General features: G+C 35.9%; 1 protein-coding gene and 3 pseudogenes across 1 annotated transcript; 1 reads left to right on the top strand and 3 right to left on the bottom strand.

Annotated features, from left to right (window-relative positions):
- Positions 1-4,483: 4,483 nt before the first annotated feature.
- On the bottom strand, positions 4,484-4,833 carry LOC118546609 (mitochondrial import inner membrane translocase subunit TIM14 pseudogene; annotated as a pseudogene).
- Positions 4,834-6,229: 1,396 nt separating this feature from the next.
- On the top strand, positions 6,230-35,273 carry XKR9 (XK related 9). The gene is made up of 3 exons (XM_036109404.2): positions 6,230-6,776; positions 25,358-25,578; positions 34,645-35,273. Exons 1-3 carry the CDS (start codon positions 6,505-6,507, stop codon positions 35,271-35,273), a joined length of 1,122 nt encoding a protein of 373 aa, XP_035965297.1. The 5' UTR covers positions 6,230-6,504.
- Positions 27,202-27,600, bottom strand: LOC118546610 (large ribosomal subunit protein eL30 pseudogene; annotated as a pseudogene).
- A 9,374-nt stretch (positions 35,274-44,647) lies between the features above and the next one.
- On the bottom strand, positions 44,648-45,073 carry LOC144381733 (cytochrome c oxidase subunit 5B, mitochondrial pseudogene; annotated as a pseudogene).
- Between the last annotated feature and the right edge of the window lie 15,875 nt (positions 45,074-60,948).

Genomic DNA, 60,948 nt, shown 5'->3' with positions numbered 1-60,948 from the left:
TGATAGGATTGCAAGGAGGAAGGGGAGAATCAAATTAATTGGGAATATCTGGAAAAGCTTAAAGGTTGTGGGGTTTTGAGCTCACTCTTAAAGGACTGATAGAACTTGATCAGGTAGGTGGAGGTAGGAAGAACATTCTAGACAATAAAGAATCTTGAGAAAAGGCTTGGAAATAGAACAACTGTAGTATTTATTTTGGGAACAGAAACCAACAATCATGTCCTTGGGGCATAGGGTTTAAGAAGGTATACAGTTTGAAAAAGGTAGGTAGGATTAAGTTAAAAATACTTTGTAAATTATCAGAGTACTTCAAATGTAAGAATCTCTCTCTCCTTTTCAAACACTTGTTGTCTACTTGGATTTGTATTTTCTTAAAACTTAAATTTTGTATTTTCTTAAAACTTAAATTTTGAGGGGCGCCTGGGTGGCTCAGTCAGTTAAATATCTGCCTACGGCTCAGATCATGATCTCCGGGTCTTGGGATCGAGCCCCACGTCAGGCTCTCTGCTCAGCTGGGAGTCTGCTTCTCCCTCTCACTCTCCCTCTGTGCTCTCTCTCTCTCAAATAAATAAATAAAATCTTAAAAAAACCTTAAGTTTTGAACACAGTAAAACCTTGTAACCTAGTCAACCTGTGAGAGGAGGAGAAGTTATTCATTCTCCTAATGTGATAGTTATAAAGGGGTGTACTGTAGTTGCAATGATATAAACTCTCTTATCACTAGATGAGAAAATCCCACATATGACTAACAGATGATTTCAGTTTCATTTTAGTATTCGTTCTTAAAGGTTTACATGCCCTTTAATGATAACTTGTTTTCAGTGAAGAAGAAATAAAAGATTCCCAGGATGAAGATTTTCCAGAAGAGACTTTGAGTTAAAGAAGGCTTTTTATACTTGACAAGTAAGTCTGTATTTTTTGTGTGTTGAATTTGGTTGACAAATGAAAGTTTGCTAGTTTTTACTTCTTCAAACGTCTGCTTTATTACAAAGAGATCATGTACGGTGGACAAAGGTTATGTGTCTTGGCTGCCAGCCAGTTAGCCATGTAGCTGGGTTGACCTCTCAATGAAGCTGGATTGAAACTGTCCTATTAAGTCAGCAAGTGTCACAAATTCTTTATAAAGTCAAATTTTATAGGTATTATTATTTCTCCTAAGGTGATAATTGGAACAGTGATTAACCGTAGGGATAGAGATGAACTAGACTTCATACAAGTTACAGAACTATGTGGTTATTTAAAGAGGTGTGGGCCTTCTTTATGAGAGCTGCTATATTTATTTCCTTGCTGTGTCGTTTTCTTTCCGGTTGGCATTATGTTCTGCTTGACTAAATTAGGAATAGAGATGTTGCCACTTAGTCTATTGAATCTGATGTTTTGCTAATAATGGAATTTCCAAGTTTCTTAGAAATTATTTTTCTCATCTTGTAAATTTATTTCAAAACTGCTAGTGTTTTCCATATCCATGCCAGGTAAAGGAAACTCTCTTTTTGGGGAGAATGGTTAAGAAATATACACATGGAGTGGAGTGCTTAGGTATTATAGTCTGTAGTGTTAAGGAAATTATCTACATTAAAATCAGTTTATTTTTTTAATTTATTATTATTATTTTTTAAAGATTTTATTTATTTATTTGACAGAGAGAGAGAGCGCACAAGCAGGCAGAGCAGCAGGCAGAGGGAGAGGGAGAAGCAGGATCCCTGCTGAGCGGAGAGACTGACATGGGGCTTGATTCCAGGATCTGGGATCATGACCTGAGCTGAAGGTAGTCGCTTAACGGGGTGAGCCACCCAGGGACCCCTAAAATCAGTTTACTCATTAGAGATAACTCATCTAAATACCCAATATCTCTAAGCCTCAGTGTTTTGCTCAATAATACCCTTCTCATAGAGATTTGTGAGGATTAAATAAAATGTATGTAAAACACTTCACACATAGTAAACACTCAGCAATGATAGCTACTGTTATTACTATCTATTTTTCCATTATATATGTGATGTTCTTTTCCCTCTCTAGATAGTGAAGCTTAAGAAATTATATTTTTTTAGAATGATATTAGAACAGGACTTGGATGCACATTGAACACATCCAGTATAACCATGGTAAGGAATTTGCCAATATTTTGTAGAACTTTCGTTTCTGGAGGACATATTTGAAATCTAGTACATTTGATTTTCAAACTAGCTGTTCTTTATATCTGGAAAGCTTTCCCACATGATATCTACATGACTAATTTCATTACTTATATGCCATCCTCTCAGTGAGTCCTGTCCTGACCATTCAAGACCTGAGCTGAGATCAAGAGTCAGACACTTAACTGGCTAAACCACCCAGGTTCTCTCTGTCCTGAACATTCTAATTAAAATTGCAACTCATGATGTGCCTGTCTCTACTTCCAACTCCTAGGGTTGTTTTTTCCATAGCACTTATCACCTTCCAATATAATATTTAATTCACTTAATTTTTATTGTTAATTGACTATCTTTCTCTGTTTGGATGTAAGTTCCACAAGGGCAGGGATTTTTTTTGTCTGTCATTTGATATATCCCCAAAGCCTAAAACAGCACATGGTAAGTTCTAAGTAAGTATTTAATTCAATTGAACAGAGCCTTCTGATTAAATCTCATCCTCCTAAACTCTATGCTTATGTTGGGCATGATGTCTTTCATTTTTTTTTATTAACGTATAATATGTTATTTGTTTCAGTGTACAGGTCTGTGATTCATCAGTCTTACACAATTCACAGCACTCACCATAGCACATACCCTCCCCAATGTCCACCACCCAGCCACCCCATCCCTCCCACCCCCCTCCACTCCAGCAACCCTCAGTTTGTTTCCTGAGATTAAGTCTCTTATGGTTTGTCTCTCTCTCTGGTTTTGTCTTGTTTCATTTTTCCCTCCCTTCCCCTACGATCCTCTGTCTTGTTTCTCAAATTCCTCATATCAGTGAGATCATATGATAATTGACTTTCTCTGATTGTGATGTCTTTCATTTTAAGATAAGAAACTTACCGCATGGAAATTCATGGCCTGCTAGATTGGGAAAACTCAGATTTTAAAATTATTTTTTTCCATCCTGTTGGCCACAGCATTCTTGTCAGGAAAAGTAGTGATAGTGAAATTTTTTTTTTTCATTAAGAAGAGTGAAATACCTTTTAATATTATTTTGAAAACTTTTAAACAAAATACTTATAAGCGGTAAAATGACAAGAACAGTGTAAGTATTATGTTGTGTGAGTTTTCAGTAACACTGTCACCTCCTGGTTTTTAAAGTAATAAACATTCTTTATAGAACATGTAGGGTGTTAGTCTACTTGGGCTGCCATGACAGAATAACCACAGACTATGTGACTTAAACAACAGAGACATATTTTTTCACAGTTCTGGAGACTAGAAGTCCAACATCAAGGTGCCAGCAGGGTTGGTTTGTTGGGAGACCTCTCTCTTTGGGTTGCAGATGACTGCCTCCTAGCTCTCTTTGGGTTGCAGATGACTGCCTCCTAGCTGCATCCTCACGTAGACTCTCCTGTGTGTGTATGGGAGTGTGGGGTGTGGGGGAGGGAGGTCTCTGTTGTCACTTCTTTTTATAAGGATACCAGTCCTATCAGATTAGGGCCCTGTCTTTATTATTCCTTTTAATCTCAGTTACCTCCTTAGAGACCCATCTCTAAATACAGTCCATTGGTGGTTAGTACTTCAACATAAGAACTTTGGAGGGAAACAATTCAGTTCACGCATGTAGAAAAAAATGAAGAAGAGGAAAAAAAATTCATCTATAATACCATTAATTCCCCCAGATAAAACTACTGTTAACATTTTTGTATTCCTCCAGTCATATTTCCTTTGTATTTTCAAAGCTTTGCAATCATACCATCATATTTTTTTTTATTTAACATCCTTTAAAGTGAAGTCAAAGATTGCAAACTTAGATGCTTATAGGGATCAGGCAGGCAGGCAGGGTATGGTAATGGTAACTAACATTTACTGAGTTCTGTTGGCCAAGTACTTTTCTAGAGGTTTATATGTATTATATATATCATCTTTCTTAGTCTTCACAACAACCCTATGAGGTATATGCCATTATTATTTCCATATTTCAAGTGAAGGAAAATAAGGCATAGGGAAGTAAAAGAACATGTTTGAAGACACACAGCTAGTAGGTAGCTATAGTAGCATTGAGACCCAGCTGCTGAAATGACTGCAGTGGGGTGGCTGGCTACTGTGGTGAACTTGAGAGCGCATGCCCCACCTAGGAGGCATCCACTGCTCATGGAGGAATGTTAGTCTAGTGTAGCAGCTCTTTCAGTTTTTTGATAGCAGTGAAAAATCTGTATTTTAATATGAAATATTGGCAATTAGGAAAATTAAAAAAACACTGTTGAATCAAACATTTTTTTTTAAGCTTTGAGACATTTTATTATAAAAAGCTGGTACTCTTAAACATAAACTAATAGGAACTTAAAATTCATTGCACATTTATTTCATTTTTTAGCTTGACCTTGTGGTAAATCTTTAGCTTCATTGATTTTGGCTGCTATATAAGGAGATCCTTCCTTGTTTGGGTGATTGAAAAGCATAATTTGTAGAAGAGCAGCTCTTATTTTTCCTGTATTGGTAGTAGAGCTTACACCTGCTGTTAATGCTGCCTCTTGTTTTGGCATTTTGTGTTCAAACCCACCTCTGTAATAGCTGCCACTGAAGGCAGATTTTGGTAGACTTTGAAAACTTGTTTTGCTTGAAGCTCCATATGCTTCATGGCTTGCAAAACATAACAGCCTGCAAATCCTACAGTGGTAATGGTCAGTCCATTTGCTACCAGTGTACTGCCCATGGCTCTGGCTTGGCTTCCCTGCATCCACAGAGAGTTTTATCCCAGCCCAGAGGCTGCAGCCACCGATTCCATGCCTCTACCAGAAAGCACCACTGGCAGGTACAAAGGGCCCAGACACAAGCACCCCAGGAAATATGGGAACAGCTTCTACGTCAGACAGATCTTGTATGTAGATTGCATTCAGCCCACATTTATAAAATAGAGGTCACTATAGTAATACCTGTCTCCTAAATTTGATGTAAGATTTAAATGGGGGTATTTTATGTATAAGGTTTAGTTTAATGCCTGGCACATAGTGCTAAGTAAATGTTAGCTAACACTTTGTCCAGTCTTTGAAATTCTTTAAAAGTATCATTTACTATTGTTTTTATTTTAAGAGATTATGTAAGTAATATATGGGTACATGTCTTTTGTAAAAAATTCCAACAATATAAAAGAATAATTAATTACAGGATTGAAGTTGCATTTGCTTTCCACTTCCAACTTCCTTCCTCTCTCCGTATATAATTAAAAACCCATAAATGCTGTATTTATCCTTCTGGCACTTGTTTTTTTTCATTTAATACATTTTGGAGATCTTCTGAGGTCAGTTTATACAAAACTGCTTCATTCTTTTTAAAGGTTGTGTGGTGTATTCTTTACTATGGTGTACCATATTTTATTGAATGAGGTCTCATTTGTCATTTAGGTAGTTTTCAACTTTTTGCTATTATAAAGAAGGTTTTGCAAAGAGTATATATCTTTGTGCACATTTGTGACTATTTCTCTAGGCTTGATTCTTAGTTGGAATTGCTGAATCAAAACCATATTAAGTTAACTTTAGAGAATACACTTATGGTTACCAGAGGGGACGTGGTTGGGTGGGTGGGTGAAATATAGGTAAAGGAGATTGAGGAGTGCACTTGTGATGAGCACTCGGTGTTGTATGGAAGTGTTGAATCACTATATTGTACATCTGAAATTAATATCAAACTGTATGTAAACTAACTGGAATTAAAATTTAAAGACTATATTAAGAATTTTCACAGCTATTGCACCTTTGTTAATTGTTTTTTTAGTAGCTTGTAATATTCCATTTTGTGAATCTACCATTATTTACCAATTCCTTATGTTGACACAGATTGTTTCTAATTTTTTGCCACTGTAGATGGACTTGTCATAAATATCTTTGTTAGTAGGTTATGGTTTTTAAAAGGTAAGTAGTCTGAGAGGAAGTTTTCAACTAATAAGTATATTACTGAGGCTTTACTCTCCCAAAACTATTATAAGAACTATATTTAGTGGTAATATATTATTTTTAGAAAAAGTAGAAGTTTGATAAAATCATGGCCTAGGGTTTTTAATATTATACTCAAGATTTTTAGGATCTTTTATATATGTTTCATTTTAGGTGTTGTCATCTGTAATGAAGATCATTGAAAAACAGAAGATTAACTAAAGTCTTGTAACATTGGACCTGGATAGGAGATTTAGAAAAGAAAATTAAAATTAGTCACTTTGGTTTTAGTGTTTCAATTTCATAATATTTATTCTTCTGAATAAGTTTGGGGAGTAGAAATTAAAATTCAGGGTTATAGTAGCAGATGCACTAATACTCTTTTTCTGTCTTTCTTTTTTTTTTTGTGTGTGTGAGAGAAGAAAGTAGATAACCAAGAACTATAGTGATTCATAATGAAATACACTAAATTGAATTTTATGTTGTCAGTTCTTGGCATTATAATCTATATAACTGATTTAATTGTGGACATCTGGGTATCTGTCAGGTTTTTCTATGAAGGACAAAATGTTTTTGGTATTTTAACAGTAAGCTTTATGCTCTTTGGAACATTTGTGGTGCAGTGTTTTAGTTATTCTTGGTTCAAGGCTGATTTAAAGAAAGCAGGCCAAGAAAATCAGCATTGTTTTCTTCTACTTCATTGCTTGCAAGGAGGAGTTTTTACAAGGTGAGCATACACTTTTGATCATTAACATTATTTTTCTTTTATGCAAACAGAAACTATCTTTCTGTATTTGGGTAGTCAAATGTACAAAGTTCCCCTATTTGCATGTAGCACAAAGGTTACTTGCTTTTCACTACCCGTGCTTATATGAGTCATTGCTGTACTGTTAGAATTTTCCAGGTTCATTGATAGATGTTTTAATTTACCTTGGGGCACCTGGGGGGCTGAGTTGGTTAAGCATCCAACTCTTGATTTTGGCTCAGGTCATGATCTCAGGGTTGTGGGATCCAGTCCCGCATTGGGCTTGGCTCAGCGTGAAGTCTGCTGCCCCCCACCTCCCTGCCTTCCCCACTTGCACACGCACACACATGAGCTCTTGTGTGCTCTCTTTCTCTCAAATAAAATCTTAAAGAATGTTTTTTTAAATTTCAATTCAATTAATTAATATATAGCGTATTATTAGTTTCAGAGGTAGAGTTCAGTGATTCATCAGTCTTATATAATACCCAGTGCTCATTACATCATGTGTCCTCCTTAATGTCCATCACCCCATAATCCTATTCCCCCACCCCCGTCCCCTCCAGCAACTCAGTTTGTTTCCTGTGGTTAAGAGTCTCTTATGGTTTGTCTTCCTCTCTGACTTCGTGTTGTTTTATTCTTCCCTCCCTTCCCCCATGATCTTCTGTTTTTTTTCTCTCTCTTTTTTTTAAAGATTTTATTTATTTGACAGAGAGCGAGAGAATGAGTGAGAGAACACAAACAGGGGGAGCGGCAGGCAGAGAGAGAGGGAGAAGCAGGCTCCCCACTGAGCAGGGAGCCCAATGTGGGACTCAATCCCAGGACCCTGGGATCATGACCTGAGCTGAAGGCAGCCGCCTAACCGACTGAACCACCCAGCGCCCTGTTTTTTCTCTTAAATTGCAAATTTGAGGGAGATCATATAATTGTCTTTTCTGATTGACTTATTTTGCTTAGCATAATACCGTCTAGTTCCATCCATGTCGTTGCAAATGGCAAGATTTCTTTTTTTTTTAAGATTTTATTTATTTATTTATTTGAGAGAGAGAGAGAAACAGCATGAGAGGGGAGAGGGTCAGAGGGAGAAGCAGGCCCCCCACCAAGCTGGGAGCCTGAAGTGGGACTCGATCCCAGGACTCTGGGTTCATGACCTGAGCCGAAGGCAGTCGCTTAACCAGCTGAGCCACCCAGGCGCCCAAGATTTCGTTTTTTTGATGGCTGCATAATATTCCATTATATATATATATACACCACATCTTCTTCATTCATCTGTTGATGGACATCTTGGCTCTTTCCATAGTTTGGCTATTGTGGACATTGCTGCTATAAACATTGGGGTGCAGGTGTCCCTTTGAATTAAGTTACTTTTTCTGATATGTACTTACTTTTTGTGGGGGGGGAATGATTCATTTCTGTGTCTTATGAATCTTTTATCTTCTATTTTATATTCCAAATCTGATTATGTAAATGTAGTTTATCACTTGCAACTCTGATAGAGCACTTAATTTTTTAAGTTACTTATACCATTGATTTAACTAGAGAAATTTTTACTGTAATAATGCAGTAGCCATGTGGTTAATTAGGTACAGAATCATATGCAGAACTAAAAATAACCTTAAGAATCATTTTGTTCAGGGATGCCTGCATGGCTCAGTCAGTTGAGCGTCTGCCTTTGGCTCAGGTTATGATCCCAGAGTCCTGGATCGAGTCCCACGTTGGGCACCTTGCTCAGCAGGGAGCCTGCTTCTCTCTCTGCCTGCTGCTCCCCCTGCTTGTGTGCTCTCTCCCTCTTTCTCTGACAAATAAATAAAATCTTAAAAGAAAAGAATTATCTTGTTCAAAACCTTATTTTATAGTTAAACCAGGAATCTAAGTCCTGAGAATTCTATGATTTTCCATATGTCTAATTTCATCGACTTTTTCTTTATTAAGGCATTTAATTGTATTAAAAGCAATATATATATTATAGATAAAGGGAAAAATAAAGACAAATATTAATGGGATAACCTATTGTTTTGTTACAGTCAGATTTTGAATTTGGGCTATTTTAACCGCCATCTTTCTTGAGAGGTATTTTAGAGACTATAGAATTCTAATGAGTAGTTATTTTGTCTCTGCATATTATATTCTCTTGGTTTCCATTGTTGATCTTCAGCGATTAGATATCAGCCTTACTGCTGTTCTTTTATTTTATTTTTTTTAATTTTAAAATTTTTATTTTTTTAAAAGGTTATTTATTTGAGAGAGAGTGTGAGAGAGAACGAGAGATCATGAGCAAGGGGGAAAGGTAGAGGGAGAAGCAGACTCCCCCCTGAGCAGGGAGCCTGATGTGGGACTTGGCCCCAGGACCCTGGGATCATGACCTGAGCGGAAGGCAGACGCTTAACCAACTGAGCACCCAGGTGCCTACTGCTCTTCTTTTAAAATTATTTTATCTTTTTTTTTTTCTTTTTTTTTTTTTTTACTCTGGTTGCTTTTAGGATTTTTTCTTTATATTTGGGTTTCTACAGTTTCTGAATATCTAGGTATAGATTTATTTTTCTTGCTTGGGATTTGCTGGTCTTCTTAATTCTGTGGATTATTATCTTCCATCAGTTCTGCACAATTCTCAGCCATTATCTTTTCTAATGTTTTCTTTACTACATTTCCTTCTGGGACTCCAAGCAAATATAAGTTAGATCTCACACTATCTAACATGAATGTTGCATGTTAGATGTTTTGAATTTTTATTTTTTGACTCTCTGTGGTACATTCTGTGAAAGTTTTTCATGACTTTTTTTTTTATTTCACTAGTACTTTCTTTCACTGTGGCCAAAATGTTATTACATCATACCACTGAGTTTTATTTTATTTTTTAATTTTTATTTTATTTTATTATTTTTTAATTTAAATTCAAGTTAGTTAACATATAGTATAGTATTGGTTTCAGGAGTAGAATTTAGTGATTCATCACTTACATATAACACCTAGTGCTCATCACAGAAATGCCCTCCTAATACCCATCACCCATTTAACCCATTCCCTCACCCACCTCCTCTGCAGCAACCCTCAGTTTGTTCTCTATAGTTAAGAGTCATTTATGGTTTGCCTCCCTCTCTATTTTTATCTTATTTTTCCTTCCCTTCCCCTATGTTCATTTGTTTGGTTTCTTAAATTCCACATGTGAGTGAAATCATATAATATTTGTCTTTCTCTTACTTATTTCACTTAGCATAATACACTCTAGTTCCATCCATGGCACTGAAAATGGCAAGATTTCATTCTTTTTGATGGCTCAGTAATATTCCATTATATATGTATATATACACGCACACAATGGAATATTTTTTATATATATATGTGTATATATATATACACACACACACACACACACACTTCTTTACCCATTCATCAGTTGATGGCCATTTGGGCTCTTTCCCTAATTTGGCTATTGTTGATAGTGCTGCTATAAACATTGTGGTGCATGTTCCCCTTTGACTCAGCATTTTTGTATCTTTGGGTAAATACCTACTAGTGTAATTGGTGGGTTGTAGGATAGTTCCATTTTTACCTTTTTGAGGAACTTTCATACTATTTTCCAGAGTAGCTGCACCAGTTTGTGTTCCCACCAACAGTGCAAAAGTGTTCCCCTTTCTCCGCATCCTTGCCAAGATCTGTTGTTTTCTGAGTTATTAATTTTAGCCATTCTGACCTGTGTGAGGTTGTATCTCATTGTGGTTAATCACTTAATGAGAAGTGATGTTGAGCATTTTTTCATGTGTCTGTTGGCTATTTGTATGTCTTTGGAGAAATGTTTGTTCATGTCTTCTGCCCATTTCTTAACTAGATTATTTTTTGGGTGTTGATTTTGATGAGTTCTTCATAGATCCTGGATATTGGCCCATTATCAGATATGTCATTTGCAAATCTCTTCTCTCATTCCGTTGATTGCCTTTTAGTTTTGTTGAGTGTTTCCTTCACTGTGCAGACACTTTTTATCTTGATGAGGTCTCAATAGTTCATTTTTGCTTTGCTTTTGCTTCCCTTGGCTCCAGAGATGTGCTAGTAAGAAGTTGCTGCAGTCAAGGACATAGAGGTTGCTGCCTGTTTTCTCCTCTAGGATTTTGATGGTTTCCTGTCTTGCATTTAGGTCTTTCATCCATTTTGAATTTATTTTTGTATTTGGTGTAAGAAAATGGTCCAGTTTCTTTCTTCTGCATGTAGCTGTCCAGTTTTCCCAATACCATTTGTTGAAGAGATGGGTCTTTTTTTCTATTGGACATTTCTTTCCTGCTTTGTTGAAGATTAGTTGGCCATATAGTTGGGGGTCCATTTCTGGGTTCTCTATTCTGTTCCATTGATCTCTGTGTCTGTTTTTGTGCCAGTACCATACTGTCTTGATGATTACAGTTTTGTAATAAGCTGGAAGTCTGGGATTGTGATGCTTCCTATTTTTCTTTTCTTTTTCAACATTACTTTAGCGATTTGGGGTCTTTTCTGGTTCCATACAAATTTTAGGTTTGTTTGTTCTGGTTCTGTGAAAAATGCTGGTGTTACTTTGATCAGGATTGCTTTGAATATGTAGATTGCTTTCAGTAGTATAGACATTTTGATGGTATTTGTTCTTCCATTCCAGGAGCATGGAATGTTTTTCCATTTCTTCGTGTCTTCAATTTCTTTCATAAGTATTCTTTAGTTTTCAACATACAGATCTTTTACTCTTTTGGTTAGGTTTATTCCTAGGTATCTTATGGTTTTTGGTGCAATTGTAAATGGGATTGATTCCTTGATTTCTCTTCCTGCTGCTTCATTATTGGTGTATGGAAATGCAACAGATTTCTGTATATTGATTTTATATCCTGCAACTTTGCTGAATTCATATATCAGTTCTAGCATGTTTTCTTTTGGATTTTCTACGTAGAGTGTCATGTCATCTGCGAAGAATGAAAGTTTTACTTCTACCTTGCTGATCTGGATGCCTTTTATTTCTTTTTGTTGTCTGATTGCTGAGGCTAGGACTTCTAGTGCAATACTGAACAATAGTGGTGAGAGTGGACATCCCTATCGTGTTCCTGACCTTAGGGGAAATGCTCTCAGTTTTTCCCCATTGAGGATGATACTAGCTGTGGTTCTTTCTTTCCTTTCTTTCTTTTTTTTTAAATATTTTATTTATCCATTTGAGAGAGAGAGACAGAGAGAGAGAGAGAGAGAGAGCATGAGCAGGGGGAGGAGCAAGGGGAGGGGCAGAGGGAGAAGCAGACTCCCTGCTGAGCAGGGAGCCCTATGTAGGACTCAATCCCAGGACGCCAGGATCATGACCTGAGCCAAAGGTAGACACCCAACTGACTGAGCCACCCAGGCGCCCATAGCTGTGGGTCTTTCATATATGGCTTTTATGATGTTGAGGTATATTCCTTCTATCCCTACTTTCTTTCTTTTTTTTTTTTTAAAGATTTTATTTATTTATTTGACAGAGAGAGACACAGTGAGAGAGGGAACACAAGCAGGGGGAGTGGGAGAGGGAGAAGTAGGCTTCCTGTGGAGCAGGGAGCCCGATGCGGGGCTCGATTCCAGGACCCTGGGATCATGACCTGAGCCAAAGGCAGACACTTAACGACTGAGCCACCCAGGCGCCCCCTTATCCCTACTTTCATGAGGGTTTTTATCAAGAAAGGATGCTGTGTTTTGCCAGATGTTTTTTCTGCATCTATTGAGAAAGGATCATATGGTTCTTATCCTTCCTTTTATTAATGTGGTGTGTCATGTTGATTGATTTGTGGATATTGAACCACGCTGCAGCCCAGGAATAAATCCCCGTTGATCATGGTGAATAATCCTTTTAATGTACTGTTGGATTTGATTAGCTAATATCTTGTTGAGAATTTTTGCATCCATGTTCATCTGGGATATTGTTCTGTAATTCTACTTTTTAGTGGGGTCTTTGGTCTTGGAATCAAGATAATACTGGCCTCAGAGAATGAGTTTGGAAGTTCTCCCTCCATTTTTATCTTTTGGAATAGCTTGAGAAGAATAGGTGTTAGTTCTTTAAATGTTTGGTAGAATTCCCCTGGGAAGCCATCCAGCCCTGGACTCTTGTTTGTTGGGAAATTTTTGATTGCTGACCCAATTTCTTTACTGGTTATGGGTCTGTTCAAATTTTCTATTTCTTCCTGTTTCAGTTTTGATAGTTTATATATTTCTAGGAATTTATCCATTTCTTCCAGATTGCCCAATTTGTTGGCATATAATTGCTCATAAAATTCTCCTATAATAATTGTATTTCTGTGGTGTTGGTTGTGATCTCTCCTCTTTCATTTGTGATTTTATTTAGTTGGGTCCTTTATCTTTTCTTTTTGATAAGTCTGGCTATGCATTTATCAATTTTGTTAATTCTTTCAAAGAACCAGCTCCTGGTTTCATTGATCTGTTCTATTGTTTTTTTGAAACCTGGGATTGTGGTGCCTCCAACTTTGTTCTTTCTTAAGATTGCTTTGGCTATTCAGGAGCCTTTGTGGTTCCATACATATTTTAGGATTATTTGTTTTAGTTCTGTGAAAAATATTGTTGGTATTTTGATAGGGATTGAACTGAATTTTTAGATTGCTTGGGTAATATGGACATTTTAACAATATTTGTTCTTTCAGTCCACAAGCATGGGATATCTTTCCATTGTGTTTTCTTCAATGTCTTATAGTTTTTAGAGTAAAGGTTAAATTCACCTCCTTGGCTAAATTTTATTTAGGTACTTTATTCTGTTTGATGCAGTTGTAAATGGGATTTTTTAAAAAAAATTACTCTTCCTGCTAGTTTGTTGTTAGTGTGTAGAAATGCAACACATTTCTGCATGTTGATTTTGTATCCTGCAACTTTACTGAATTCATTTATTGGTTCTCATAGTTTTTTGGTGGAGTCTTTAGGGTTTTTATATATAATATCATGTCATCTGCAAATAGTGACAGTTTTACTTTTTTCTTACCAGTCTGGATGCCTTTTACTTCTTTTTTCTTGTCTGGTTGCTGTGGCTAGGACTTCTGGTAATATGTTGAATAGAAGTGATGAGAGTGGATATCTTGTCTTGTTCCTGATCTTAGAGGAAAAGCTCTCAGTTTTTCACTATTGAGTATGATGTTAGCTTTGGGTTTGTCATATATGGTTTTCATTATGTTGAGGTATGTTCCCTTTATGCCCATTTTGTTAGAGTTTTTATCATGAATGGATGTTGTACTTTGTCAAATGCTCTTTCTGCATCTTTTGAGATGATTATGATTTTATTCTTCATTTATACTTGTTTTTACATTTTTATTATTATTTTTTAAAGATTTTATTTATTTATTTGATAGAGAGACAGCGAGAGAGGGAACACAAGCAGGGGTAGAGGGAAAGGGAGAAGCAGGCTTCCCGCTGAGCAAGGAGCCTGACATGGGGCTCGATCCCAGGACCCTGGGATCATGACCTGAGCCAAAGGCAGACGCTTAACAGACTGAGCCACCCAGGAGTCCTTAAATAAGATCTTTAAAAAAAAAAAAAATATTTATTCCTTTTATTTTTTTTGTCTTACCTCATTCTCTCTGTCTAGGTCTTCCAGTAAAATGTTGAAGAGATGTGATGACAGCAACATTTTCGGTTTGTTCCCGATCTCAGGGATAAAGTGTTGAATGTTTTACCATTAAGTTTGATGTGACCTGTAGGGTCACATCACATTTCTTCCATAATTGTTTGAAAAAATGAATTGGATGGAGTTAACATGTGTAGATTTTTGAGAACAAATTAGATTTCTTTGATACAGATCTATTCAGATTTTCTATTTGATTTTTTGTCAGTATTAGTGAGTTGTGTTTTTCAGGAAATTTTTTCATTTTGTCAGAGTTGTTCAGTTTATTGGTATAAAGTTGTTCCTGATATTCCCTTGTTATAGTTTTGATCTCTATAGGATCTTTAGTGATGTCACCTTTTTTATTCTTGATATTGGCATTTTGTATTCTCTAACCTTCTTTCTCCTCCCTACTCCTCAGCAATCTTGTTTGAGGTTTATCAATTTCTTCTTATGCCTTTTCAAAGAACCAAATTTTGGCTTTGTTAATTTTTTTCTATTCCTTCTGTCTTACTTATTTCAATTTTTGCTTTTATCTGTATTTTCTTCTTTCTATATACTTAGAGCTTACTTTCCTTTTTCTACTTCATTTCTATGGAAACCTATATTATTACTATTAACCCTTCCTTCTTTTCTAATAAAAGCATTTAAGCTATAAACATTTTCCAAACCCTTGAATTAGCTATATTCCAGACATTTTGATATGTTGTGTTTTTAAATAAACACAATGATGTAAAAACACAACATATCATTATCCATCAGTTCAAAAAATGGTTGTTCCTTCTTTGTGATTTCATCTTATACCCAAGTGTTAGGGTGTATTTAAAAAATTTTTCGGGTGTTCACGTCTTTTGTAGATATTTTGATATTGATCTCTAATTAATTCCGTTATGATCAGCTAACATACTTTTAACATTTCAATCTCTTGTAATTTATTTTGGTTCGTTTTATTGCCCAACATATGGTCCATCTTTATGATTTCATATATAATTGAAATATATGTGTTCTGTGGTTGGTTGTTGTAGTATTCTATAAATGAAATTTAGTAAATGTAGTTGATAGTGTCATATAGAGATTTTACATTCTTAATGATTTTTTGCTCTGTAATTTAGTTATGTTGGAACAACTGGGTAGCAATTTGGGGAAAAAAAGCCTATGTAAATTATAATTGGACCTTCATATGCAAGTCAGGCTAAGCCCATACCCTAGCATAGCACATGATCTTGAAAAGGGTTTAGCCTATTCTGTGATGAAGGTGAAATCTTTAGAAATAGCTTGATAGAAACATAGAGTTGGGTATTGGGAAAACTTTAAAATGTTGCAGTTTATGTCTTCAGCCTCCCAGTCTTAATGTGACAAAATATGGGTTCTAATTCCTCCTAGACAGAACATCTGAAAGGATAAATTGGAAGAGTTTTGTTTTCAGAGTAGCCCTACTCCCCCACCCCTCTAAATTCAAACCACAAGGATAAGAAAAGAATTTTTTGTCTGTATGCCATATAAAGACCACAGATTGTAGAAATACACACCAGAATAGAAGTAAGAGGAAATAATAGCAAGTATATGCAGCATAAGAACAGTAAAGTTTTGATTAACTTTAGAGTTGGGATAATTTAAGATTGCATGTTATGGATTATACTTCCAGGTAAGGTACCAGACCCCAGGATAAATTCCAACTGAATCAAATATTTAATATAAAAAAGCAAAAAAAAAGTATTATAAGAAAACATGGGAGAATTCCTTTATAACCTTGGAATCAGGAAAGATTTTTTAACCATAACTCAAAACCCATAAACTATAAAAATTATAGATTTGACCTATAAAAAATCCATGTCAATAAACAAAAGCAGAAATTCCCCAAGTAAACAAAAACAAAAGCAAAGCAAAAAGCAAAGCAACATTAACAGGGAGAAACATTTGCAACTTATAACCAACAAAGGGCTAGTTTTCTAATATTTAAAGAGCTTCTAAAGTCAAAAGTAAAAGAAACATATATTAGAAATAGAATAAAAAATGGGAATTTTCAGTAGAAGAGTGGGAAAAGAATAGGGTAGTGCATAAAAAAGGAAATGCAAGTGGCTTTTAAATTGTGTGAAAGAAGCTAAGCCTTGTTCATAATTTTAAAAAAATGCTAATTAAAATTTCACTGATATATTGTCACTTGCCAGATTGGCAAAAATCCAGGTGATAATATACTCTCTTGGAAAGGCATGGGAAAACAGGTCTCTCATACTTTGTTGATGGTAGTGTAGATTGGTACAATCCCTGTGGAGGGCAGTTTGATTATATTTCAGATGCATATACTTTCAGGTCAGAGGTTTCTTTTCTGGGAATTTATCATACTTGCATACACGTAAAATGACATATGTACACAATTTTTCAGTCATAGCAATTTTTTTGTAAAAGTGAAAAAATGGAAACAGTTTAAATGTCTGCTGGTAGAGTTTATGGTATATCCAAGGCAATGGCATACATAGCTATTACAAAGAATGTTAAGTACTTTATGTACTGAAATGGAAAGATCTCCAAGATGTATTTTTTTTCTGTCCAAGTTTTTATTTAAATTTCAACTAGTTAACATACAGTGTAATATTAGTTTCAGGTATAGAATTTAGTGATTCATCACTTACATGTAACACCCAGTGCTCATCACAAGTGCCCTCCTTAATACCCATCAGCTGTTTAACCCATCCCCCTTGCCCACCTCCCCTCCAGTAACCATTAGTTGGTTCTCTATAGCTAAGAGTCTGTTTCTTGGCTTGCCTCTCTTTTTTTTCTCCCCATGTTCATTTGTTTTGTTTCTTAAATTCCACATATGAATGAAATCATATGGTATTTGTCTTCCTCTGACTGACTTATTTCACTTAGCATAATACTCTAGCTCTATCCATGTTGTGGCAAATGGCAAGATTTCATTCTTTTTGATGGCCAAGTAATATTCCATTGTATGTATATGTGTATATACATTTGGGCTTTTTCCATAATTTGGCTAGTGTTGATAGTGCTGCTGTAAACATTGGGGTGCATGCGTCCCTTCGAATCAGTGTTTTTATATCCTTTGGGTAAATACCTAGTAGTGTAATTGCTGGGTTGTAAGGTAGTTCCATTTTTACCTTTTTGAGGAACCTCCATACTGTTTTCCAGAATGGCTGTACCAGTTTGCATTCCTACCAATAGTGTAAGAGGGTTCCCCTTTCTCCATATCCTCACCAACACCTGTTTCCTGTGTTATTAATTTTAGCCATTCTGACTGGTGTGAGGTGATATCTCATTGTAGTTTTGATTTCCCTTATGGTGAGTGATGTTGAGCGTCTTTTCATGTGTCTGTTAGGCATGGATGTCTTCTTTGCAAAAATGTCTATTCATGTCTTTTGCCCATTTTTAAATTGTATTATTTGTTTTTTTGGGTGTTGAGTTTGATAAGTTCTTTATGTATTTTGGATACTAACCCTTTATCAGATATGTCATTTGCACAAATCTTCTCCCATTCCGTAGGCTGCCTTTTAGTTTTGTTGATTGTTGCCTTCGCTGTGCAGAAGCTTTTTATTTTGATGAAGTCCCAATAGTTTATTTTTGCTTTTGTTTCCCTTGCCTCTGGAGATATATCTAGAAAGAAGTTGCTATGGCTGATGTCAAAGAGGTTACTCCCTGTGTTCTTCTCTAGAATTTTGATAGATTCCTGTCTCACAATTATGTCTTTAATCTGTTTTGAATTTGTTTTTGTGTATTGTGTGAGAAAGTGGTCCAGTTTCATTCTTTTGCATGTTGCTGTTCAGTTATTCCAACACCATTTGTTGAAGAAACTGTCTAAGAAGTCTTTTCAAGTGAAAAGACAGGTGCAGACAGCAGTTATGATATGCTACAATCTGTGTAAAAGAAGGCGGTGAAAGGCTTATATACTTGGTTATAACCTTGCTTGCATATGCATAAACAAACTCTAGAAGGGTACACCTGAAACTACTAACAGTGAATTCTTGTGGTCATTGGGGAGCATGAAACCTGCGTAGTTGGGTCATAGGAGTGGGATGAAGTTTTTTCAGTGAATAACTTTTTGATTTTTGAATTATGTGAATATTTTGCCTGTTCAAATAATTAGAGAAAAGGAAAAAGGAAAAATTGAATTAGGTTGGCTATTAGTGAAAAATGCCAGCTAGATAAACAAAGACACTTCCTTCTTTTTGTCTTTCTTTTTCTTTATCTTTGTATGTTAGTGTAGGAAGTGGCAGAATACTGAGACAAATAGCGAGAAATAAGCAAGACTTAAAACAGTAAAAATGGGCCAAATTATCTTAGGGATTGTGCCGACTAAGTATAGAAAAACTTGAGATATACTAAATTATGGATTCATTTCCCTATAGGATAGCTAAATTGAGTTTGTGTTGGTAGATGAAAGACAAGGAATATCAACATGAATTATTTATTAGATATAAGTGCCTGTTCTTACTAAGTACGCTGTTACTGCTCAGGGGTCTGTGGAGAAGAACGTTTCATTTTCCAGAATATAAATTAGATGACACTTTTGCATTTCCATTTTATGTATGATTTGTGATAAAACCTTTTTCTTTGCCAAAGGAGACTTTCCTTTTGATGGGTATATGAAAGACATTTGAATTATTTAAAATATGGATGTTATTTTTGCTCCTTTTAAATACATTGTAAAAAAAAGTTCAAATTGTATAAAATAGAGTACAATGGGAGATGAATCTCCTTTTCTCACAGATTCTTCCTTCTTTCTTTTTAGAGTTTCTTAAATGGGCATTAAACAGTTGGACTGTCTTTCTTATTTTCTATCTGAAACTCTTTAGAGAGAGGTCTTTTAGTAATGTTCAGATTTCCTAGGTTGCAGTATTTATGAAACTTTAGGATCTGGACCTTTTACCACAAACTCTAAATATTTGGGGATTTTCCTAGATATCTTATTGTTGATGATCTCTCATTTAATTTTGTTTTGGTCAGAGAACATACTTTGTATGATTATACCCTTCTTAAATTTACTGAGATTTGTTCTAAGGCCCCGCACATAGTCTAACTTGGTGAATATTCCATGTGCATTTGAAAAGAATTTATAATTTGCCATTGTTGAATGTAGTGTTCTATGCATGTAAATTAGGATGATTAAGCTGATAGTGTTATTAAAATCTTCTATATCCTTACTGATACATTTTTTTTGGCCTTGTTTTTCTTTCAATTGGTGAGAGAGATAAGTGTTAAAATCCTCAGCTAAGATTATGGATTTGTCTTTTTCTCCTTTTATTTTTGACAATTTTTGCTTCCCGTATCTTAAAGCTCCATTATTAGGTACATACAGATGTCTTCATGAAGAATTGATTCTTATACATCGTTATGACATGACCCTCCTTATCCCTGGTAATATTCCTTGATTTGAAGTCTCTTTTGTCTGAGATATTAATATAACCATACCAACAATTTTTGGTAATTTCCTTTCAAACTATCTGTTTGAAATTTGATCAAAAACAAAGAGTTTAAAGAGAATCTCTTGCAAAGCACCAAAAGTGAATCTTGATTTTTTTTATCCAGTTTGACAGTCTCATTCAGTTGAAGTGTTTAATCCATTTACATTTTGCGTGACTACTGATATTGTCATCTTCTGGCTTTTGTTGTTTCTGGTGAGAAGTCAGTTAACATTCTTTTTGTTTCCCAGGATGGACTGTATCTCTTTTCTCTACTTTTGAGATTTTCTTTTTATACTGAATTCTCAGCAATTTGAGTATGATGGGCCTATGTATGGTTTTGTTTGTATTTTTACTGTTTGGGTTCTTTGAACTTTTTGGATCTGTATGTTGTTTTTGATCAAATTTAGAAAATATTTTTGGCTAGTATTTTGTCAAGTAATTTTTTTTTTTTTTTGCCCCATCATCTCACTCTTTTTCTTTTGGGACTTGTGTACACCTGTGTTATCGAGATTCTGTGACTCTTTTTCCCCAGTTTTTTTCTCTGTGCTTTAGTTTGTTTGCTAATTTCAACATCTGAGTCATCTATGGGTATGCTTCTATTAACTGATGTTTTTTGTTAACTGATTTTCGTCTGTATAAGTCACATTTCCCTGTTTATTTGCATGTCAAGTTATTTTTTATTGTGTAGTGGACATTGTGATTGAGATTTTGTAGAGACTAGTTTCTGTTATCTTCCATTGAAGAAAAAGCAGATGTTAAATTATTGGCAAATTACCTTGTTGTGTTACAGAGGCTTGGTTTAGGTTTTGTTAGGGAAGGTGTATTTTGATTTTGTTCTTAGTTCAAGGAAAAATCTCTCAGACCTGAAATATGGTCTTTACTCCTAAAACATGTCTCTTTTGGGGTTTCAGTGGAATGCCTGAAGTATCGACCAAGCCCCTCTAATTTGGTGGAACTCAAACTCTAGACTCTTCCTTATGGTAGACAGCTGCTGAAATCTTTGCTTAGGTTCTTTCTGGCGAATTTTTCCTCAGTTCCTTGGAGTCTCATCCCACACAAACATAGTAAGGGGTCAACCATGTATCAGAGGAGAGTATATGCAGACTTGGGTGTTCTCTACTCTGTGGCTTCCTCTTTCCTGAGACTTCCCCCCCCCTTTAATTTCTAACCATTCCGGTAGATTCAAACCCAGTCCTTTGATTCTTTGGGCCAGTAATATTTTGATTTTCTGCTTGAGCTGTATCTGCTTTGTGCCCTTTGGGCTATGGGATGTCTTCAGAGGAAAAGCCAGATAAATGTGTATCTCATACAGTATGATGCCCTTTTTTCAAGGATTGAATGCCCTCTTGTTTCTTCTTACTTTTGGTTCCTCTTCTGTGCTTTGTTCTCTTTTATGTTTTGTCTAGAATTTATCACTGTCATCAGTAGGAGGATTAGCCTGATATAAAGTAATCCATCAGTAGTGGAAGCTGGTGCCTTTTTATCTAAAATAAAAGAATATGTTGTGACAAAATTTAAGAAAGCTCCCTTGTTTTTTTTTCCTTTGGCTTCTTAATCATTTGTTCCATAAAACTGAAACAATATCTTATTGACTAAAAAATTATATTCATACTCCCCTTTCCCATGAAGTTATCCTTTAGATAAGCAGAACTTTGTATTGATTTTCCATTAATTGCTACAGAATTGGAAAAATTGCTCCCTAAAGTTACTGAAAATGTTAATGTGAACATCTATAAACAGCTATTTTTTTGTTTGTTTAATAGTCACCTATATGGTACTTAACATGTGCCAGGTACTGGTCTAAGCAGTTTACATGTATTAAATTTCTTCACCACAATTCAGTGAGGTGGATATGATGAATGCTTCCACTTTTCAGATGAGGACACTCAGGAGCAGAGAGGTTAAGCTAGGAAGTGATGGAGCTGGGGTTTGAACTCAGGCATTCTGGCTTTATTAGAATTTGTACTCCTAGCCACTATGCTTTGCTACCTATCCCCCTCTATGCTGTGGGTATGTACCTGTTAATATTTGTGAAAAGTTTATAATCTACTTGGAACAGGAACATGATATTGTATTACATAATAGTATTATATAATATACATATGAGAACTTCCTATTGTGCCAGATACCCAGAAAAGACTCAAACACAACTTTCCCTGTAAATCTCACCTATAAATTCTAGGGAGTGTTCCATCATTTTTTTATTCTGTACTTTTACAACAGAGTATTTACATTTCTATTGAGTAGTTATTTCTTCTGCCTTGTATTGCAGCTAATAGTTTACAGGCTTGACCTTCCTATTAGGTTGTAAGGTCATTGAAAGTGGACACCATCATTTTTGTAGGCTTTCTGCCTTGGCATCTAGCCCACAATGAATATAATAGACCATGTTATTTAAAACTGTGATAAAAATATACTTCTTAAAAATTTTTTAAAATTTATATTCAATTTAGTTAACATATACTATATTATTAGTTCCAGGGGTAGAATTTAGTGATTCATCAGTTGCATATAACACCCAGTGCTCATTATATCAAGTGCCCTCCTTAATGCCCATCACCCAATTACCCCATTCCCCTACCCACTTCCCCTAAAAACATACTTCTGTTTGCCACATAATGAATCTTTGTATATCCATGTTTGTATGTATCTTGTTTATGATAGGAGTATCTTATATTTGTGTTTTACTTCCAGCTTTTCAAAGTTCTTTCCTATCTACTGTCTCTTTACGGAAGAAATACGAGCTTTCATTTACTAATTCATTCAGTAAATATTTTCTGAAAACCTACTATGTACCAGCTATTGTTCTAGTTGATTAGCAAAACAAAACAAAGTCCTTGCTTTCATGTAGATTTCATTTTTGTGAGGAGGTAAAGATAAAAATAAGTAATATATCAAGTGGTGATGAAAAAAAAACACAGGATAAAGAGAATATGATGGAGAGTAGTACTACTTTAGATGGTGTGATCTGGAAAGACTTCTGTGAGGAAGTGGCATTTGAGTAGATACCTGAATGAAGTTGAGTAAATTTGTAAATTTTCTGTTTTTTAAAAATTTTTTTAATTTTCTTTTTTTTTTTTAAAGATTACTCATTTATTTAAGAGAGAGCGAGAGAGAGACCATGCATGTGCAAGTGGGGGGAGGGAGAGGGTCAAGCAGACACTGTGCTGAGTGCAGAGCCTCATGCGGGGCTCGATCCTATGACCCTGAGATCATGACCTGAGGAGAAATCAAGAGTTAGATGCTCAACTGACTGAGCCACCCAGGCACCACTTAAATTTTCATTTTTATAAGAAACTGTTTAATTACTGTCAGCCTTATTTCCATTTTGTTTAAGAGTTTGTGGAAGAGCAGCTTAAGACCACTCAGTGGTTGTTCCTACCCATTCAGTGGCCTGAGCAGTTGGAGCTGCAGACCAGTCTTCAGTGGCCAGCTGAACGCTCCAGTCTTCAGTAGGGAACTGCTGAATAGGCACCAAGGGCACCTGCATGCCTTTCGACCAGTCAGCTACTTCAGGTTGAGTAGTGGTGAACTCAGGAGCTGGAGCAGTCCATTCACCCTGAAATTCCTCCTTGGTCACAGCCTTTTTAGCAGCAGCCTGCTTTTTTTTTTTTTTTTTTTTTTCCCAATCTCTTCAGAATCTCTGTAGAAGTAGAGATCAGGCATGCCCTCCCATGGGTGTTCATGGGAGATTGTGCCATGCATGTGTAGAACTTCCTGGACCAACATCTACCACATCAGACCCAGAAGAGTTCCAGGCAGATGGAGTAGCAAAGACAAAAGCCTTTAAGTTGGGAAAAACAGTAAGAAGGGTATATTGGAAGTGCTAGAAAAATGAGATGGAAAGGTAGTGGGGGTAGTGTATGTGAGGCAGATTATGAAGGGCCTTTTAAAATATGGTAAGGACTTTGGGTTGTATTCTAAGTTTGATGGAACAAAATGTTCATTGGAACATTTTCAGCAGAGTGACATCTGAATTATGTTTAACAGGTTCAGTCTAGATGCTATATACAGAATAGGATGCATAGGGAGCAGGAATAGAATCGGAGACCAGTTATGAGGCTGTTGAAGTAATCTAGACCAGAGATGTTGGCTGTTTAAATTAGGATTGAGGCAGCGGAAGTGATGATGTGTGATGTGTTCAGATTTGGATATATTTGAAGATAGAACCAGAACCAAGAGAACCTGCTGAAGAATTTTTTTAGGGTATGAGAAAAAATAAAGGAGTTGGAAATTATTTCCATGTTTTTGGTCTGAGCGACATGGTAAATGTTCGTACCATTTACTGAAATGGGAAACGTTGACAGAAGGGGCCGACTGAAACAAGCTATATATCACTGCCCTTATTTTTATATGAGGAAACTGAGGAATAAAGAGTTTTGATAAACTTTGGGCTAGAATCCTTGTTGCCTTTTTGCTAGCCCCAAATTTCTTCAAATAAGTGTCTCAATATGTTTTATTATTAGTTTTACTTGTATGATGATAACTCATGTTCATTTTAAAATTCTTTAAAAAGAAGAGCCTGAGCAAGGGTGTTTTAAAAGCCTTTGAGAAGTTACGTATTTTCTAGGATGGTAATGGTCAAAGAGCCTAGCACCTTGTAGATATTGAGTAATTGTTTGCTAGGTTCAGTCTCATCTTCAACTTTGACATTTTAAGAGCATGTATCTGTCTTGTAGTTAAGATAACTTGCATGAAAAACTTGACTTAAAAAAAAAAAGATAACTTGCATGAATTGAAAATTGCAGTTTGTCTTTCAGAAAGTGGTGGTTGAGACTAGGAATTACAAGATCTAGGTTTGGAGTCTTGGTCTGCCCTTTACTTTTAGTTAATCACTCTACCATTCTCATCCTTAGTTTTCTCATCTGTGAAATTGGAATGATACCTACTCATCTCACATAATTACTATGAAGATGAATTGAGATCATGTATGCTTAACCGTGCTAGCATACAGTGCCTATCAAATATGCAATTAAAGTTTATGGAGTGTTTTTTTTTTTTTTTAAGGTTTTTTATTCATTTGAGAGAGAGAGAGCACCATGAGGAGGGAGGAGGGTCAGAGGAAGAGGGAGAAGGAGAAGCAGACTCTCTGCTGAGCAGGGTGCCCAATGTGGGGTTCGATCCCAGGACCTCAGGATCATGACCTGAGCCAAAGGCAGCCGCTGTACTGACTTAGCCACTCAGGTGCCCCAAAGTTTATGGAGTTTGAATTGCAATAAAGCTACCATGAGATATTCACAGAGTTGAAAGAAATTTGTAGTGGAGAAAGTTTGTGGGAAAGTTCTGTAATTTTTTTAAAAAGATTTTATTTATTAGAGAGAAAGTACGTGCATGTGCGCATGAGTGGGGGGAGGAGCAGAGGGACAAGCAGATTCCCCTCTGAGCAAGGAGCCTGACATGGGGTTTGATCCCAGGACCCTGAGATTATGACCTGAGCTAAATGAAGTCAGATGCTTAACCAACTGAGCCACCCAGGCACCCTAGAAAATTCTGTATTAAACACGTTAATTTTTCCAAAATTATTATGTATATTAACATGTTATAAAGAATATTTTACTGAAGATAAATGTTTGTGTTTACAGGTATTGGTTTGCCTTGAAAAAGGGTTATCATGTGGCTTTCAAAAATAGCAGCAAAACTGATAACTTTATGGAAGAACAAATTGATCCACATAAAGAAGTTATAGATAGAATGACTGATTTGAGCATGCTCAGGCTATTTGAGACCTACCTGGAAGGCTGCCCACAACTTGTTTTGCAGCTCTACATCTTTCTGGAACATGGTCAAGCAAATTTCAGTCAGTGTAAGTCTTTCCTAACACCCTGTGTTAAATGGATGCTCTGAGATTTTTTTTTTTTTTTTAATATTTTTTTGTTGGGGGGGGAGGGGAAAAGGGAGAGGGAGAAAGAGAATCTTTAAGCAGACTCCATGCCCAGTACGGAGCCCAACATGGGGCTTGATCTCACAACTCTGAGATCATGACCTGAATCGAAATCAAGAGTTAGATGCTTAACTGACTGAGCCAGCCAGGCGCCCCTCAACTACATAACTCTTTGAAAGGTTTTGGAAGTTTTCTTACAGTTTTTTTAGAATTATTCATTTTTTTGAAAAGAAGTATATTGTGGAAATATCAAAAAGTATATGAAGATATATTGTCTCCCTCTCCCTTCTTCCCATTCCTTCTTTTGTCTGCCCAGAAGGGAAACTATTATTGTCAGTTTTTTGATGATTCTTTCAGAAAATTTTTAAAAAAATCTATATTCTTTTTTCCCTCTTTTTTCTTTTACAGAAATAGTAACATAAAAATTGTCTTTGCTTTTTACACTTAACAGTATGTCTTGGAGATCTATCCATATCAGTACAGAAAGAACTCTCTCATTCACTTTTATTATCTGCATAGTATTACAAGTTATGGATGTACCATGATTTATTTAACAAGCCCTATGTTTATGTTAATTTAGGTTGTTTCTAATATTTTACTCTTGTAAAAAAAATGCTGCAATGAGTAATCTTATGCAGGAATCATTTTTCATGTGTGAAGTATATCCATAGAGTAAATTCCCAGAATTGGAGTCATTGGGTGAAAGTGCAAGTGCCACAAAATTGTGAAAATTTTGTAAGTTGGCCAATATATTCCTCCTCTCTAGCAGATTTCCTCATTAGGGTAAAACGTTCATTTTTAAAGGACAATTGGTGTTTTCATTAAAAAAATCTTTTTAGGTATTTATTTTGAGATGTTAAAAAAATCCATTTGCTAAATAATAGCCCCAGTTTTCATTAATGACTCTGGTTCTGTGTATACTTGGATTCATCTCAGAGGAACAGATTATCATTTTCCCTGGAGTTCCTTCTATGGTAGAGTCACCTGTGAGATCAGTTCATTCCCTCAAACAGTCTTCTTGTTTCCAATTTCGCATAAACCTCTAGACTGTAGTCCCTTCTAATATTTTTACCTTTACTTTGATTGTTAGTAATACATCAAAGAGAATGTACTTAGGAGACTTTGTATTCCTTGTGATTCAAAGAATTTGTGGGTTTGTGCTTAAAAGTTCTATATCATATAGTTCTTGAAGCTAGAAGTTCAACATTTAGAGCTTATAGCCTATACTATGGTAGATTTTCTGATGATTCCAAGTAGTACACAGCATCCATACCAGCAGTGGGATCCAGTAACAGCTATCTTTATGTTAGGGTTCTATCCTCATCCTTTAGTTTCTTCTTGAAGTAAGAAGTTGAGATGTTAGTTAAAAATAGCAAAAAATGAGAAATCTAATTATAGACTGTTAGTATAAAAAATGATGTAGCCACTAGAAATAGTATTTATAAATAAATTTTAATGACATAGAAAAGTAATTCTAAAATAAAATTTAGGCAAAAAATTTATGAAATTTTCTATCATACTTTTTTTTTCTTAAAACAAGCTCTGGTCAGTTTTATTAAAGAAAAATTTTGTGTGATTTACTGTTCACCAGTCTGTTCTGGCATGCTTCTAATGATATCAGAATCACCTGGATCGGTTATAGCTAGTGTCATACTCTATAGTATTTCCCACACGCTGTGCCCAATTCAATATTATTGCCACTGTAGTGATGGACACCAGTTTTGGACAACATGGTGTAGTATTCTATTTTAGATTTCCTCAAGGCTGGGCAGTTGGTGAGGATGACCAGTTTCGCTTTGCCATGTCTGATCATTTTCAGAGGCGGCTTGTACCCCAGCACATACTTTCCACTTTTCATAGTGAGTTGGAACCTAGAGTTGATTGACTCCAGCAACTTTTTCATCTTCTTTGCGGCCACCATCTTTTTGCCTTACATGTGGGGTGGCCCCAACCAAAAGCAGCTACCAAAATGGCCAAGAGACAGAAAGGAAAGAGTTCCCACAATGCAAAGCTCTTCACTGCCAAATTTTCTATCATACTTTTAAGGATACAGAGAAATTATTATATAGGAATGGAAGAAAACATGCAAAATGTCAACTGTGGCTGCTTCTGGGTAGTAGGATTATGAATGATTTTATTTCATCTTTAAACTTTCCTGAATTTAAAAATTTTCTATGGTACTCATATATTGTTTTGACAATCAGGAAGAATAAAATGTAAAAAAAATCAGGTTATATATAGAACTACTTCAGAAGACTGAACATATTCTTTTATCTTTGCACTTTCCTGAAATTATACTAAAAAGGAGAGTAAAGGAGTAAAAACCATATAAACCCACAAGGACAAAGAGAATGTAGAGTAGAATAGCAGATTAGAATATCAACAAATGTTTAGAAGATGGAAAGCAGATGGAAAACAGATTATTTAAATAAACTTTACCACTGAAAGGCTAAATTATATGAATTAATCCTCTCTCTGAAAATATGTAAACAATTGGATATTTTCAAAAGTCTTCATAAAACCATAAAACAGTCTGATATGAGAGGCCAAAATATACTTGAAAGTGGGAACACAGCAGGGTTAAATAAGATTCCAAAGGCATTTATACCTGGAGGGTTTTTTTGGTTTGTTTGTTTTGTTTTTTTTAACCAAACCTGTAAGTAGCAGATTCAGTTTTGATAGCTTCCAGTGTGTGGACTGAAGACAAAACTCAGTCCTCATAAGGAAGGGATGTCTGATAGAAAGTTCTAATCTGTAGAACTGCTACCCCAAAAAGTACCCTCCTCAGGGCAAAAGTATCTACTTTCAAGAGATAGCAAGGAATATTGCCTTGCTGCTGAGTAGAGCAGGGAAACATAACAATATAACAATTTGCAATCAAAATTCTCATCTTTAGTCCAAAAAACAAAACAAAAAACCCAAAAACAAACTAATAAAAGCCAAGCTATGAATATAGCTTAAAGTGGTCCCAGACTGATAGTGACCCTAGCCATCTGGCACAAACAAGTGTAAATCCTCCCTGGAGGAATTCACTTACTCTTGGGCCTCAGGTAATTTTCACAGATAGTTTTCCAAGGAAAATGAATGGCTTACAGTAATTTATAGCACCAAAAGAAATAAGGCATCATGAGTAAGAACAGCAGAAATAGAAAAAAACTTATTAAGCCCTTAGATATTGGAAATTAACAGTTGCAAAGTATAAGACATACATCCTGTTGTGTTGAAAGAGGTAAATGATGAACTGAAAAATATAGAATAGGAAACTATAAAAAATGAATTGTGTATTTGAAAAAGAAAAGAGTAGAATTTATGAGAATGAAAAAATTTAAGAATTGAAATTAAAAACTTAGCAGATAAGACATTACTGTATAGATGTTGATTCAATGCCAGATCAGAAGAAATTATTCAGATTATACTTTATAGAGACAAAGAGATAGAAAATATGAAAGGGATATTAAGAGACATGGAAGGTGGGATGAGAAGGTTTAATATACCTCTGAGTAGAGTCTGTGAAGGAGAGGAGAGAAAGAATGGAACAGAGGTAATTTTGAAAAGTTAATGGCTGAAAAAATTTCAGAAATGATGAGAGTCACCTACCCACAGATTCAGGAAGCCCTTCATCTGACAAGCAACTAAGTAAAAGAAATCCATGTCTTAGCATATCACTACTAAAGGAAATTCCAAAGAATATACTTAATGCAGGACAGGGGTGTTCTGAGATGCAAGAAGGAATAAAGAGGAAAGAAAATAGTAAATATGTGAGTAAATCTAAATGAAGACTGACTGTAAAATAAAAATAATACTATGTAGTTAAGAAAAAAATAGAAGGAAAGTATAAGACAGTGATAACATGTAAGTCTGGTAGAAGATAATGGAGTTAAAGTGTTTTAAATTCCTTGTATAGTCCAGAAAAAAGGTAAAGCAAAGGTGGATTTGGGTTATTTGAAGTGTAAAACTAAAACATTTAGAGAGACCGTATTTAAGAAAAAGAATATAATATGAAAACAAATTAGATATTGTGTTAGTCTGTGTAGGCTGCCATAATAGAATTCTTTTTTTTTTTTTTTTAAGATTTTATTTATTTATTTGCTAGAGAGAGACACAGCGAGAGAGGGAACACAAGCAGGGGGAGTGGGAGAGGGAGAAGCAGGCTTCCCGCGGAGCAGGGAGCCCGATGCGGGGCTCGATCCCAGGACCCTGGGATCATGACCTGAGCCGAAGGCAGACGCTTAATGACTGAGCCACCCAGGCGCCCCTGCCATAATAGAATTCTACAGCTTAACCATCAGAAATATATTTTCTTAAAGTTCTGGAGATGGGAAGTCTAAGATCAAGGTGCCAGCAGAGTTGGTTTCCGGTAAGGGTTCTCTCTTTGGGTTGCAGATGGCCACCTTATTGCTGTGTCCTCACATGGCCTTTCCTCTGTGTATGGAGAAAGATCTCTGGTGTCTCTTCCTCTTATAAGGACATCGGTCCTATCAGACTTGGGCCCTGCCCTTATGACCTTATTTAACCTTAAAAAACTCTTTAAGGCACTATTTCAAAATAGAGTCGCATTGAAGTTTAGGGCTTCATCATATGAATTTGGGGGGAATACAGTTCAGTCCATAAAAGGTAGGAAAGTGAACATTTAAAAAAAATAAATTACATTACAGATATAAAAAAGCTGACAAATGCCACAAATTTCACAAGAGGAAGAAAAGCAATATATTTTTTTTTATTATTTTGATACTCTAATTTTTTTGGCTGCATACTCTGACTTTTGATAATTTTTAATTTTGTAGAGAGAATAGAAAAATTCAATCTGTTTTTTAGCATAGTTGATTGAAATTTGTTTTTTATTTTAACTTAGAAAAGCTTTCAACTTCACAAATTATTAATAATATGTATATTTTTTGGATTGTTAAGTTTGGAAAAACACTGGCAGTTTCTTTACTAATGTGCTACAAAATCAGAATATATCTCATTTTTTTGATGAAGTAACTAATTTTCAATACTGTTTGAATTGACAACACTAGTTTATTATTGATGTCTCATTTAATAAATATTGGTAGTCTTAGGTTTTCTTCACTGGTGTTAGTAATATCAACTCAGAAAGAAAATAATAATCTGTATATGCATAATTTGACAAGGTCATTTCAGACTGAGAAATACATAAGCAAAGATATGGTTGTAAAGACAAGGAATTTAGTTTGGATAGAGTGTGATTTAATGTTAGGTTAGCTAAATGATCAGAAAAATATATTAGAGCAGGTAGATTAGTAAGAAATGGGAAATAGTGTCAAACTAATAATGTCAAGGGGATAAGGCTAGACCATTATGCCTAATGTTAAGTAATCAAAGGCCTGTTGATGGCAATATAGTGAAGTATCTTTTTTTTTTTAGATTTTATTTATTTATTTGACAGAGACACAAAGAGAGAGGGAACACAAGCAGGGGAGTGGGGGAGGGAGAAGCAGGCTTCCCGCAGGGCAGGGAGCTCGATGCAGGCTTGATCCCAGGACGCTGGGATCTGACCTGAGCTGAAGGCAGACGCTTAAGGACTGAGCCACCCAGGCACCCCATGAAGTGTTAATATCACGCAAACTGCCTGAGAATCTTAGCTCTGTCACTTAGTGAGATCTTAATTATTTAAACAGGTCTTATAAACATATTTCTCAAACCTAAACTAAATGTATTCTCAACTCAGTTTCCCTTAGGTCTCTAAAATGACCACAGCCACTTCAATACACCAAGGAAAAATATAAGAGAGAGTAAGTAGGAGTAGAGACAGGGGATTTAATCAACTGCATTTAAAATGTCTTATTTTCCCAAATCTTACAAAAATATATGACAGAGTGAACACATTGCTAGGGCTTTGCTAGGCTTGGAAGGACTTGGGCAGGTGTGAGTCCCTGAAATTTAAGCTTCATTACTTTTGTTATAAACCCATCTATGAAGTAAAACATTAACATAAAACTTTGATATATTAAATATGCATGTTGTGATTTCTAGCAAAACCACCAAAGAATAAAACAGCATATCACTGAAGGATGTGGGTTTTTAGATTGAAAGTGTGAATAAAAATGGCCATACTGAGCCTATCATTATAACATTCGGAGAAGCAAGGATAAAGATAACATTCTATGAGATGTGCGAGAAACTGAATGGCATTGAAATTCTTAATTGTATTACTTGAAATTAGAGCTTATAGAGCAATGACTTTAAAGTTTCAATGGAAAACATTTAAAAAAAATTTTAAAGGTTTTTATTTATTAGAGAGAGAGTGCATGAGCGGGGTGGGGGTAGAGGGTAGAGGGAGAGGAAAGGGAGAAGCAACAACCCCCCCTCTGCCATGCTGAGCAGGCAGCCTGAAGTGGAGCTTGATCCCAGGACCCTGACCTGAGTGGAAGCCAGACGCTCAACTGACTGAGCCACCCAGGTGCCCCGAAGACATTTTTTTTTAAAGATTTTATTTATTTATTTGACAGAGAGAGACACAGCAAGAGAGGGAACACAAGCAGGGGGAGTGGGAAAAGGAGAAGCTGGCTTCATGCCAAGCAGGAAGCCCGATGCGGGGCTCGATCCCAGAACCCTGGGACCATGACCTGAGCTGAAGGCAGATGCTTAACGACTGAGCCACCCAGGCACCCTCCCAAAACGTTTTTTAACTTTCTTTTTTAAAAAGATTTTTAAAAAATTAATTAATTAATTAATTTGAGAGAAAGCACGCAGGGGCGGGGCGGGGGCAGAGGGAGAAGGACAAGCAGACTCCGTGCTGAGCATAGAGCCTGACTTGGGGCTTGATCCCAGGACCCTGAGATCTTGACCTGAGCCAAAATCAGGAGGCAGATGCTTAACCGGCTGAGCCACCGGGGCACCCCACATTTTTTAACTTTCAATTCTGTTTCTAGCAAGACTATCAAATGTGAGGGTAGAATAAAGACATTTTGAGATATACATGGTCTCAAAAATTTTTTGCTTAGGTGCAACATCCCTCAGGAATATCTGGAGAATGCTTGATCAAAACATGAGAATAAATCAAGACTTGAAAACAGGAAACAGGAAGTTAAAACCAAAGAGAAGTGAAAGGAATTTCCGGGAAGGCAGAAAGCAAAACTTGAGAACAACCACCTTAGACCAATAGGATCCTATTCTTAGAAAAAAGGAACAAATTAATAGATGTGTATATAGGGGAGTTTTACTAATTAATTAATTTGAAGATTTTCCTAAGAAATATTGATAGGGTTATGAAAAACTAAGCAAGTGAAGGAACAATGAACAGTTTTAAAAGAAAGGTAATAAATCAGTGTAATACTTGGCTGAGCAGTAAAAAAAAAATCTGTACTTACATACTTATAAGATAAACACCAAATACTGACTTTTACCAAAAATTGTGATGTTACTCTGTGGGGCTAGACAGAAGGAGAGGAAAATGCAAGGAAGGTGTGTATTTATGTGTGTATGTGCTAAATTTTCTTCTTTCCAAAGAGGAAATCAAGAAGCAGTATCTAAAGCAGATAAAGTAAAAAATATTTATTTACAAATACAGCAATAAATGTCAGAAGAAAAGTTAGAAGAGTTTTAGTGATTTCTTCTGGGGGCTGTGACTGAGAAGTGAGGAGGGGTAGAGCTTAGTGACTTTTAAATTATATGTATTAATTTTTTTTTGTTTATTTGTTCAATTGTTATATATATGTATTAGTTTGGTAGAAGTTAAAACTAATTAGAGAAAAAAATCATAGGACAATTTAGGGGAAAGCAGTGCTTTAATTAAAATATGTTTGAATTAAAGAAGAAAGAAAAAAGGGGGCGCCTGGGTGGCTCAGATGGTTAAGCGTCTGCCTTCGGCTCAGGTCATGATCCCAGGGTCCTAGGATCGAGCCCTGCATCGGGTTCCCTGCTCAGCGGGAAGCCTGCTTCTCCCTCTCCCTCTCCCACTCTCCGGGCTTGTGTTCCCTCTCTTGCTGTGTCTCTCTCTGTCAAATAAATAAAATCTTAAAAAAAAAAAAAAAAAAAAAAAAAAAAAAGAAAGAAAAAAGTCCAGCTAATGGTATGGTTCAGAATGGAATATTGTAAAACCAGGAGAGTAGACAAAGGCATTTAAAATCATCATAATCTTCTTCAATAGGTCAATTTATTTTAAGTAAATTGCCTTTTTACCCTAATATATAGACCTCCAATGAGACTAAGTGGGAAGGAATAGCATTCTGTATTCTGCTTTAAATTCTTTCTAATCCTCTAATGTCTTTGCTTTCAGTTTTATAAAAGTTCTCAGCTTTGACAGTGGGGCTAATGGCATGCCTTTGCAAAGTAATAATGAACTTCTGTTATTTGTTGGTGGAGAAAAGGGGTAAAGATGTCAAGTCTATAGAAATTTGTAAGTTTTAGAATATATTTATTTATTTGATTCATCATCTAGAGAAATGGGAAATTGAGCTTGTTAATACCTTATACTTACATTGAATTTTCTGTTTAACCTCCCTCTCTTCCTCCCTTCCTTCTTACTGCTGTCCCCCATTATGCTGTCTCTTTGTGAATTAAGTATATATTCAAGGTCAAAGCCAAAGAGACTGGAGAAGCTAGGACTGTAATTGTAGTCTCTTAGAGGACTTCCAGAGTGTGCAGTTTCTATTATACCAGTTGCACAATAAAATTTGTACAGTGAATTTAAAATCTTATAAAGCAGTCTAATCTAATATAGCATTTAAGTACACCAACTTTGAAATCAGGCAGATTTAGCTTCAAATCTCAGCTCTCTGCAACTTGCTAGCTGTGTGACTTAAGTCAAGTAATATGTGTATTTTCTAAGCAGCAATTCTTTCATATGTAATATGGGAATATTAATATCTATTTCAAAGGATTAGGTGAGATGAGTATATAAAGTACTTGATGTGTTTTAGGTGTGTGTATATAGATAAAGATAAAGCATGTATGGCATATAGTAATTTAATATTGCTATTATTATTCCTATAACAGTATATCTATTTTTTATTTTTTATTTTGTAGATGCAGCCATTATGGTCTCTTGCTGTGCTATTTCTGGGTCAACTGTTGATTATCAAGTAGCTTTAAGAAAATCCTTGCCTGATAAAAATCTCCTTAATGGATTCTGTCCCAAATTCACATACCTCTTTTACAAGTTGTTTACATTATTATCTTGGATGCTGAGTGTTGTACTTCTTTTATTCTTAAATGTTAAGATTGCATTATTTCTGTTGTTATTTCTTTGGTTTTTAGGGATATTGTGGGCATTTAAAAAGCAAACTCAATTTTGTGCTTCTATAAGTATGGAATTCTTATACAGAGTTGTTGTTGGATTCATTCTTACTTTTACATTTTTTAATATTAAGGGACAGAATACCAAATGTCCAATGTTTTGTTATTATATTGTAAGGGTACTGGCCACAGTGGGGATATTGGTTGTGTTCTGGATTTCCCCAGTCTCTATTTTTAATTCAGACTATTTTATGTCTATCAGTATCACTGTAGCTCTTACTCTTGTCCTTGGAATTATTTTTCTTATTGTTTATTATGGGACTTTCCACCCAAACAGAAATGAAGAAACAAAACCTGATGAAATTGATGGAAAAGCAGCTCAAAGAGATTGTAGAATGAAGTATTTTCTAATGGAATAGCTATTCATTTGTGAGATCTGTTTTCTTATTTTTTTTGTTTCATTGGTTAATAAAGAAAATGTTATGTCTATGTGTTGTTTCTTATTTTTGCCTATTTATTTATTTTGGCTTTTAATTTGAGATCAGTTTTAGTACATTAACTATGAATGTGAAAGAGCATAGTAATATTTTATTATTTAAATTAATTTCTCATTTGGTTTTAAAGATCTTGGGTACTCAAGTACATTTCCCTCTTGCCTAATAGAGTTGCCAGCTTGAGCCTGAATTGGAAGAAATGTTCTGGTTCCCCGAAATTAGAAGCCTGGAATTGAGCTTCCCTTCAACTTTTCCCTCATTCTTTCTTTCTTTCTTTTCTTTTTTTATTATGTTCAGTTAGCCAGCATATAGTACATCATACGTTTTTGTTGTAGTGTTCAACGATTCATTAGTTGTGTAGAATACCCAGTGCTCATCCCAATACGTGCCCTCCTTCACTCCCTCATTTCTGAACTACAACTAATGCTTGTTGTGGAGAACTGCAAAGGGAAAAGAGCAGAATGCTCATTTTTATTTCCTCTGTTTTGTTGATCCAGTGCATATATTTTGAGTTGGGGGCAGATTGAGTAGAGGAAAAGGGAAAAGAAGGAAAGAGGAAGAAAGCAAAACATCAAGTTTACCATTTTTAAGTGTACAGTTTAATAGCATTAACTTGCATTCACCTTGTTGTGCATCTCTATAACTTTTTCATCTTGCAAAACTGAGACTCTATTCCCATTGAACGACTTCCTATTTCCCTTTCTCCAGCCTCTGGGAACCACAGTTCTATTTTCTGTTTCTATAAATTTGACTACTTTAGATACCTCGTATAAGGGGAATCATAGAGTGTTTGTCTTTTTGTGACTGGCTCATTTCACTTAGCATATTGCCCTCAGGTTCATCCATGTTGTGGCATGTGACAGGATTTCCTTCTTTTTTAAATGCTGAGCAATACTCTGTTGTATGTATATGCCACATTTTCTCTCTATCCATCACTGGGTTGCTTCCACCTCTTGGCTATCGTGAATAATGCCATTGTGAACATGAGTTTGCAAATATTTCTCTGAGATCCTGCTTTCATCTCTTTTGGTTGTATACTCAGAAGTAGGATTGCTGGATCATATAGTAAATTATTTTTAATCTTTTGAGGAAACTCCTTACTGTTTTTGGTAGTGGCTGCACCATTTTACAGTCCCACTAATAGTACGCAAGGGTTCCAGTTTCTCCACGTCCTCACCAACACTTGCTGTAATTTGCATTTTTGAGAGTGGCTATCCTAATGGGTATGAGGTGATATTGCGTTATCGTTTTGATTTTCATTTCTCTATTAGTGATGTTAAGCATCACTAATGATGCTAATGATGTTAGCCATTTGTATATCTTCTTTGGGGAAATGTCTGTATTGATAAGGGGTTATTATCCAGAATGTAGAAAGAATTATAGCTCAACAATAACAAAATTAAAATAACCTGATTAAAAAATAGGGAAAGGACTTTAAGTAACCAAATCATATATTAATAATTTTCTGCATTATTCCTTATACTAAGTAGTAAATCTTGGTCCTAGGAGTTAATAGGGAGGACAAGTGGATTAGGCTGAACTCCTGGAAATAATGAAGTTTTTCCATCAAATTCTCATTTCTTTTTCGGTTTCTTACCCTTTCTTTTCCTTGGGTAGGGTCTTAATGAATGAGTTCTCAAACAATAGACTTCTCTAATACCAGGAGGAAAAATTTCCATTTCTACATTTAGTCTTATAACTTAATGTAAAACTGCTATATAGTTTCAGGGTGAAGGGTAAACTTACTAGATACAATGCATTTCAACTATCAGTGCTATTTGAAAACAGTAAATGTTAAGCACTTAACTCTGTGCCCAGCACTCTGCTAGGTACTGTTGTGGGTACAAAACAAGTGTATAATGGAGTCTGTTCCTTGAAAAGGTTACATACTGAAGCATTTATAGAAACTGACCATCTATCTTTCAGCATGTTTACTGTTTGTGATTTTCATTTTACAGTACATGAAACAAAATATTGAATAACAGAATATATTATATATTCTATATTATTCTGTATTATATATATAAAAATATATTTTTTCTTTTTTTAAAATTTTATTTTATTATGTTATGTTAGTCACCATACATTACAACATTAGTTTTTGATGTAGTGTTCCATGATTCATTGTTTGTGTATAACACCCAGTGCTCTATGCAATACGTGCCCTCCTAAATACCCATCACCAGGCTAACCCATACCCCCCACCAAAACCCTCAGTTTGTTTCTCAGAGTCCATAGTCTCTCATGGTTCATCTCCCCCTCCGATTTCCCCGCCTTCATTTTTCCCTTCCTACTATCTTCTTTTTTTTTTTTCCCTTAAACCTATAATGTATTATTTGTTTCAGAGGTACAGGTCTGTGATTCATCAGTCTTACACAATTCACAGCGCTCACCATAGCACATACCCTCCCCAATGTCCATCACCTAGCCACCCCATCCCTCCCACCCCCCACCACTCCAGCAACCCTCAGGTTGTTTCCTGAGATTAAGAGTCTCTTTTTTTTTTAAAGATTTTTTTTTGACAGAGAGACAGGAGACGGGGAACACAAGCAGGGGGAGCTGCAGGCAGAGGGAGAAGCAGGCTCTCCGCTGAGCAGGGAACCCGATGCGTGGCTCGATCCCAGGACCCAGGGATCATGACCTGAGCCGAAGGCAGACGCTTAACGACTGAGCCACCCAGGCGCCCTGAGATTAAGAGTCTTTTATGGTTTGTCTGCCTCTCTGGTTTCATCTTGTTTCATTTTTACCTCCCTTCCCTATGATCCCCTGTCTTATTTCTCAAATTCCTCATATCAATGAGATCATATGATACTTGTCTTTCTCTGATTGACTTATTTCTCTTAGCATAATACCTTCTAGTTCCATCCACGTCGTTGCAAATGGCAAGATTTCATGTTTTTTTTTTTTTATGGTTGCATAATATTCCATTGTATATATGGACCACATCTTCTTTATCCATTCATCTGTTGATGGACATCTTGGCTCTTTCCATAGTTTGGCTATTGTAGACATTGCTGCTATAAACATTGGGGTGCACATACCCCTTCGGATCCCTACATTTGTATCTTTGGGGTAAATACCAGTAGTGTAATTGCTGGGTCATAGGGTAGCTCTATTTTCAACTTTTTGAGGAACCTCCATACTGTTTTCCAGAGTGGCTGCACCAGCTTGCATTCCCACCAACAGTGTAGGAGGATTCCCCTTTCTCTGCATCCTCCCCAACAGATGTCGTTTCCTGACTTGTTAATTTTAGCCATTCTGACTGGTGTGAGGTGGTATCTCATTGAGGTTTTGATTTGGATTTCCCTGAAGCTGAGTGATGTTGAGCACTTTTTCATGTGTCTTTTGGCCATTTGGATGTCTTCTTTGCAGAAATGTCTGTTCATGTCTTCTGCCCATTTCTTGATTGGATTAGTTGTTCTTTGGGTGTTGAGTTTGATAAATTCTTTATAGATTTTGGATACTAGCCCTTTATCTGATATGTCATTTGCAAATATCTTCTCCCATTGTGTCAGTTGTCTTTTGGTTTTGTTGACTGTTTCCTTTGCTGTGCAAAAGTTGTTTTTTTTTTTTAAAGATTTTTTATTTATTTATCTGAGAGAGAGAATGGGAGACAGAGAGCATGAGAGGGGGAGGATCAGAGGGAGGAGCAGATTCCCCGCTGAGCAGGGAGTCCGATGCGGGACTCAATCCCGGGACTCCAGGATCATGACCTGAGCCGAAGGCAGTCGCTTAACCAACTGAGCCACCCAGGCGCCCCATGTGCAAAAGCTTTTTATCTTGATGAAGTCAGAAGGGTTATATTTATAGAGTATATAAACTCAGTAAGATGTCTCCTGTGCTACTCTTTGAGAAAGTTAGGCAACATGGTAAAACCTTGCAGGAACTAGGGAATCTACAGTTTACTTTGGGCACCCGATCCTTGTTGTGTTAACCCCACTTATTGCATATCTCTCTATCTCTGCATGTTTGGTGGTATGTGTATATATTTATGGTTAAGAGAGTGAAGATGGGAAAAGAAGTTAGGCTCACTTAGTGGAGCTTTAATCAGAATCTTTGAGTCCTAAAGGACAAAGACTTTAAGTCAACGTGAAAGTGCTTTTCATTCCTTTCTGAAGATTTAAATGTTTATGTGTTATTTCCCTTCAGCATAGAGAATGTCTCTTAGCATTTTCTGTAGTTTAGGTTTGTTGATGAGGTTTCTTTCTTTTATCTGAACATGTCTTTATTTTTCCTTCATTCTTATATTTTTGCTGGATATAAAGTTCTGGGTTGACAGTCCCCCCCCCACTTTTATGCATTTTAAAGATCATTGCACTAATTTCTGGCCTCCATTGTTTCTGATGAGAAGTTAGTGATTATTGAAGTCATTATCCCCTGTATGTAATTTGTCATTTTTCTCTGGCTGTTTTTAGATTTTACCTAGTGTTTTGTTTGCAGTAGTTTGACTACTGTGTTTATGTTTGTAGTTTTTCTTTGTATTTTCCTAATCAGGGTTCTCTGAGCTTCTTGAACCGATAAATTTTACTCTTTCACCATATTTAGAGAGTTTTCAGCCATTATTCTTCACATATTATTCTTCACATCTTCACATTATTCTTCACATCTTCAATCTACTGTTAAGCTCATCTAATGGTTGGGTGCCTGGGTGGCTCAGTTGGTTAAGCGACTGCCTTCAGCTCAGGTCATGATACTGGAATCCTGGGATCAAGTCCCACATTGGGCTCCTGGCTCAGTGGGGAGCCTGCTTCTCCCTCTGACCCTCTCCCCTCTCATGCTGTTTCTATTTCTCTCTCTCCCTCAAATAAATAAATAATTAAAATCTTAAAAAAAAAAGTTTTAAGCTCATCTAATGGCTTTTTAAAAAAATTTCAGAGATTTTATGTTTATGTTCTAGAATTTCCATTTCTTATTGTTTTTATTAATCTGCTAAGATTTTTGTATCCTTTTTATTCATTATGAGCATATTTTACTTTATATCCTTTACTGTAACTACAATAGGTGTTTTAAGATCCTTGTGTGTTAATTTAAATATCTGTATCATCTCAGGTTTGGTCTCCATTGACTGCCTTTTTTATTGAGCACAGGTCACATTTTCCTATTTCCTCATATGTCTATTAATTTTTTTTATTATATCCAGGATGTTATGAATGATGTATTTTAGACTTCTCTTGATCCTGTTTGTTATTGAGAAGAATATATATTTTTTTCTTTTAGCAGACCGCTAGCTTGAACTTTGAACTATAAAGTCTTTACTTGTTTAGCCTTCGGTGTGCTGCTTGGATTCTGCCTCCCATATGTATAGTTCGGTGTCAGTCAGAGAATTAGGAAGACTTAATATATGGAATAAGGCTTACTTTCTGTTGGCTGTCTCTTTTTTCAGATTTTCACCCTCACTTTTCAGCTTCTGTGGTCACTCCATACTCTGTCTTCTGGGCCTTAACCACTAAGATTGCAGGTTTTCTATGTTTTTGTATTCAGTATGTTGACTAGGGTCTGTCCTCACTCAGTGCCATTCTTCCCTACAAATGTTGACCTCTTCAATGTCTGCCTGCTTTTTTCCTCTCAAGTGCTTTCAGGTAGTTTTTTCCTATATTTTGTCCAGAGTTTAGAGTGGTTATTTTAAGGGCTTTGTGCAGTAGAAGATATAGCCATCTTTTTATTAATCAATAGCAGTTTCAATACTTTGTAGTATATGCCATTTTTTCTGGGTATTTGCTTAAACGTGATGTGTAAATTCCTTTTCTTTAATATTTAATCTTCCCTTATTCTTACTTGACCCTCACAGAACCCTGGTAATACAGATATTATTTTTTCCCACTACTCTTTAGCTGGGAAAACCATGCCTTTGGCAACTTACTTGCCAAAAGATCAAATCTCATATTTTCTGACCTCAAATCTAGTTTACTTTGTGTAGAACCATGCTTTCTTTATCTGATGAACAGATTAAGTGACCAGCAGCAGCCTAGAGCTGACACTAAGTTATACATGATTTAAAAATTATTATGAATTATTTATCCAAAACACAATTTTTAAAAAGTCTGGCTTAAATAGTTTTGGGTCTTAGCTCAGGATGTGGCTAAGGTTCTGTCACTGAAAGTTTGAATAATTCAATTAACAATATATATAATGGGAAGTAGCAATTTATGTAATGGCAAAATGGGTAGAAAATAATATACATCCATTAAAGAGCTTGAATATTAAATTCCCCACACAAACCTGGATTGAATATTCAGTTCATTGAACAAACATTTTCCTACTGATTTTATAGACAAGGAACAAATAGGTGGATCCTGGTCAGATGTTTTGGTTAGTCAGCAAGCTCTTAAAATGAACTTTTAATATTCAGTGAATTTACTTTTATTCATTTTTTAAAAAAAATTTATTTTTGTGTTATTTTATTTTATTTTATTATGTTATGTTAGTCACCATACATTACATCATTAGTTTTTGATGTAGTGTTCCATGATTCATTGTTTGTGTATAACACGTGCCCTCCTTAATACCCATCACCTGGCTAACCCATCCCCCACCCCCACTCCCCTTATTTACTTATTTTTAAGATTTTATTTATTTATTTGAGAGAGACGAGAGAGAGAGAGCAGGAGCAGGGAGGAGAGGGAGAAGCAGGCTCCCCGCTGAGCCAGGAGCCCGTTGCGGGGCTTGATCCCAGGACCCTGGGATCATGACCTGAGCCAAAGACAGCTGCCTAACTGACTGAGCCACCCAGGCGCCCCTACTTTTATTCATTTTATACTATGGTTTTCTGTATCATTCAGTCATGGCTTTATAGCACTTTTAAGTCTCCCCAAATAAATATAAGTTTTTTCTAGAGTATTCTGTGTATATAAAAGGCCTTTTGAAATTCAGAAAAAACATAGGAATAATTATGAACAATACACATAACACTCACATATACAGTATCAGGGTTCTTATACATATTAGAGGAGATTTCTTTCAAGAATTGGCTCACATGGTTATGGAGGTTGAAAAGTCCCATGATATGCTATCTGCAAGCTGGAGAACCATGAAAGCCAGTGGTGTAAATCAGTCCAAGACTGAAGACCTGAGAATTTTGGGGCTAATGGTGTAATTACTGATCTGAATTTGAAAGCTTAAACTCAGAGGTGCCAATGTCTGAGGGCAGGAAAAGATGGATGTCTTAGCTCAAGTAGAGAAAGAGCAAATTTGCCCTTAATCTGACTTTTTGTTCTATTTAGGCCCAATAGATTGGATGGTACCCACCCACAGTGGGGAGGGCATTTGTTTACTCAATTCACCAATGCAAATGCTAATATCTTCAAGAAACATCCTCACAGACACACCAAGAAATAATGTTTTAACAGCTATCTGGACATCCCTTAGTCCAGTCAAGTTGACACTCAAAATTAATCATCACATGCACCTATCTGCATTCACGTTTACTTCAGATATGACTAAAATGCTTCCCTTTAGACTAGTGGTTCTCAAATTTACTGTGCATCCAGAATCACCTGCAGGATACATTAAAACAGATTGCTGGGCACCATCCACAGTTTCTTTTCACTAGATCTTAGGTGGGGCTTGAAATTTGTATGACTAAGAAGTTCCCAGATGTTGCTGATGCTGTTAGTCTGCCTACATGCTTTGAGAAGCTCTTGCTGATTTTCAAAGGCTAGTAATGCTGTTAATAACTAGTTTCAAAATAGCCACTAGAGGGCAATGGAACCATGGACAAACTGGATGTGCTGCTTAATAGGTTCCCTGGTTTATGCTATCAACTACAATATTCCTACAAGCCATGAGAATACCAAAGCCAAATATTAATTTCCTGTATAATATCTTGAGGCTCATTCTCAATTGTAATATAAATCAAAGCTTGTCCTTATGATTGCGGGGGTCGGAGGTGTATAATGCAGCTCTAAAGCCCATTTCGTGATCATGATAAATTAAAAGTTGGACTTTTGTAAGTGGGCATTTGCACATATACCTAGTAGTCTTTGAGGTTAACAGGAACCATTTGTGGTTTCCCAAAGAGACTACATTTTGATAATAGGTTTAGTTTGTTATGGAGATAATTCTACACTTAAGTGTTATTTATTGTTTTAAGACACAACTTTTATTTTATGAAAGAGACCTAAGTACTTTTTAAAGATATTATAAACTTAGTAGATTAAGTTTATGCTAAACCTCAATTAGTAGAACATAAAGATCCACATGGTGTAGGGGATTTGTAATTTTTTTCTTCTAGATATGTTGCTTTGATGGTAGACAAGGATTACAGAAAAATCAAAAGATGTAGTTTGCAGGGTGGTTGTTATAATTTCTGTTTGCCTGACCTAGTACAGAACTTGAAAGCTGCCTTTATTGTGGTTGTTATTACTTTTAAAAAATTAATTTTGATAGATAATAGCTGTAGAGTCATAGACATCTTTCTGAGTATCTTGACATCTTGGCTTGAACCAGCAATTGATTTTCATTGTATTGTAGAAATTTTGATTTGAAAGCCCAAAGGCCTGAGTTTGTTTCCTTGCTTTGACATTATTACCTATGTGACTGTGATGAATCATTTAATCTCTCCAAGTCTCAATTTCTGTATATGTAGAGTGAGAATTATGCAATAACAACAACTATCTTTCTGGGCTATTGTGAAAAATCAGTGAAATACCATATATGATAATGTTTTATAGATTGTAACCATTCCTGAAATTTTCTTATTTATTTATTTTAAAAGATTTATTTATTTATTTATTTGACAGAGAGAGACCGAGTGAGAGAGGGAACACAAGCAGGGGGAGTGGGAGAGGGAGAAGCAAGCTTCCCGCTGAGCAGGGAGCCCGATGCGGGGCTTGATCCCAGGACCCTGAGATCATGACCTGAGCCGAAGGCAGATGCTTAACTACTGAGCCGCCCAGGCACCCCTGAAATTTTCTGTTTTTGACATTCTTCCGCCAGTATGCAGTATATTTTGAACTTGGTTTTGATGTCATTATACCTTTGTAAAATTGCTTCCACATGTACAAAATAGGAATACTCAAATAAAAAACCTGGAATTATATCACAAAAACGTTTAACCCTTTTGCATATAACATCTTAGTTTTTCATTATTTTTTTCTTGTGTGGTGTTTATTGTTCCTCATATGTAGATAATATGATCTATAGAGACTGCTAAAAACAACTAATTATTAATGAGATCAGAATTAAGGCTTAAATTGCAAATCACTTTCTGGCCTTTGGAAATACGCATGAATATGTGCATGTAGTGTGTATATATGAACATGCATTTTTCTTTTTAATGGGAGAAGGAGCCAAGTGTCTTTACTGGAAAGAAGAAACTTTACGGTACATTTTGAGTAAGTTAGTGCAAAGGCTCAGTGGGCCAGCTGGTGGGGCATCAGCTTGTAATGGGTTCCACAGCTAGGGCATCGCTAGGTCTCCCCTTTGTGATGATGGCACTGTTTACTCTTCACAGATGCAGTCCACTATTGCTTTTTGGTGATAGATGGGACTAAATTAGGAACTTCCTTGGTGCCTGAAGCTGCCTTTGGGGGTAGCATATTGTATGGGTCCAGTCCCTTCTGTTCAGCCATCATAACCTTCCTCTCCAGCCCATTCAACTGCTTGCCATCAATAGGAACACCACTTCCAGATGCCATGGAGTGCACTGCAGGGACTGCATTGGGACCATGGGCCCTGACAGCCTGCGTGGCCAGCACTCCAGCTCTGCAAAGTAACCTTAAAGCCATCAGGCCTATTACAATGCATTTATATGAATGGTAAGATTTCATTAAATAATTGTTGGTAAGTATTATTTCTCTAATTTTTTATGGACCACAGAATCTCTTAGCTATGGTTGCTTTAAGATTAAACACTAGTTTTACTTATAGTTTTTGTTTCTTGTCTAGTAGTATGTCTTGCTAAGTAGACTATAAGCTTACATAGATCAGGGATTATATTTCTGTGACCCTCAGAGGACTTTGCATAGAGTTTGCAACAGCAGCGTAGTCTGTTGCTTTTTCTGATTCCCTGGAAAAACGAATAGAATATGTTTCATTCCACAGAGCACTAGGAAAAGCACCTGATTCCTTTTGGGGGCAATGAATCAAACTATCAGTGTTTACTTCTGAGGGCTGTCTATGTGTTCAGCACTGTGCTAAGAGAGGGCTTGGTAAATATCGGTTGCTTATTGATCGATCACCTCCAGAGAGTGATTTGTGTTTTTGTGGTAGTCTATGGATGAAAAGTCCTTTTCAAAGAATTGTGGGTAAAATAACTTGTTTGCGTTTTCCAAGGATATGAAGATTATTGTGGTAGTCTGTCCTTTTGAAAAAAAAAAAAGCTTTATTGAGGTATAATTCACATACCCCTCACCTATTAAAATGTATACAGTTCAATGCTCTTTAGTGTATTCACAACATGTTCAACCATTACCACAATTTTAGAACATTTTTATCACTTCAAAAAGAAACCCTGTACCTTTATCTATCAATCCTGTGATGGTTAATTTGTATGTTGACTTGGCTGGGCCACACACAGGGCCCAGAAATGTGGTGAAACACTATTATGGATGTTTCTATGAAGGTGTTTTTGGATGATATTAATATTTAAATATATGGACTTTGAGTAGATAGTCCTCTATAACATGGGTGGCCTCATCCAATCAGTTTCAAGGCCTGCATACAACAAAAGTCTGATTTCCTCTCAGCAGGAAGGACTTCTGGTCTTCAGACTTGAACTACATCATCAGTTTATCCTGGGTCTTCAGCTTGCTAGCCACCCTGCAGATTTTGGACTTACCAGCCTCCACAATTGTATGAGTCAATTTCTTAAAACAAATCTCTTTCTTTATATATACACATATCCTATTGATTTTGTTTCTCTGGAGAACACTAATACAACCCTCCACTCCCATCTTTCCTTCCACTGCTCCCAGCCCTAGGCAACCACTAATCTACTTTCTGTCTATAGATTTCCCTATTCTGGATTTTCATATGAATGGAATTATATAGTATGTGGTCTTGTGACTGGCTTCTTTCACTTAACATTGTTTTCAAAGTTTACTTATGTTGTAGCATGTATTAGTACTTCATTTCTTTCTATGCAAAATAATATTCCATTGTATGAATATATAATATTTTGTTTATCTGGTTGTTCATTAATGGACATTTGGGTTGTTTCCACTATTTAGCTATTATAAATAATGCTGCTATAACCATTTGCACAAGTTTCTGTGTAGACATGTTTTCGTTTCTTTTGAGTATATACCTATAGGTGGAATGCAAAGTCATATGGTAACTTTAATTGTTTGAAGAACTGCCATTCTTCACCAAAGTGGCTGCACCATTTTATATTCTTATAAATAGTGTATGGGGGTTCCAATTTCTCCACATCTTCACCAACACTTGTTATCTGAGTTTTTGATTCTAGCCACCTAGTCGGGAAGAAATGGTATCTTACGGTTTTGATTTGTATTTCCCTGATGACTAATGATGTCAGGCATCTTTTCATAAACTTATTATTTGCCATTTGTATATCTTCTTTGGAGAAATGTCTATTCAGAACCTTTGCTCATGTTTTTAGTTGGGTTATTTATCTTTTTGTTACTGACTTGTGAGTGTTCTTCATATATTCTAGATTCAAGTCCCTTATCAAATATATGATTTATAAATATTTGTTCCCATTCCATGGGTTATTTTTTTCACTTTCTTTATGGTGTCCTTTGAAGCACAAAAGTTTTAATTTTGATGAAGCATAATTGATCAATTTTTCTTTTACTATTCATATTTTTGGCATAATATCTGAAAATCTTTTGCCAAATCCAAGGTCATGAATATTTGCCCTATGTTTTCTCCCAAGAGTTTCATAGTTTGTGTTCCTACATTTAGGTGTTTAATCCATTTTGAACTTATTTTTGTATATGGTGGGAAGAATCCAACTTCATTATTTTGCATCCAATTGTCCCAGCACTATTTGTTGAAAAGACTATTCTTTCCCCATTGACTGGTCTTGGCACCCTTGTTGAAAATCAGTTGGCCACAAAAGTATGGGGTTATTTCTGGATTGTCAACTCTATTCTATTGGTCTATATGTCTGTCCTTGTGTCAGGACCACACTGTGGTGATTACTGTTGCTTTGTAGTAAGCTTTGAAATTGGGAGTGAGTTTTGAAATTGGGAAGTGAGTCCTTTTAGTTTTTTTCTTCTTTTTCAGGATTGTTTTGACTACTCTGGGTCCTTAGCAATTTTATATAAATTTTAGAATCATCTTGTTAATTTATACAAAGAAGTTGGCTGGGATTCTGATAGGGAATATGTTGAATCTGTAGATTAGTTTGGGGAGTAATACTATCCTAACAGTGTTAAGTCTTTCAGTCCATGAATGTGGGATGTCTTCCCATTTATTTAGATCTCCTTTAATTTCTTTCAACAGGGTTTTATAGTTTTTAGAGTATGAATTTTACACTGCTTTTGTTAAATTTATTCCTAAGTATTTTATTCTTATTGATACTATTGTGAATGAAATTGTTTTGATTTCATTTTCAGATTTTTTATTGCCAGTGTATAAGAAATATAACTAATTTTTTTGTATTGATCTTGTATCTTACAAACTTGTTAAACTCATTTATTAATTGTAATAGATTTTTAGTGGTACTTTAGGATTTTCTTTATTTTTTTTTTTTAAGATTTTATTTATTTGAGAGAGAGAGTGAGAGGGAGAGAGAGAGAGAGTGCAAGCGGTGGGAAGAGGCAAAGGGAGAAGCAGACTCTCCACTGAACAGGGAGTCTGACGTGGGGCTTGATCCCAGGACCCTGAGATCATGACCTGAGCCAAAGGCAGATGCTTAACTGACTGAGCCACCCAGGTGCCGCAGGATTTTCTATATACAAGGGCATATCATCTGCAAGTAGAGATGTTTTTACTCATTCCCTTCCAATCTGGATGTCTTTTATTTCTTTTTCATATTTAATTCTCTTGGCTAGAACTTCCAGTACAGTGTTGAATTAGAAGTGGTGAGAACAGACATCTTTGTCTTGTTCCTCATCTTAGGGGGAGAGCTTTCAGCCTTTTACTATAAATTATGATGTTAGCTGTGGGTTTTCATAGATGCTCTTTATCAAGTTGAAGAAATCCCTTTCCATGCCTGGTTTGTTTAACTTTTTTTATCATGAAGGGGTGATGGATTTTTTTCAAATTCTTTTGAGATGATTTTGTGATTGAGATGATTATTGATGACTTGTTTTTTGTTCTATTGATATATATTACATTAATTGATTTTTAGATGCTAAACCAACCTTGAATTCCTGGGATAAATCCACTTGGTCATGGATCTTTCCTTTCTTCTCTCCTGGTACTGCCTTTATCTGTATATTGTTGTGCTTAATGATGTCTTACATTTCTCTGAGGCTGTTTATTTTTCTTCATTCTTTCTCCTCTATGTTCTTTGGTTTACATAATATTCATCAATCTATCTTCAAGTTTACCAATTCTTTCTTCTGCCAGTTCAAATCTACTGTTGATCCCCTTCTAGTAAATTTTTTTATTTCAGTTATTGCATTTTTTAACTCCAGAATTTCCATTCGATTCTTTTTAAAAACAATTTCTATCTCTTTTTTGATTTTTCTATTTGGTAAAACAGTGTCCATATGCCTTCCTTTACTTCTTTAAACATGGTTTTCTTTATTTCTGTGAACATATTTATAATGGCTACTTTCGAATATATTTCTGTTAAATTACACTTCTGGTTGCTCTCACAGGAAGTTTCTGTTGCCTGCTTTTATTTTTTCTGGAGTATGGGTCAAACTTTTCTGTCTCTTTGCATGCTTCTTAATTTTTATTAATATTATTGATACAGTAATTTTTATGGACAATTTACATAATATATTTTAGTAACTCTGGGCACTGGTCCCCTCATTCTGAGGCTTGTTATTGTTACTTGCTTGTTTGTTTAGTGATTGGCTGTATCATTTTAGTGCAGTCTATTCCCTGCTTCCCCCACCCTCCTCCCACCCACCAAGGTAAAGAATCTGATGTTGCTCCTCAGGGAGGCACAGCTTTTAGGTGTGCCCACAGTCACTTTGGGATGATAGCAGCAGTGGTAGGGCCCTTTACCACTCTTTCTCTGACCATACTCAGCTGTTAAAACTCTGGTAATTGCTGCCTGGTTGCTCTGTTTTTTTTAAAAAATGTCCTAGGGCATAAATTCCTCGACAAATGAATCCAATCAAACTGTGGCGCTTTGGACAGAATAGTTTCTGAGATCAGTGTGATATTTGTTCTGACCCCAGGAGGACTCCTCCCAGCTGTCTTATTCCCCAGTTCTCTAAACTGCTGACCAGCCCACAGTCTAGGCCTTTTCTTTATTACATACACAAATCTCCTTCCAATTGCCTTTTACCACAGCCTCCACTTTCTTGAGAGTGCTCTTCGGTTAAACTTCTCCAAGCTCTATTGCAAATGAAATCAATTTCTTTGCGAAGAGATCAGGAGCTATCTGTTTTATGGCTGCTTCTTCCTTAGGCAAAATCTCTGGGCTAGGACTCTGGAGCTAGAAGTAGGAACAATGGCAAGTTTCTCTATTGGTGACTCCCCACTGTAGGAGCCTCAGTCCCACAAGTGGGAGTTCGGTGGAAGAAGGGAGCTCCCACTTCTTGACCGCACTTACCTGGGACTTATCTCCAGCAATAGGCAGCTGGGGACAAGATGATAAACACTGAAATCTTGCTGGCTTCTAGGAAGAAAGTTCCTCCCTCTGGGAGAGAACTGGGGAAAGGGGGAGCCACGTGTTCCTAGCTGCAGCAGTCTTGAGTAGAGTGTCTGCCTCACTGTGCTGGGTGTGGGGTGGAAGAAATGGTCTTGATTCAAATACCACAGACTCTCACTTATAGGAAATTTTTTAGGTTTTGTTGAATAGATGTTTCTTCATTTGCTGTTTACACACAGGACCATTTCCAGAGGCTTTAGTTGCTTGCTTTTTCATAATTCTCTCCAGTTTGACTGGGAGTGAGTCAGTGGAGCTCTTTGTGCTGTTATGCCACGTTCATAGCAGTTTGTTGCTCTTGACAATTGTCTACTAATCTGATATTATGAAGATTCATTCAACTCAAGCCAATAAAAAAGTCTCTTAATTCATTATGGGAATTCAGGGCCATTCAGGCACCCATTTATTTTATTTTTTTTATTATTATGTTAATCACCATACATTACATCATTAGTTTTGATGTAATGTTCCATGATTCATTATTTGCGTATAACACCCAGTGCTCCATGCAGAACGTGCCCTCTTTAATACCCATCACCAGGCTAACTCATCCCCCCCCCCCACCAGAACCCTCAGTTTGTTTTTCGGAGTCCATTGTCTCTTATGGTTCATCTCCCCCTCCGATTCCGCCCCCTCATTTTTCCCCTGCTGCTATCTTCTTCTTCTTTTTTTTTTTTAACATATAATGTATTATTTGCTTCAGAAGTACAGATCTGTGATTCAACAGTCTTTCACACTTCACAGCACATACCCTCTCCAATGTCTATCACCCAGCCACCCCATCCCTCCCACCCCCCACCACTCCAACAACCCTCAGTTTGTTTCCTGAGATTAAGAATTCCTCATATCAGTGAGGTCATATGATACATGTCTTTCTCTGATTGACTTATTTCGCTCAGCATAACACTCTCCAGTTCCACCCACGTCGTTGCAAATGGCAAGATTTCATTCCTTTTGATGGCTGCATAATATTCCATTGTATATATATACCACATCTTCTTTATCCATTCATCTGTCAATGGACATCTTGGCTCTTTCCACAGTTTGGCTATTGTGGACATTGCTGCTATAAACATTGGGGTGCACATACCCCTTCAGATCCCTACATTTGTATCTTTGAGGTAAATACCCAGTAGTGCAATTGTTGGGCTGTATGGTAGCTCTATTTTCAACTTTTTGAGGAACCTCCATACTGTTTTCCAGAGTGGCTGCACCAGCTTGCATTCCCACCAACAGTGTAGGAGGGTTCCCCTTTCTCTGCATCCCTGCCAACATCTGTCGTTTCCTGACTTGTTAATTTTAGCCATTCTGACTGGTGTGAGGTGATATCTCATTGAGGTTTTGATTTGGATTTCCCTGATGCCAAGCGATGTTGAGCACTTTTTTATGTGTCTGTTGGCCATTTGGATATCTTCTTTGGAAAAATGTCTGTTCATGTCTTCTGCCCATTTCTTGATTGGATCATTTGTTCTTTGGGTGTTGAGTTTAAGAAGTTCTTTATGGATTTTGGATACTAGTCAGGCACCTATTTAAATAGAATTCAAATCAGGGATGCTTGGAGACCCAGCTCCCAGTTCAGTTCTTTCTAAACACTTTTCCTATGATACAGTGGTAACATTTTTTTGTCTTTCACAAATAATAGTTGTATTTAGACACTGACATTTTTAAGTTGGTCTTGGTGACATGGTTTCTTGGGTTTAAGTTTGGAGTAGCTTAACAGCTATTATTTTAAGTTGTCACTCACCTCCTTGTTTATATTATTAACAATAGTCAAGCCGGTAGGCTTGGGCAGTGCAGTTATAGAGTAAAATAGAGTTCTGCATTTGTGGTCTTACTCAACTGGTACTTCATGTGGAGTTGTCTGGCTGGTTTAGAGACAAATCTCTGATGTGTTGGCCTGCATTGCTTGTGATTATTTGGGACAGGCAGAGATCCTTCATTTTCCACTGCTAAGTAGTAATGTCTGAACAAAGAGCAGAAGCCCTTTTTAGCTATATTGTATGGGAAAGCATAAAATTTCTTTAAGATTTTATTTATTTATTTGAGAGAGAGATCACAAGCAGGGAGAGGGGCAGAGAGAGAGGGAGAAGCAACTCCCTGCTGAGCAGGGAGCCCGATGTGGGACTCGATCCCAGGACTCTGGGATCATGACCTGAGCCGAAGGCAGATGACACTTAACTGATTGAGCCACCCAGGCACCACAAGGAAAGCATAAAATTTCTATTTCCATCCCAGAAAATACTCAAATATCTCTTTATTGTATGTATCATTCTCTCTATAAAGGAAGAAATACTTTACCTACATAGAAAGCAAACCTGAGTCATTAACAGACAACAAGGCAAGATTTAAAATGCTTAGAGATAATTATAACAAATTTGTAATAGTAGAAGACAGAATTCTTACATTTTATTTTATTTATCAAGCTAATCACTCAGATCTGATTTTTTGGCATCTTTCACTAGGTTTAGACAATCTAATGTCAAGAAAATATCTTACTCTTTGTTATAATATACAAATGTGTGCTTTCATTATATACCTTATTCCCCTCCCTGTTCATGGTTGGTACATTTGGCCTATATAGGGACTTCAGGAAATCTTTAGAGTTAAAAGTCTTTCCAATTTTCAGTTGAAATGAGTTTGTGGTTTTGCCAGAATTGTCTTGTCGTTTTCTTTTTGACAATGAAGAATGTAAACTTTTATCATGGAATTTTTCATACAACTCAGGTCCATGCACTATATAGCTGAATTGTGCTACATTGGCCCAGGTATACTAGGCCTTATTAATAGGACTCACTTCTTCAGGAAATAACAGCTATTTAAAAGGGGGATGGAAGACAAGGAAGGGAGGAAATGAAGGAAAAAAAGAGCAGTTCTTCTAAGGACATTGTTCAGGCATGGGATATATGCAGATGAATTTTTTCCCTTTTTATTGTGAAGAATTTTGAAAATCAACTGACAGATCATGTATCATTCTTGATCTTGTCATTTTATTTATTTATTTAGAGAGGGAGAGCAGTGGGGAGGGGCAGAGGGACAGGGAGAGAGAGAATCTTAAGCAGGCTCCATGCCCCCATGCCCAGTGAAGAGCCCAACATGGGGCTTGATCTCACAACCCTGAGATCATGACCTGAGCCAAAATCAAGAGTCAGATGCTTAACTGATGGAACCATCCAGGCACCCTTTGACCTTGTCATTTTAATCTAGCAGTAAATAGAAAACAAATGTGTTTCTTTTTCCTTTAAGGTATGGTCACAACATCTTGCAAAAGCATTTTCAGTAAATTAAAGATAATAAGCTATTTTTTTTCCTCTGTTTTGATTACTGTCATTGTGTAGAAGGACAGCATTCCATGGAGTTGTTTTAATTACCCTGTTGGTATGCACCATGACATCTGGTGGCATTGGTGAGCTCACCTGATGGACCACAAAGAACCCTGATTTATGAACCTATAATTGGGTTTCCAATAAACATTTGTCAAAATAATGTATTAGTTCAAACCAAAGACTTCTTTATTTATTCATATAAAAGAGCACTTAACTTTCAACAAAGAATTGCCTATCATCAAAAACACTCTATAAATGAATCAGATTTATGAAGACATGGTTCTAGAGGGTGACCGCTCAGACTACTGCTTATTTTAACTCTTTAGAGGACTTAGTGTTCTAGCTTGCTTGTTTGCACCATATTCTTTCATATTTTTACTTACAAATAATGTGTATTTTGATATTCACTTGTTAAGGTACTTGTTACAGAATGAATACAGTGACTTTTAAAAATATTTATTTAGTTGTGAAACTAATATATCTGTAGCAGGTATCATTTTACAGTTACTTCAAATTCTGTTACAATAACATATTTTTATCTGTTCTTATTCAGTGTACTTCTAAGTAAGAATGAAATGTATATGGCCCTCAAACTAGTTTGTAAATTGCTAAGGCTTCTGATGAGGAAATTATTACTGATCTTTATTTTAAATATTTTAGCTGTTTTATTTATTTGCTTATTAACATATTAGTCTGTTTCTGTTGAAAATTCACATTGATAAGTAAGATATGTAATTTATACAGCATGTATCCCTTGGAGACTTCACTTTGTAGAGTACGTTGTTACTAAGTACCATATGAAGCATTATTTTAATGTTTAATAGTTACTATCTTCTTTTTTTATCATAGTGTAATATACATAACATAAAATCTACCATTTTGACCAGTTTTTTTAAGTTTTTATTTTAATTCCAGTTAGTTAACATACAGTGTTATATTAGTTTCAGGTGTACAATATAGTGATTCAACAATTCCATAGATCACCCAGTGCTCATCACAAGTGCATTCCTTAATCCCATCACCTATTTAGCCCATCCCCCCAACCACCTCCCCTCTGGTAACCACCAGTTTGTTCTCTGGGGTAACAATGTTTCTTGATTTGCCTCTCTGTCTTTTATTTTCTCTCTGCTTGTTTGTTTTGTTTCTTAAATTCCATGTATGAGTGAGATCATATGATATTTGTCTTTCTCTGACTGACTTATTTCACTTAGCATTATACTCTTTATCCCATCCATGTCATTGCAAATTGCAAGATTCTACCCCTTTTCTATGACTGAATAATATTCTATTGTATATATATGTGTGTGTCTATATACACACACACCACATCTTCCTTATCCATTCATATATTGGTGGACGTATGGGCTGCTTCCATAATTTGGTTATTGTAAATAATGTCGCAATAAGCATAAGGGTGCATGTAGCCCTTTCAATTAGTGTTTTTTTTTTTTTAAAGATTTTATTTATTTATTTGACAGAGACACAGTGAGAGAGGGAACACAAGTAGGGGGAGTGGGAGAGGGAGAAGCAGGCTTCTCGCTGAGCAGAGAGCCCGATGCGGGGTTCAATCCCAGGACCCTGGGATCATGACCTGAGCTGAAGGCAGATGCTTAACAACTGAGCCAGCCACCCAGGCACCCCTCAATTAGTGTTTTTGTAAGTTTTGGGTAAATACCCAGTAGTATGATTACTGGATCATAGGGTAGTTCTAGTTTTCTCTTTTTGAGGAATCTCCATACTGTTTTCCACAGTGACTACACCAGTTTGCATTCCCACCAACAGTGCAAGAGAGTTCCTTTTACTCCACATCCTCACCAACACTTGTTTCTTGTGGCTTTGATTTTAGCTATTCTGACAGGTGTGAAGTGGTATCTCATTGTGGTTTTGATTTGATTTGTGTTTCCCTGATGGTGTGTGATGTTGAGCATATTCTCATGTGTCTGTTGGCCAGTTGTATGTCTTTGGAGAAATGTCTGTTTATGTCTTCCGCCCATTTTTAATGGATTGTTTTTTGGGTATTGAGCTCTATCAGTTCTTTATATATTTTAGATACTAAATATTGGGTATGTCATTTGCAAATATTTTCTCCCATTCAGTAGGTTGCCTTTTGCTTTTGTTGTTTCCTTTACTGTGCAGAAACTTTTTATTTTGATATAGTTTATTTTTGCTTTTATGTCGCTTGCCTCAGGAGACATAGCTAGAAAAATGTTGCTACAGCTGGTGTCAGAGAAAGTATTGCCTATATTCTCTTCTAGGATTTTTATGGTTTCAGGTTGCACATAAATTCAAAATCCATCTTGAATTTATTTTTGTGTATGGTGTAAGAAAGTGGTCTGCTTTCATTCTTTGGCATGTAGCTGTCTAGTTTTCCCAACACCATTTGTTGAAGAGACTGTCTTTTTCTCATTGCATATTCTTTCTTCCTTTGTTGAAGATTAATTGACATTATACTTGTGGGTTTAGTTCTGGGTTTTCTATTGTGTTCTATTAATCTGTGTCTGTCTTTATGCCAGTGCCATATTGTTTTGATTATCACAGCTTTCTAGTATATCTTGACGTCTGGAATTGTGATACCTCTAGGTTTATTTTTCTTTTTCAAGATTGCTTTGGCTATTGGGGTCTTTTGTGGTTCCATACAAGTTTTAGGATTGTTTGTCTAGTTCTGTGAACTAGAATGCTGTTGGTATTTTGATAGGGACTGCATTAAATCTATAGATTGCTTTGAGTAGTATAGACATTTTAACAATATTTGTTCTTCCAATTCATTAGCATGTCTTTCCATTTCTTTGAGTTGTCTTGAATTTCTTTAATCAATATTTTATAGTTTTCAGAGTACAGGTCTTTCATTTCTTTGGTTAAGTTTATTCCCAGGTATTTTATTCTTTTTGGTGCAATTGTAAATGGGATTGTTTTCTTAATTTCACTTTCTGCTGCTTCAGTATTAGTGTATAGGAATGCCACAGATTTCTGTACATTGATTTTGTATCCTGCAACTTTAGTGAATTCATTGATCAGTTCTAGTAGTTTTTTTTGGTGGAGTCTTTAGGGTTTTCTGTATATAGTTTCATGTCATTTGCAGATAGTGAAAGTTTTACTTCTTTACCAATTTGGATGTCTTTTATTTCTTTTTTTTGTCTAATTGCTGTGGTTAGGACTTGCAGTACTATATATAAAAGTGGTGAGAGTGGATGGACTTCTTTTATAGAAAAATCTGTGATCAAATCAGTCAGACTGTGTCTTAATTTGTTAAACAAGGACATAAAGGAATTTAGAAAATCCTTTTCTCTCATACAAAGCCTGACTTTCAGGACTATTTCTTATCCTCATTGACTTGAAAATTCTATTTTGTGGTCCAAGCGATTACTAATTTTTATTTCTCTTTATTTTAATGCTGCAACAATCTTAGTATCACCCTAATTTTCAAGGAAGATAGATAATTTTATCTATCTTTATGATACATAAAAGAGGAAAGCTGTTGATACACTTCAAAAAATACTGTGTTTGCTATCTGTAGATCAAGTGACTGTTTTAGATAATCTGGCTTACATATGACATTAGCCTATAAATGAAAATAAGGTTAGATGACCTCAGAAGAAAATGTGGCCTATGGCTATTGATAGTAGGCTGGTAGTAACCTAAAATGTTCCTTGGCTGTGTCCACTAATGGTATCTTGTGTGTAGACCTTCAGAGAATCCACTCACACTTGTAAGCCCTGTTTCCTGAGATTTGGGTAAAGCAGATGGTCCAATCCTGCTGTAGCATGAATCTTTGAGACCTGGCAAAAAAGACAATTTTGGATATTGATAGATTTTTGCAAGATCTTTTAAAAAATAACTAAAATTGGCTTATAAAAAAACCCAAGAAAATTTTCTAAATGGGTTGTAAACAAAATAAAATATACAAAATAAAAATGTTTTGCTTGCCATGGTTAATGTACTGTTGAACACTTTTATAGTTAGAGTTTAAGATGATCCAGCCAAGTACCAAACTTACATTATACATGGGAAAGTTAATACCATAACATCCTGAGAATGTCTCTATGTTTGTGTAATTAAGGGATGTTTTCTCTGTTAGACCATAAGCAACTTGAGACCAGGACTTAATCACTTTTGTATTTGTAGAGTACAGCATGATAACTGGAACATTGTAAATACTTAAGATATGTTTGTTGTCTGTGTAGATCTTTGCTGATCTCTGAACAAAAGACTAGTGAAAGAGAACGCAAAGGAAATGATGTACATCTCTTTTTAGTGTTTTATGCTTGGGATAATACCTCATGATAAAGGAACCTAATGATTCAAATTTCAACTTGTGTTGACCCTGAAAGGATTTTGTTTTTTTTTTTTTTTTAAAGATTTTATTTATTTATTTGACAGAGAGAGAGATAGCGAGAGCAGGAACACAAGCAGGGGGAGTGGGAGAGGGAGAAGCAGGCTTCCCTCCGAGCAGGGAGCCCGATGTGGGACTCGATCCCAGGACCCTGGGATCATGACCTGAGCCGAAGGCAGACGCTTAACGACTGAGCCACCCAGGCGCCCATACCCTGAAAGGATTTTGAATGGCCCAGTTTAATAATAGGCAGGGATAGTAGGGAGAAACAGATTTCTTGGCAATCTGATGTAGTATAAAACACCTTGAAGTGCTTTGATTATCATAGCCTCCATAAGCTAACAAGCCATGAATCCTATAACATTTATGACACTGATAGGAGTTTAAAAACATATGCTGTGTAAGGTTTCATTTGATGGACTGCAAATATTCTGAATTGTGATATCTCCTGGACATAACATCATACTAAAATACCATGGCAACTCTTTCTTTTTATTCCTATGGATATTTAAAAAAATAAAAATAAAAAGATCTTGTGAGAAGGTGAGCAGAAAAATTAGTCCTTTGATTTCTAATTTATGAATTGTAAGCCTTCGCTTTTCAGGACTTGAAAAATCTTTCAATTTTCTCCATTTCTAGCCAAGTATCAAACAAAGGGGGATAGTTGGGATGAAAGTTTAAAGAATTTTAAGGACAAGGAATTGTTGGTTCCAGTTAAATAATTGTTTTGAGAATTGATATTATTTTCTTAATGCTATGTCCATAGATTTGATAGGAAATTAATAGATCATGAGAATATTAAAGTATAAGGTTATTTATGCATGTAAGGGAAATGTATTTTTTAAAAAGATTTTATTTATTTGAGAGAGAGTGAGAGAGAGAGCGAGCATGTGTGCAAGCATGGTGGGGGAGCTGGGGGCAGGGAGGGACAGAGGGAGAGGGAGAAACAGATTCCCCACTGAGCGGGGAGCCCAATATGGCTCTTTCCCAGGACCTTGGGATCATGACCAGAGCTGAAGGCAGACGCTTAACTAAATGAGCCACCCAGGCGCCCCAAGGGAAATGTATTTTTGTGAAAAACCTATTACATAGTAATTACTATAAGAGAGGTCTTGTTACTTTGTAAAAAGCCCCAATATTATGATTACTGAGTGCTCAGAAATGTTCCTTGAAGTTATAAACAGATCTAACCAATAGACATGGTGAGGTAAGCAATTTATAAATGTCTTGGAGGGGTTTTTAATTTGGTTTGCCCAACTGAAAATGGAGTGTTATTTGGCATGTCTATGGATATAATGGTATGCAGGGCAACAGGGCTATGGCCTAATTCAGCCAGAGAACATGTGTTAACAAATTGGCTCTGTCCATGATGAATTATGCCTGAAAGAAGTTAACTGAGTGCAATCTACTGGCCATGGTCATAGAGCAACACAGCTTTTTTTTCTTCCCACCAGGCTGACTTTTCTTTTGGCACAGCACTTAACAAACTCCACATGCAAAATTGGATGATCCTGATTGTTGTAAAATGGACTCAACTTGTACATTTTGGGAAAAGGAAGAAATGCTTGGATTAAATCTTGTGTGTTAATTTTTTGGAATGTGTGTGGATCAGATTCTGGGAAGGAAATTGATAGCTTCATGGTGAAATGTTGGCATACCATTTCTAACATCCATTTGTCAGTTAAAAAGAGGAAGTATTCAGAGTCAAAAACACTGATTTATTTGCTACCTACAAAGACAATGAATGGATGAAATGAGTGTGTCATTGTAATATTTGGAATTAAAGTCCAATGTAAAGTCAAGCTATTTAATTAGTCCTTAAGCCAGTTGGTTGCAATGGAGTCTTCATTTCTTTCTAATCTTTGTTAGGTTTAGTAAGAAAGCAGAGGTTGTCTATTAGTACAGAGTCATATTTATGTAGAATAAAAGTATGGATTTAAAATCTAGAGCATAGGTTCACTAGAAATTATTTCATACCTTTTTCTTGAAATTCTTTTAACAATACTTTTCTAATTTTTTTTCTTTGCCCAAAGGATGGACACAAGTCACCTTTAACAGCACGTTTGTTTTTTTGAGGTCATACCTCAAATTTCATGCTTGACTGAAGTTCTCAACTGATGATTTGCCAGCTTTCTACATTAAAAGTGCCAATAAGACCTTACATTTCTAAGAAAAATAGCATATGAACTGTGTATCCAAAACATTTATTACAGACTGGACTAGAATATGCTTCAGTAGCAAAGAATGCCCAAATTATCAGTGGTTTATCATAGCAAAGATTTAAGTCTCACTCATGCCACATGTCCACAAAGGATCTCTGCACAGGTTGACAGAGATTCCCTTTTGACAGATGCTTTCATGATTACATGGGAAAAGGAGCATGTTATATCATACCCTGGCACTTAAAGCTGCCACTTCATATCCATTCACATTTTATTGACCAAAACAAGTCAATATTTGCCTGTCCCTAGGTCTCAAACATTTTCTCCTCTGTTTTCTTCTAGAAGCACTATAATTTTCATGTTTAAGTCTGTGAGCCATTTTGGGCAATTTTTGTGTGTGATATGAGGTAAGGATTGAATTTCATTTTTTTTCCCATATGGCTTTCCAGTTGTTCCAGCACAATTTGTTGAAAAGACTGTTCTTTCCCCATTGAATTATCTTAGCACCTTTGTAAATAATAAATTGACCATATATATATGTGTGTATATATATATATATATATATACACATACCCATAGCCACTGGTCTCTTCTGTTCTGTTGCTCTTTATGTCAGTCAATACATACTCTTCTGATAACTGTACCTGTAAGTATTGAAATAAGTAGTGTAAGTTCTACAACTTTGTTCTTCAAAATTGTTTTCATTGTTCAAGGTCTTTTAATGTTCCATATAAATATAATTAACCTGTCAGCCTTTACAAAGAAGCCTCCTGGGATCTTAATTAGGATTACATTAATCTTTTTGGATCAATTTAGGAAGGGATGATTTATATCTTAACCCTATTGAGTTTTCCAGTATTTCCTTATCTGTATAGATCTTCATTTTTTCTCAGCAATATTTTATAAATTCAGTGTACATATGTTTATTAAATTTATCCTTAAGTATTTAATTTTCATGTTAATCAAATGGTATTATTTTCTCGATTTCTCTAATTGTTCATGCTAGGGTATATAAATACAACTAATTTTTAAATATTGATCATGTGGCC

The sequence above is a fragment of the Halichoerus grypus genome, chromosome 5 (assembly GCF_964656455.1).
Source record: "Halichoerus grypus chromosome 5, mHalGry1.hap1.1, whole genome shotgun sequence".
Taxonomy (NCBI): Eukaryota; Metazoa; Chordata; class Mammalia; order Carnivora; family Phocidae; genus Halichoerus; species Halichoerus grypus.
This window is presented reverse-complemented; position numbering and strand designations above follow the sequence as displayed.

Coding starts and splice junctions, on each gene's coding strand:
- XKR9 (XM_036109404.2), top strand. CDS start 6,505: ATGAAATACACTAAATTGAATTTTATGTTGTCAGTTCTTGGCATTATA. Junction 6,777..25,357: donor CAAGGAGGAGTTTTTACAAG/GTGAGCATACAC, acceptor TTGTGTTTACAG/GTATTGGTTTGCCTTGAAAA. Junction 25,579..34,644: donor TCAAGCAAATTTCAGTCAGT/GTAAGTCTTTCC, acceptor TTTATTTTGTAG/ATGCAGCCATTATGGTCTCT.